This window comes from Lytechinus pictus, chromosome 3 (genome assembly GCF_037042905.1).
Source record: "Lytechinus pictus isolate F3 Inbred chromosome 3, Lp3.0, whole genome shotgun sequence".
Classification (NCBI taxonomy): Eukaryota; Metazoa; Echinodermata; class Echinoidea; order Temnopleuroida; family Toxopneustidae; genus Lytechinus; species Lytechinus pictus.
The window spans coordinates 50,952,467-51,004,657 of record NC_087247.1 but is presented as its reverse complement, the minus strand read 5'-3'; the positions used below and the strand labels follow the sequence as shown (position 1 = coordinate 51,004,657).

Genomic DNA, 52,191 nt, shown 5'->3' with positions numbered 1-52,191 from the left:
AATACAACTATACACAATTAAAAACAATCAATGGTGATAATACATATACAATCATCAGTCCATATGATATTGTTAAAATACAGACGTATAAAGTGGCAACAGTATTATATAAAGTAATACATCAAAAAAGAGATGATAGTTTATATAGCATCAGTCCTGAAAGGGGAATGGTATTGCATCCCAGTTGATCGGCCTAGGTAAGATTGAGGAAATGTTTTTTAACAGAGAGTTTGAAATTATTGAGGGTTTTAACATTTTTAACACTTTGGGGGAGACTATTCCATAGAACGCAGCCATCATAATATAAAGCAGTTGTATAATAATTAGTACGGCATTTACCTATAACTAAATCATGATGAGCACTTTGTCGAGTATTTACATTATGAACTTTAGACATTTCTTTAAAAACATTTTTTAAACAATCTGCTGATAAGTCATGAAGACATTTATAAACAAATATACACCTGAAGTATTCTACTCTTTTCTTAAAAGGCATCCATCTTAAACGAGTAAACATTTCATTAGAGGGGGTGTATACATTACAGTTTAAAATAAGTTTATCTTTTAATACATTTAGTCTTTTTTACTTCCAATGATCATATATTTGGTTTTAGCAACATTTAAACATATATAGCTTATTTAACTTGATCCACTTAGCGATTAAATCAAAATCATTCTGAAGTTTTACTTGTATTTCATAAATAGACGTAGCACTTACATATAGGGTAGAATCATCAGCGTACATTACTAACTTTCCATGATTCAAAACTTTTAACATATCATCAATATAAAAAAAAAAGTAAGGGACCTAATATAGATCATTGTGGAACTCCAAGGGAAATACATCGATCATTTGATTTAGCATTTTCTATCGCAACATATTGTTTTCTGTTATTTAAATACGAATCAAACCATGCTAAAGACAAATCACTTAAACCAATATTCTTCAATTTATTCAACAAAATAGACGTATTTACAGTATCAAAAGCACGTCTTAGATCAATGAAATAACTGAATATAAAAACTTCTTAGGCAGTTGAATCTACCCTAAATAAGTCAGTCTAAGACCTTTGTTCCAAAAAGAATCGTTGTATGGTAATGAAATTGGTATGTTTTAGATATAAAAAAATAGGAAGAAGAATTACACTTCGACAAATGAAAGACAATTCGAAATATCTGTAAAATTATATATTTCTGTGAAATTACGAGCTAAAATCCAAGATTTAAAGTCATTAATGATAATGGCGAATAATGTTGAAAAATTAACTCTCCCATTTCATTCGTATCAATTCAGGTCTGATATCAAATATCCTATGCTCTCGCATCGCGCTCGCTTTGATTTTCATGATAAAAGATGTATTTAGAATGCCTAGATTTTAGGATTAAATTTGAAACACGCGCGCGCATCTGCTCGCGCTTTGTGCTCGCGTTATTAATGTAGGAAGATCCCCTATAATACACATCCTTTTGATGATTTACAAATCATGAATAGAGTGTCCGGTTTTTAGGTCTAAATCTCTAATTTTTCTGCTCGCGCGTCGCGCTCGCAACAAATATTTAGGTATATAGCTATCATGTTCACGATTACAACTATTGATAAAAAATTTCCATTCTTTATGTAGAAATGTCAAAAATTTTCAGCTCGCGCTTCGCGCTCGCATTATTTGTTTGTTGAAATATTTAACGTATTCATGGCTAAGTGCAAGCAGTCCTTAACAGGTAGGGCCTATACATTTTCGATCAGTTTAAAACGTATATGAATTTGTTCTGCTCGCGCTTTGCGCTCGCATTATTAATGTAAGGAAGATCCCTAATTACTCATCCTTTTCATGATTTACAAAACATGAATAGAGTGTCGCGTTTTTAGGTCTAAATCTCGAAATTTTCCGCTCTCGCTTCGCGCTTGCATCAATTGTTAAGTTATATACCTATTCTTTTTAAGTTACAAAAAGTGCTTAGAATTTCCATTCTTTAGGTAAAAATGTAAAAAAAATCAGATCGTGCCTGGCGCTCGCATTATTTAATTGTTGAAATATGTAACGTCTTCATGGCTAACTGCAAGCAGTAGGTAGGCCTACCTTTTCGAACAGTTCAATACGTGTATTAAAAATTTCTGCTCGCGCTTTGCGTTCGTAGTAATTATTTAGTTGCATACACATCTTTTTCAGGATAACAAACATTGTCTAGAATGTTCAAATTTTAGGAAAAATACATATTATTTTTAAAAACAGATTTGCTCGCGCTTCGCCCTCGCAAAATATAAATAAGGATTATGATATTATATATTCATGTTGATTTATAAGAATAAAGCTAAGAAGTAACTATTAGGACTACCCCTTCAAACAAACAAACAAAAATCATGTTCGAGCGGCCGATCGGGGAAAATATGGCTGAAAAAATTCAGCCCCCCCCCCCATATTGGCGAAGACTGTATCCGCCCCCGCAAATAACTGATGATGGAATCGCATACGTTGTACGCAAATACTTTAACGGATTATTCTAACATTCGCAAAGCACTTGATTAATGACAGGCCCCTGTGTCATGAAGACTTGTTATTATGTCAAATACAGACTTCCTTTTTTTTCTCTCGAACAATTTTACCATCACCCAATCAAATTGCATGATTTCAGTAGTTACCTGATATTGTGTTACCATAGCTAGTTTTATAAAACTGGGTCCTGGTATAAGTGGTCCGTATGGTAACCATTTTTACTGGTATTACTGGAGTTGCGAAAAATGCATTTGTAACAATGCGTGCGTCATAAATCCATGCATAACGCAAATATCTTTCATTTGAGTCCATATGGTAACACAAAAAGAGCGCACTGTAAAAAGTACAGCTTATATTTGATTTTGAGCTGCTTTGTACAACAGGAAGGGGAAATGCAAGTCTAATCGTATTTTTCATAATCTTTGTATCTTCTCTTTACGGTAAGTCTTCGTCTACTACATATGTGTATTTAATTTCTGAATCAAATTATCAAGTTTTTAAGAGTTATAGCCTAGGTTTTGTTTGCAAGATTACGAAATATTTCTAGTTGCGCTGTTTCCTCCAAATCACATATTAATATAAATATTGCATAAACATTTATACTGTATAGGTATTTATCCATAGATATGGTGGTATTTAAAAAAAACTCCCCAGAGTGTTCTTATGGTTGTATTTTTCATATTAATAAAAATTAATTATTAATAAAAATCACACTGAAGCTAATTCTGAGGGGAAAAAGACATAGCTTTCTTCTTTTTTTAAAAAAGATATCTGATATCAATGACACTATTATTAATTCATTAGCATATGCACACATAAATATAAATCTTGGTCAACATTAGAGCTGAAAGGGCCAATTTACAATCACATTTTTCAATAGCGGCTTTTTATATTTATTTCTCTATTTCATTCAACTGAAATTTTGTTGGAGATGACGTGACTTTTAAGTTGATTAGTCCATATTGTTTTGAAATGTTATATTGATTTTGTCAGTTTGAGAGAAGAAACAAACATTATGCCGAAGTGGAAGGTGATTGCGATACCGCTGGCAGTGATTTGCGCCGTTGTACCACTTTCCTATGCTTATGACGTCATCGATATGACATCTGCTGAAGAAATGACTGAGGAGTTTATCAATAAGCTTCCCCGATTAGCATGTTCGGAACCTTCTTCAGATATGTGTGGGCATTTTAATAAAACAGGTATACATTTTCTTTATCTTCAAGAAAGACAACATAATGTATTTTTGTGTGTTTATTTTAAAGTATGATCATACAAGATTTTTTTTCAACTTTTTAGCACTCCAAGGGCGGGGGCAGTTTTATGGCCATGAAGCCGAAGGTGACAATGAAGCAGGGACCTGTCCACGGAGGATTAGTCTATTGTTACTAGGGGTGCTGAGCATTGTCACATCACCCCCAGTAACAATAGATCATCCTCTGTAGCCAGGTCCGTGCGATGATGGCGTGACATTGATAAAGTAATTCAGGGACCTGTCCACCGAGGATTAGTCTATTGTTACCAGGGGTGCTGAGCATTATCACAGCACCCTCAGTAGCAATAGATAATCCTCCGTAGCCAGGTCCATGAAGTAATTATTGATAACGATGGTGGTGGTGACGATGATACTGATATTGATTATAATAGCTGTTTATTAGCTTCTAACAACATGATGTGACTGTGATGAATCCTGTGTGAATATTATCAAATACAGGCAAAATTCGTGATCCGGAGTTGGGACGATACTGGCTTAACTATTATGTGAACACTGCATACGTGGAGGCCAAGTACAGGAATGTTCAAGGCTCGTGGAACTATGAAACAAATATTACGAAAGGAAATGCAAAAGTAAGTACATGGACATCCATTAAAATCAAAATTCTTGGGAATAAACCATGTTCAATACAGTCATTTCATTCCGCCTGTCAAATCAGGTCAATAGAGTCGTAGTCGGGTACCCAATCAAATGAAAATAATTACAATGACGAACATAACATAAATGAGAGTTAAACACAAGGACATAATGTGTCCAAAATATCAATAAAATACTTATTTGTACTCATCCAACATGCCCAACTAGATGTCTGCTTCTACTACTGATAAGAGAATAATGGTGAACCGAAATTTGCTTCAGTAAAAATTGCTCTGGGCACAATTGCTCCTTAGAATACGACGATTTCTTTAAGGCAATTCTCGCGACAATTGCTCCGATGCAGAGCCGACGATACGGGGGGGGGGTGGGGGGGGGGGCACCCAAATGAAAAAAAATTGATGAAAATTAACGAAAATGATTTTGGTAAGTTGAATAATTCATAATATGCAATGCCAAAATACGTTTTCAAAAAGCCTAGTAAGTCACTATAAAACCGTTAAACCAGGCATAAAAATACTATTAAACAGACATTCTGAATGATTTTTCTCTATTTTACGTCTGTCTATATCTATTATCTGTCTCTTCTCCCTCAATCCTTCAGTCTCTTATTGTTTCATCTTTAATTTTCCCTTCTCCCCTCTCATTCTCAACTCAACATCGTATTGTTTTATTTGCAAGGAAATGCATCGCATTGGAGGCATTGTTGGCTCTTTGATGGCAGTTGTTAAGGCTCAAACGGAAATGTTGGACCCAACCGATCTTGATGAGATAAGTAAGAGGATCATATCATTCATGATGGATGGTGGATTTTATTCGACGGATGAACATGCTCGGTGAGTCGTGATATCCGCTTTTACAGAATTAAGAGGAGAAAGAGAGAAGAAGAAAAAGGAAGAAGAAGAGGATGAAGAGGAGAAGGAGAGGGAAGAAGAAGAATAACAAGAAGAAAACGAAAAAACAAGAAGCAGAATGATGATAATGATAACAATAATGATAATAATAACAATAATAATAATAATAATAATAATAATAATACTTATAAGAAGAAGAGGAACATATATAGAGTGACAAAGTGTTACCCAAGCATTGAAAATACGATGATGATAATTACCCCGTCCCTAGACTGCATGTACTTCTTCATGGAATGAAATACAACTGGAAAGAACAAAAAAAAAATTAGAGAAACTCGAAGGAAGATTTCAAATTTAATTTTTAATATTGGAAAGAAAATAATCTGTAATTGTGATGGATATTATCATGTTACAAGTAAACCTAATTCATTCTGTATTATGGTTAATATGCATATATAATGTATTTACTGCACGTACATCTTCCAAACTAAAATTCTATACTGTACATTTTTGAATGAAAACTGAACCAAAATGCCTTGTACTAGTCATTTACTTGTAAATCGAGTGGCAACTCAATGCTCAATTGATCGGAAGACTGCCTGAATTCACTTTTATTGCACTTTGGTGTAACCTATGCTTGAAATTTAGCATCGGCTTGCAAACACTGTTTCTGTTTCTATTGCTGGATTACCAAGACTATTAAAGGGGAATCCAACCCAAATAAAAACTTGTTTTTATAAGAAAGAGATAAATCAGACAAGTTGATAGGTGAAAGTTTGAACAATATTGGACAAGCAACAAGAAAGCTATGAATTTTTAAAAGTTGTAAATATTGGTAATCACTATACCCATGGAGACTTCAAATTGGCCACATTTGGGATGTCATAGTGATGTAAGGCAAGGACTACTCTTCCAAGTACTCCAATACATTTTATGGCTAATATGTCATTTTCCCCAAAAGTTTTAATTCACATTATATTTTTCTTTCATGGGTACATAAAACAATATACTTTTTATATTTAGATAACTGCCCCAGGGGAATGGGTACTTAGGAGAAAACCACAAATCCCTGATAATAAATTACATGGCCTATGGGAAAGTTGTCCTTGCCCCTTGTCATAATTTACTTACCCAGTTGCCAATTTGAAATCTACATACTATTAATGATCTCAATTTTAAAGCAGCTATAACTTTCTTATTTCTTGTCCGATTTCTTTCAAACTTTCACCATTCTGTTTAATTTATTTTTCTTCTTCCCAACACAAAATGTTATGGCCAAGGCTGGATTCCCCTTTAAGTAGTCAAATATCAATGTAAAAGCGACGGAGAGAGAGAGAGAGAGGGGGGGGGGTGCCTAAGTGCCTAACAATGGTAATTCGTTTATACAAGAATACATTTTTTTGTTTGTTTGTTTTTTTGTTGTTAGGGAAGCAAGTGCGGTCCAGGATAAAATGACTACCATTTTTGCAACAGGAAAAGTTTGTCGAGAGAGAAAGCTGCCAAATAAGAAACGATCGGAGATATGTATGCACATGGAACCAGGCCTTCAGCACTTGATGAGCATATCACGTGATTATAACGAGCTGCTATGGGCGTGGAAAGGATGGCACGACGCAGTCGGACCGAAGATTGGAAAGCTATATCCTACTTATGTTTCACTGTCAAACGAAGCTGCTAGGAATGGGGGTAAATCCTAAAAGAGATTTCAGTAATCTTGATATGAATTCATATATATATATATATGTGTATATATATATATATATAGTAAATGATGGTAGTAAAATACGAGCTATGATTGGCTAGATTGGTACCACGTGACCTCCCTTCAAAAAGTTATATTGTACATAAGTACAATATAACTTTCAATTTTTGGAGGGTAAAACCGTAAATGAATGGGGAGAATATCGATTAATGGCAATGCACACTTAGCCAGTAAGCCCTGCGCGTCTGCATTTACTTAGCGCACGCAATGCGTTGAATCTTCATTTTTATAGTGACGTCACCTTTTCCTGACCCGTGCAAGGTACAATATGGACAGTATACATTTTGGATGTGCAACGGTACGAATGTTTGACATTCAGTATCCCATTTGCTCGCGTTCAACAAGCTAAGTAGGCGTTGTACAAATAGTGAACGTTCTATCATACAATATTACTGGACTATCCAAATATAAAATATCCCTCGTGCAGGTCTATTTCACCTCGGCCTTCGGCCTTGGTGAAATAAAACTGCACTCGGAATGATTTTATATTTGTCGTACATAATATAATCCAGTATATTGTACACTATTTATATAATATACAGTGCGTCCCACAAAAACGAAACCGAGATTTATCGATGATTTATCATAACTTAATCAAAAATACAATAGACAAATTATCTACCATTGTAAAGCTTAGAATCTTCTCTTTCATCTTAAATTACTTACATTATTTCTAATTCATGCATGAGTAAGCAAAAACAATTTGAAGAGGAGATACCAAAAAGTCACTTGGCAGGCTGTATCTGGGTTTCAAAAAGAAAAGCCACATTTTTCAAAATTTCAATATCTGCTCTTTAATTTGATACCTCAATTACAGAAAATGGTCAAGAAATAACAAAGTTCTGGTTATTTGAAATAAGGCTTGAATTTCAATAATTTCATAAAAGGCTAGCGTTCAGACTCACTAGACACTCCGTTTTGTTGACGATCAGCCATGCATTAAGTCTTTTGTTAATCGTGCGGTAGCTTCTGGGAAACCGGTGAAAACACGTTTATTTAATGAAATTATGGAAATACAAGCATTGACACCAATGGAATTTAGAAATAATTCATTTTTTCCGATGTCAAGGTTATGAAGATTATGGTGGCGAACTCCGGAGTACATATGAGGACCCCAATTTTATTGAGGAGATCGACGCCCTTTGGAACACAGTCAAACCTATGTACCTTCAGATCCATGCATTTACGAGAAGGAGACTGGTGGAAACATATGGAGCGGACAAGGTGAACCCAACAGGACCAATACCAGCTCATCTTCTTGGTAAGTAGAGTCCCCTACGTCTGAGCAGATTGTAACTTATTGTACAGACGTCTAGTTGAATGCGGTCATGGTTATGGGAAGTGTTGATACATTATTTCTGTCTTTGTTGCTATGTGTATACGATGATATAGGTGATGAGAAGTGTAACAGTGTCACTACTTATAGGCAATGTCCAGACGGTCCGGTGTTCTCACTACTTTTAGCCATTGTCAAAGTCAATGTAGCATGAAAGAAGTGCCTTCGAATATTCTTCAGATTATGCCACACCAATGATGAGTTTTCACACAGCGACTCCGAACGAAACTTAGAACACAGCAAATGTATTGAAATTACACGCCAAATCACAATGAAAAGCTGGGAGGTCTTTGTCGAAAATTGGTAAATCGAAACAGCGGTTTTATCCTGCGTTAAGGGATTAACGAATGGTTTGCCCAGAGTCCATGAGGAAACTGTTTTTTTCTTCGATTCACCAACCTCAAGACTTCATTGTCACGAAGCGCACTTTTTTGACAATGCATTATTTCTGTTCCCGAAAGTGTTATGCGTCGTGTTGCTCAAATTCCCTAGTTCTATAGCTACGCACTCAGTATGATGTAGGGGTTCTCACTGCGTAATTGTCAGTTTTCTTTGACCGTCGCAACAAGAACTGTAAAGACGGAAGGGTATATTAGTGAACTTACAAAAATGTACACTATTCTAAACCCCATCTAACATTGTCAGTTTTTATTTTCATGCCTTCCCTTCTATAGGTAACATGTGGGCTCAAAAATGGGGTCAAATTTATGATCTCTTGACTCCCTACCCTGGCCATGGAGTCGTAGATGTCACAGAGGAAATGCAGAAACAGAAATGGACCGTTAACAAAATGTTCCATGCTGCAAACGAGTAAGATTTTTCTATTGATATTGTGTTGGATGAAAAAAGTATGTATAAATTGAATAATTTTATTTTTCATTTTCATGCTTTTAGTGACATCACAGGGGTAAACTTTCAAGTAAATGTCAAACTTTTGACCACTTCGACATTGTTATGAAGCCTTTCTCTATAGAGTGACCACCAAAATCACAAAAATCAATTTTACAACATATTTCCGTATTAATAAAATAAAAGAGACAAACAACCCTCATTAACATAAGACAAATGTATTTTGAAGCAAGTATTTTTACTTCACAAATAGGTTCTTATACTCCCGTTTTTTTAACTGATAAATAAAATGCTGTTTGGTCTACATTTTGGATGTGACTGTGATAATACCTTATTTTCAATAACACCATTATTGATACTGAATTGCTGTTTTTCCTTCCTCACCTAGTTTTTTCAAATCTCTTGGATGGAGGTCGATGCCGGAAGCATTCTGGGAGAAATCTTTGTTAGAGAGACCACATGATAGACAAGTAGAATGCCACGGATCTGCTTTTGATTTCTACAAAAACAGAGAAGTCAGGTGGGGATAGATGGATGAAGGGATCGTTCATTCGCCATTCCTATATAGTACAACCAATGCAAGTCTTGCTATGATGTCTGTTATCTTAATAGACGTGTACCATAAAATTATCATAATGATAATATGAAAAATCCGTGAACGTTATCCCAATAGCCATGTACTACAAAGTTATTGAGATATTCATATCATAATTAGGACAATTTATGTTTACATATAACGGAAATACAACGCAAAAAATGCCAAACATTAAAAAAAATTATTCACTGGAAATTGCAAATAAGATATTTACGTTTATTGGCACTTAATTCTGGAGTTCATTAGATGACAGCTTAAAGGTACCCCAGAGCTTGCATAGCATTAAACACGAATTGAAAAACATATTGCTTTCCAAATACATTTCACCTCAACATTGATTGACTTGCTTATAACCCCTTCGCTTTTTTTCTCTCTCTCTCTTTCTCTCTCTCTTTCATTTACTATCACATAAGCTTTTTCATTCTTATCCACTGTTATATCATAACAATAATATTACTTTAAATCTTACATTAATCACCATGTGAGTGCTTTGTCTTAATTCTCCGTTTAAATATCTTATTTGTTACCTTGTAATTGTCTAATTAGGTAATCAGACTAAACAATGTTGGGTTATTAAGTCCTGTATTTTATTTATGAAAAACAATACAATTTTCATTACATCATTCGTATTTTTAGGGACCAAAGAAATACAAGTCCCGATTTTAATTTAGGTTCCACTACTTTTAGTTTTCTGCAAAAAATTATTTTCCAACTTAATTTTACTTCATCATTTAATACTTTATTTCATCTAGACGTGTTTACCTTTTCAAGTTAGTATTAAATGCAATTATTCTTTTTTTCATCATGTATGTATTGTTATGAATTGTAAATGAAAACAAAAGAGGAAAATAAACTCAAATCAAATTAAATCAATGGTAATAATATAAAAGATCGGTGAAATGAAATTCAAGGAAGTACAACAGATAAGATAATCAATGATAATTTTGTATTGCATTATGAATAGCTGTAACAAATGAATAATTAAGAAGAATGTTTGTATATTATATTTGTAGTTAGATATCAAATGGACTTTACACTGATGCATTGAATGGTGACACCCTGAAAAACTTATGTGAATCAAGCAGTTAACATTTGCATTATTCATTGAGATTGGGGAAAGCAGTGAGACAATTTAGACCAATAATACCACGCTTTCTTAGTGCCCTTTCAACTCATGTTTAAGATGCAGAACTGCACATATGGCTGTGTCTCATTGACATGGGTATTGTCTAGAACACTGTCGACAATCAGAAGATATGTTTTCTCTAAACGAAATTCTAGTTGAAATTGATTGATATTTGTTATCAGGATTAAGATGTGTACAGAGATAACGATGGAGGACCTTTACACTGCTCACCATGAGATGGGTCATTGTCAATATTTCCTGCATTACCGTCATCAGCACGCTGAGCTGAGAGGAGGCGCCAATCCGGGGTTCCATGAAGCAGTAGGAGATACCATTGCCCTCTCAGTTGTTACCCCTGACTATCTTCATCATCTAGGTCTTCTAGCAACTGATGAGGTTGATGAGGGTAAGATATCCGGGTGGTGTTACAGAAAGCTCTTCATAAGTTACGCATGACTTTGCACACTGCTTTAAAAAAAAATGTTTCTTTGTTTCAAATTCTAAATCATTCAACGTCATATTAGCTAAAATTGAATAACTATCTTGGTAGATAAACATTCTGGTTGATAACCAGGATCTGAATGCAAAATTTATTTGTAGAAGTTTGATTAGGTTATAGAAATTCATTCCCATTTTCTTTAACCATCAAGAAAAAAAAGGGCAAATTTCATTTAGCACAAGAACATGTCACCAGTTCTATGCGTGATTTTGTCAATAGGGCAATTTCATAAAATATGTCCGTCCGACCCCCTATGTCATGTATGTGGGATCTTTATGAAGTTTTCTGTCTCTGATTTCTTGCTCTTTAGACAGTCTGTAATGTTCTCAAGGACCATGCCTTGGTCAGTTTATGACATAAGACTTGAGAAAAATGGGGGTCGGACGTACAAAAGGTTGATCATTTCATGGAATTGCCCAATAACCAAACCAATAGACAGCTTTATAGAATATCCCTCAGATTTTTTTTAATTTGGAGTTGATCCAATCAATTATAATCGAAAAATAATTTTATCATGTGAAATTTATGAATTGATGTTGATACATACATTTTAATCACGTCTAATAACGAATTTGAATTGATTTGACGAGACGACGTGCTATTTTTGTTTATGAATATGTAAATAAATATACGGGACTGGATGACATCACCGATTGAATTAGTTGTGATATTGATTTCATTCCAAAGTTGAGAGTAATCCAATCAATCGCAACTCTTTGTACGAGAGGACCAAGGAGTGTTTAGAAATATGTTCGTTATAGTAGCGCAGGACTTGGAGTTAAAATGCACATTGGAATTTCCATACTTTTTTCCCTAATACTTAAAAAAAAAGCAATCTATTCCCAAACATAATTTAAATCAGATCGTAGCAAATGCCTGTAATATATAGAAATTCCAGTTTTAAGTCGTGCGTAGTATCATCTCGACATCAAAATGTAGTTTCTATATATATATTTAATTGTCTTCTTTTAAGATAATCATTAAAAATGACTTCCGATTCACTTTACCTAAAGAATTGCAGATCAATTATCTGATGAGAGTTGCTCTTGATAAGATATCATTTTTACCTTTTGGTCTTCTGATCGACAAGTGGCGTTGGAAGGTGTTTAGTGGTGAGATAAAACCTGACGATTATAACACTGCATGGTGGGAAATGAGGTACGTATTTACATTATTTTGAAACAATGTAGATATAATAATTCAGTTCTATAATTATATTTTTTCATTTTTCATATGAATCATATACATTTGTTTTGAAAAGTAAAATTTCAGTTTCCCTTATGAAAAAATAAACATATATACGGTGTGTTCCATATAAACGAGGATTCTCATTTATTTTTTCCCAACTTATTCTAACGATATTTCATTTACATGTAAAACAGCATGACCAGGGTTTCATTTTTTTTCTCTTTATTTTGAAGTTTTATATGTAGTATTGAAGTTTTACGCATTGATGACCAAGGTAGGAATGCAATTTCAATGTAGCCTAGTTAAGTTTCGCGAGTATTAGTTAGGGATACGACGAACTTTCAAAATGCTTGAAATGCTTTCACAATATATCTGAATAAGTAAAGCGTTTCTCCATAAATCTTTTCTTTCAGGCCTTAATTTGTATTTTACTCAATCTGCCTCGTGCGAGCGATTCAGTAAGAAATCTGATGATTGTGATGCATAGCACCCAAAATGGCTTTCCGTTTTCGACGCACTTACTGTATGCTGATGAAAACATGGGTTATTGGCTGAATGTCCATTCTTTTGGGGGTACTTAACAAACGAACCTTTGCGTATTATGCAGGGGCGGATCCAGCATTCGGAAATAGGGGGTTGGGGCCCAAAAAAGTTTTCACCCACTTTTTCCCCGATCGGGCACTCATAGTTGATTTTTGTTTGCTTTTTTGAAGGGGCATTCCTAACAGTCACTTCCTAGTTATATTCTTATAAAACAGCATAAATATATGACAATTTCATGAGCCCTACACTGTAAAAAATGAAGTGCTGATTTAGCACTTACAGTGCTTGTATAGTGACTGCACTACGAGTGCTGATTTTCTAGTTCAAATTTAAACTAGAAAATCAGCACTCGTAGTGCAGTCACTATATATACAAGCACTGTAAGTGCTAAATCAGCACTTCATTTTTACAGTGTATTTGAGTAGTCCGAGCGCGAAGCGCTAGCTAAAATTTTTGGAAATTTTATGTATTTTGTCCTGAAAATTGAGCATTCTAGGCAATGTTTGTGATCCTGAACAAGATGCGTGTGTGATGATTATGTTTACTGCGAGCGCAAAGTGCGAGATTTTTTAAAACTATACAATGTACATTCTGGCCTGATCGAAAAGGGACCTGTTAAGGACTGTTTGCAGTTAGCCATGAAGACGATACACATTTCAACAATCAAATAATGCGAGTGTGAAGCGCGAGCTGAAAAAAAAATGACATTCGACCTAAAGAATTGACATTCTAAGCACTTTTCGTAATCGTGAACGGGATAGGTATAATTAAACAATGCGAGCGCGAGAGGAAAAATATGAGATTTTATATGAGATTTTAGACCTAAAAACGGGACACTCTATAATGTTTTTTGAATCATGAAAAGGATGGGTTATTGGGTATCGATCTTCCCATTTAAAAAATGCAATCGCAAGCAGAAAATGTTGGATATTCTGATCTGAAACTAAATAATTGAAGCATGTTTTTTTTTTTTAAGAACCAACTGCGATTAGTGTTCTTTCAGATGATGTATTCTGATAAACATGGAATACAGACCCTTCCAGGTAAACTGTCAAGGTTTACAATACCATAGGCGGATCCAGGGGGCGAGGGGCTCAATAAACATGCGTTCACGTGTTTCAGATTTTGACCGATATTCCGATATTTCTTCCTGAAAAATGGGACAATTTAATTATGAATTATTGAACATGTTATTATCTTATTTATTGATCTAATAAGCCTAATGAGAGCGTAAAATTTGTTGACATTAAGGCCTCAAAACTTGAACTTTTTAGCTCTTTTGTAATTATGAATAGAATGCAACTGAAGGTTTAATATATTTTTAACAATTATTGCGGGCGCAAATCGCGAGCCGAATTTTTTTATCAACTTTCATGAAAATAGAATTTCAAGTAGTTTGTTTTAAAATTACTACAGATGGATACATTACTCACCAATTAAAATGCGAACGCGCAGCGCTAGCTAGTTTTGACAATCAAACCTGAAAAGGGCTATTTTGAGAACTTTATGCATGGAATACATGAAGAGAATAGGTTCTTGGCAAATCAAAAACTGCTAGCGCGCATCGCGAGCTGAAAATGTTGATACTCAGACAATAAAACGGACATTTTACAGAGCACTTTAAAAAATCAATTTGTAAATAAAAAAATAATGAAAGCTCGATGTCCGAGCTGAAATATGTTTTGTATATTGACTTCAAAACTTGATGTTTTAAACTCCATACCAGCCTATTGAGCAAGATATGTACAGTGTGTCTCATCGAGCATGCAATGCGAGCGCGAAGCGCGAGCGAAAATTTTATATAGTGACATGAATTTTTTTTTCTTCAATTTTCCAAGTCTTCCCCTCACATTATTTTATTTACTCGTCTCTCTCATTTTTTCCTCTTTCTTTTTTCTCCTACCATTTTGCTTCTTTTTTTGTTTCTTTCTCCCCCCCCCTTTTTTTTTGCTCCGCCAATAGGGGGGAGGGGCGGGCCCCTCGCCCCCTGGATCCGCCTATGGTATTATGAACCTTGACAGTTTACCTGGAAGGGTCTGTATTCCATGTTTATCAGAATACATCATCTGAAAGAACACTAAACCATGATTTTATTCTTTCCTTAATAATAGACGGTATTATCAGGGATTAGAGAGCCCTATAGAGCGCAAACAAACTGATTTTGATCCTGGAGCAAAATATCATATACCATCAGGAACACCGTACATTAGGTAGGTATATAATCTTTATTCAAATTAATGATTTAATGAATTAGACGAATCTATCAAATATTCACTTTAAAATAAAGATTACATAATCAATCTGTCAAATAATTCTATATTACTGAGAAGTATAGAGATCGATGATGAAGAAGTCTTGATGGATTATGCCATTGTTGTCACCGTAAAATCGCTGCTGATGCGAAAATCCATTTTCTTTTTTGGACATGGGTGACATTAATATGAAATCATCAAATATAAGTGGAAAAGACGAGGAAGATTACAAATGTTATGGACTTTATCATGGCACTTTATATTTTGCTATACGATAAGCTATAATCATTCTGTAGTGTCTTTCGATAGTATAGAATCACATTGCTGTATCAAATTTCATGTTTTAAAGGTATTTCGTGAGCTTCATCATTCAGTTTCAGTTTCAGCAGAAGTTGTGTGAGATTTCAAATAGTACTAAACCTCTACATCTATGTAACACCTATAACTCCAAGGAGGCTGGTCAGAAATTCGGGTAATTACTATTAAAAATTAAACTTTAGTTTGGGTTATAATTTCAGTGAGAGAAACCAAAATATGGATTTTGAAATCATTATCTATCTAATGTTATTCAAAAATAAACTTAAACAGAGAAATTTTGTCTGAGAAATGTTAACGCAGTTGTATAAATTTATATAAATGAACTTTCCTTGAAGTACAGTGTATTTCCTCTTTTCTCTTTTAATATAAAAAACTTCCTGTGCTGTAACAATCGTTAAAACGTTTCCAATTAAAACGATTTAAATCCAATTCTTTTAAAGACATACATCAGTAGGTATGATTCGGGCTATAGGAAATACCCCCTGAAATAAGGGGATAACAAATGGAGACAAAAAAAGAGGAGAAAAGAACAGATTGGAATTATTGGAACGAGAATATGTGTGCAATACGAGAGTCTATCCATGGCGATGCCCCCGACACCAATATAGATTAGATTAGACCAATGCTAGTCAAATTGTAATTATCTCCATCGAATAATTCAAACTGTCTTCTTTTTGTAAATTTTCTAAATGATGTCATTTTTGCGAATGATTTATGAAAGAAATACAATGATATTCAAGAGATAAAATCAATCCATGGTATTAATTGGAAGTTTATCAGTAAAAAAACCAATAACTTGAAATACTTTCGATGATTTGTAGAGTAGGCTCCCTTCTTTAGCACGGTAATGAAACCAACAAAAAATGTGATCAGAAAATGCGATACTAATATTAATCATTATTTATTTACTAGCAAAATAATTGTGTCATTACTTCGAAACGCAGATTGTTTTATGGAGGAGAAAAAGACAGTTTGATTATTTGTTTTATATTCCTTGATCCTCCTCCCGTCACTTTAGATCAATGCTGAAGATGGGTATGAGTAAACCATGGCAAGATGCAATGGAAGAATTGACAGGCCAGAGACGAATGGATGCTAGCGCCATCATCGAATACTTCCAGCCACTCATCAAATGGCTTACGGAGGAAAATGAAAAGAATAATGAAAAGATTGGATGGGATTAGGTTTAACTGCAAAGTCGGGGTAGTTGATACGATCACGTAACAACTCACCCACAGATTGACCCAGAAACTAGAGCTGTTGGTGCCTAACCCCGTTATGAAAAAAAAAATCTGCATCGATTTGACCACGGAATTAATAATTCTCTGAATTAAATAAAATAAGTATTTTTTAAAGGTTGGTTTAGTTTAATCTATCATCCCCAACCGATGAAAGTTTTCTGTTACAATTCTCTGATCCGACCCGGGGCTTTTTTAAGAGAGTGTATATATTTATTTTAAACGAATGGATACAGGATATAAGAAAACAGCGATTATAAAAAGGTCAATCTAAATTTCTAACTTCATATTATTTCTCTCACGAGAGACATTTTGTTTCCCTCCGTAAGGTTGTTTCTTTTGGAAATGAGATATTATACATGATATAAGGGGGAGGCTTTGATTTTGTGGAAAATAATGATTTAGTTTTTTTGCGCCACATTTCATTTTCTCATTGAGGTAACTCCTTGATTTCCTTATTGTTTGCTTTCTACCTCTACTTCCTTTCTTTCTCTCCTCTTGTGTCCTCTTTTCAAAGTCATCTTTGTGGACAGAGGTTGGTTTTGGCATTCAAGCCTTCCGATTTTCCATTATTTTCATTATTCAATAAATGAAATTTATTGATTAATTTATTCATTAATTTACTTGTCCATTGTTTAGTCAGTAGATAGTTTGGGGAATGGAGTTTGGCCGTGCTTAAGTATGGACACTTGTCCCCCTATTTCGGAATGGTCAAAGAGGGATTCTTAATTATTTTGCGATATAATCACTTTGATTCCAATTTTGAGATTTTGAACTGTAATTTAATTATTTATACCTTTGAAATTGTATCCAAGACTTAGTAAAATCTATTCTTTTCTGCTTTTAGCACTAACTATTTCAATGGCATGATGTGAAAAAATACAATAGTTTGATTTTCAAATTGTTCCTTTGTTTTGGATGCGAGAACTATTTGTTAAACCAGGATTTCTGTTATTTATTATATCTTAATTGTAAATCTCATTTTATAGCCGAAGGGTCAGTTGCCCACTGATTTCTAAAAGTCGTTATACCGTAGATTAATGGATTTAATATAGATAATTAACTTTACTATTGCTTATTGTATCAATTGCTAGTTTAATTTTTTAAGTTTACTATGGCTGAACTAATATTACATTCGATATATAGGTGAGTTTATAGAAAATTTGGTAAAATAAAGGGAGATATAAAGTGCTTCTTTGATTTCCTAGTATATTGATTTATAAAGACGGCACATCCTGATATAAAAATGATACTAATGGAGAAAGTGAGTGAATAAACAATTAAAACAGTGAAAGTTCATTGTAACCGAATGAAAAATTCAAAAAGTCACAAGAGTCTGTAATAACGTTTCACATGAAACCGGTATATGCACAACTAGGACGATGTGTAAATGAATGAGCTAATGGTATCGTAATCCATATTTTTTTTATTTTATGAAATAGAAGTGAAATGAAAAGGCGAGAAAGTGGAAGCTGGGGAGTAGGGTAGGCCTATTCTTTTCTGAATGAGTGTAGCCCTTGAAAAGAATACAAGAAGGAGTAGTATAACTGAGTCGGACCTGAGTAGTATAGGCAGGGTGAGAGGTTTGAGTAGATAAGAGAAGGCTGGCTAGATTCGGCGAATGGAGTTGTATAGTAGGAGCAGGAGAGAAGACTCGACGTTTAACTGTCCGTCTTCAGAACTTTTGAAAGTCGATTTATTTTGTGAACTAAAAAGGGAGGTAGAGGGTATTCGTTTGTAATGTTATCAGCTAAATGGACCTTAATGCTAGCCTTAAGCAATTAAAAAAAAAAAATTCTCAACCACCGCAAAGCTCCCACGTGGAAGGAGAATACAAAAGTATATGATATCAAAAGGTAATTAAATAAAACCCGTATTATATATAGATTAGAATACGCTGCTAATTTTCTCTAATGAATATAATAACTAATCATTTCGCTCAGTCATTATACGACCTCGAAGGCAAATGATCATTGCCAATATTGCAATGTACTTATGTACGTATATGTTTCAATCTGTTATATTTCTATGAATAGAAAGGCCATGTACTGACTTCCGGTTTTTTGAAGGAAACGCCTCGTGTGTGTCTGGTTACAAACTTTGACCCGATCAGAAAAAACCGCCCTGGTTACATTTTTGTCCAAATACTAAGGCACCATATTATAAGCAAAGTGTAAATAAGTGAGATGGAGGAAGGAAGGAGGGTGAGAGAAGGGTGGAGCACTATAGACGTATGCTTTAATGATAGATAACGAGATGTAGTAAAATGGTATTTATTGGCAAAAACAACACATCGCAGCCCAAAGGCTGAATTACATGAAGTTTACAATTGTAATGATACAAATTTGATTACACATTATTTTCACAATTCAATTACATAATAATATAAAATAACTGCATCTTCAGACTAAGTACAACTTTTAACAGACTAAGGGTTGAAAGAATGGCACAAAGAAAGAGAGCAAGAGAGAAAGAAACATAGAAATGAAGGAGAGGGCTGAAATATATGGGATAAGAGAAAGGAAAACGGGGAGAGAGAAAGAGAGTAAGAGAAGGAGAGATGTTCAGAAAGGATAAATCATGGGGTGGAGAAGTGGAAGACCTGAATGAGTTGACAGAAAGAAGAAATGGGAAGAAAGATACAAAGTGGGAATAGGTAAGACAACAAAGAAAGAAAAAGTTTAACAGAGAACAATAAGCTTGGTGATCTGAGAAAGGTAACGGAAATGAAAGAAATAAAGAAGAAATTCAAGCATACATGTGTGTAGGAAAACAAAATATACCAAAAAAAATGTAATAATTGCATTTCATATAATATGTAAAACGTTTGCGTTATAACTCGAATTCACAATATCAAAATAACATAATGTCTTGCAAAGTAACATTAGAAGCACAGACAATATGATGGAGAACAGTTGCAGGTCAAAAATGAGTGTAAAGATAAAAAGATAGAGAGAGAGGGGGAAGAGAGAGAGAGGGGGAAGACAAAGCATAAGAATATAATTTAAAAAAGATGGATAATAATGGTATTTTAAAAGTAAAGAGTAACTCCTCCCCTGTTGAAATCATGTTTCCCTTGCCATCTGATTGGACAACGATCATGACGTGCTCGGGGTCGTTATATTATTAATAATCTGCTAAAATACTTCCCATGAAGGCCAATTTTCTGATCATCATGATTATTAATAGGAACAGTGGAATATCTCACTATTATAAGCCTGTACATTGTAGGATGGAAAGCCCTCTATACATTCGGACAGAGTTACACCTGGATCATATTACCAATCAATAACAAGTGAAAAAATCATCATAAAAGTACAGCATTGCCAAACATCTAGTTCAATTTGTGACATATTGTTACTATGGAAAATAATGTCTTCGTATTGTTTTTCAATCTGTTATGACACTCAACATGTGGGCAGGAAATTTCCTTATATGGGTATGCTTATAAAGGTGCTGTAGAGCATCACCTTCGAAGCTTCACTTTCCCTCCAGGGATTATATATTTTTTCTCATCTCTGGCTGTCACTTTATGTAGATCTTCCAGTTTTGTGGCAAAAGCAAAATAGCGCATGCATATCGGCTGGCAAGAAATTTTAATGCAGAATTCAAGCTCAGAGGTCTAGAGGTTTTCCAGTCTCAAACTCGGGATCCTCCCGCGCATCATTTGACAGTTGCCCGCTGAGATTTGCCATCTGATCCCATTTCAACAACTCAAGAAAGTATCACTTGCTAGGAAGAGAGCTGACCAAGATGGAGCTCATCGTGAAGATGGTCTTCTTATACATGATGACAATGCTTTTAATGTCCATTACAGTAGGCTTGTCGACCATAGACCAATCGGAGAATGACCAAGAACACGGTAGTAACTACAATGAGACACAGTTTGACATATTCCTGGAAGAGTTCAACCAGAGAGCGATGGAAGTCTATTCGTATTCTATAGAAAAATCATGGATATATAACACCAACATCACGGAATATAACAGACAACAGATGGTATGTTACACTGAATTTATTTCCTAATGTACACTCTTACCCAATAATGGGTAAAATGAGAATATGCATGTTTGCTGGGTATATGATACCAAATACCTTGTAAATTTTACGCAATGTTTCGCTGATATTTACGGTATTTTGCCTAATATAGGGACAAATTATAAAGCTAACATGCTTGTTCCCTTTCTACCCAATATTTGGTAAATTATTACTCAATCGTATTTAGAGTGTAAAAGCAATCATGTACATCAGGTCGAAATACAGAACGATTCTCTGGCGAAGTCAAATCAATACAGCTATTTGAGATATCATCATTTTTAATGGCAATATATAGACACAACAATCAGGTTAGTGGTTGTTAATGTTACTTTCCAATTAATTTAAAGTGCGACGTGTTAAAATAGAGAACACGCCGGTAGAAAATAGTATAAACATAACATTTTTTTAGAAAACAGACAATCGGTTATTGTTACTTCTATCGATCACGTATTTGAGTGACACAAGAGCTTGTAACTTCTCATCTGGGGTACATCCAATATGATATGACACAACGCAAAGTTATGCCTCGCATTCGCCCCGCGGTATCAATTTAACAGGGGCACTTTCCATGACCTGAAATCGAACATATCTCTTAGCCATATAATAGAAGCCAGCATGCAGATAGAGGCATGGACATATTTATAGAAGACTGCCAAGAGCTACCAAGAGCAAGTCAAATATTCAGAAATATGATTGGTAGAATAAAAACCAGCCCTTTAAAACTGACGATGACTTGAATAATTTCCTCTAGAATATGATTATTATATATCAGAGTATGGAATATGTTGGCTGTATATTTCACTGTCTTCTTTCAACAGCTAGAATGCATCGTCATTGTATTTGAAATATATCATTGCATAAAAGCAGAAGATTGTGATGTTTGGAAATACAAATGGCTGCATATACAAATGAATATCATATTCACCGCCATATTTTTTTCTTTTTTGAATTGAGTATAAATTAACTTGGGGGAAAGGGAGTGAATGCAGAAAAAGAAAATAGACAGTAAGGGTTGAGGAGTTCAAGGCACAATGATAGAACTAGATTCTAATAGTTGTTACAGGAAGATGACCGCACTTTTTTGTAGAAACCCGTTGTAGTGTTTAAAGCAAATGACGTTAAAAGACGCAATATTAATCGATCTCTTATGTATCATAATTTTTGTAATTTCTAATGTATTTCTTTGTTTTTTCAACCTTTTGTTTTTCATGGTTTTCAGATAAAATGAAACACATGCGATCATACACGAACAAATCATAAAATTAAGTAATTTCAAACACTTTAATTACAGGTATTCATTCATTCAAGATAGTTATCGGAAAATATAATTTGTATTGAAACTATACACAAAATCTCATTATTTTATCGACAAAATTATGCGTTTCCTTGGAACCGTGCATGTATCCAGGGGAGCGTTTCATGAAAGGACTTGTCAGACGTTTTATCCGACAACTCCCATTTTATCCGACAGTTACCATAGTAACAGTGCTTCTCAGCCAATCAAAATCTAGAAAAGTTGTCAGATCTGACAACTTGTAGGACAAAAATGTTGATGAAACGCCCCCCTGGTTTCGCAAGTTTCTTCTTAAAAAATACGGGAGACTCGTCAAGAAACATCGGGATTATGGCAATTTGTTTTAACATTTAATCCCATTTCTTGATATTTTCTTGAATTCATTTCTTGATATCAAGAATTCGATTTCTTGATATCAAGAATCATAATCATTTGTATTTTTTTATCACTAGATTGAGGCGAGTGTTATTACAGGCAGTTTTTCGAACCATATGAGAAAGCGAGCGCTTGTCTTCAACGATACCAATTTCACTGACACAAATCAACGGCACTACAGGCGACTCATCTATGTTGGAAATGCCGCTCTTAAAAACGTGTCTGAGATGGAAGAAGTCAGTATTTGAGGTTCATTGTTATTTCCGACAAGTTTATTTTCGGAAGGCCTGTCATATCTTTTTTTTTTTGGGGGGGGGTTGCATGCAGATTGTTACTCATTTGATGATAACTGGACCCTATCACAAAACGGATTTATAATCGACTGCACGAATCCTGAGTGGCACGGTACAAAATTATGCAGGACCAGCGAGTAAAAATTGACCTGTTGACCGTTACAATTTCATGGTGATTGGTTGCAATTTGCGTTGTACAGACTTCACAATATCTTTAAAACATTCTAATGTGATTTTTTAAAGCAACCATTAACATACAAAACTTACAGAATAAAAACTGTGGATCGCAACCGAGGTAACGATAATTATCATCATCTAGAATACATACGTCCGTTTTATGTGTTTTCTATTTCACCTAAAGACAAAAGTTTGCACGCCCCCATGCCAAAGAGTTATAAATTTGGATTGATGGCGTTGATCATGACTGTGAGATGGACAAATATAGTTTTTACTATGATGATATTATCACCCAAAATAATGTATATATTTTGAAATAATAATGAAATTTAATCAAAAGAAAGCATTACGACGCAGCGTCATAATTTTATTTCATAGTTTTATTTCTACAATTATTTGATACTAAAATTAATTATTTTGTACCTTAAAAATAATACATGAATAAATCTTCTATGTAGATAAACTTTTCCCAGGGGGAAATCATTATTATTTTTTTTTTATGTAGGGTGCAAACTTAGTTGCTCGAATGAAAGGACGATATTCAACGGGTAAGGTGTGTAAGGAGGACGGAACGTGTTACAATCTGAATCCGGGTATGTCCTCCAATTTAGAACATTTATAAATAAATACAACTTTCTCAAACAGGAGCATGCAGACGCCACTGATTAACAACAGTTGCATTTATCAACTAGTGACCATATGGAGAAAGCGGCCGGGACTCGCGGACTGGAGGCAGAGGGAGGGTTTGAAAGTACATTTTTCATGTTTAAGATGGGGGGGGGGGGGGCTGGCGTAAAGATGTATAATAAATTAACGCCTTATGCCTCCCTAGAGTAGGCCTAACTCATGTAACAGATTTAGTGCTGAATATACATACAGTATACTTTTTTTAATCATTATCGAACTCCCGAAGACCGGTTAGATTTGTAATCTCCATGATCTTTGTTTAATGGCATTACATAATTATTACTAATCAAACCCCTTCCTCTAAGTGCCAGCTTCTGTTTGATATTTTTGCTTGTATACATAAATAAGAGAATGGTTAAACGGAGTAAAGATTCATGCTAATTGATTTCTACTTACTCATTGAACCAAACGACGTAAGTCACGCGGATGTTGGTATTATAATGTTCTTATTGTTCTTATTATTTAATTGTTCTTTCTCTTCAACAACTTCCCCAAACCTTGTCATTTGAAAGGACTGTCAAAGATCATGGCATCTTCAAGAAACTACAGTGAGTTGCTATGGGCTTGGGATTCATGGCGTGCTGCAGTCGGACCTGCGAACCGCCAGGATTTTGTGAGGTACGTCGTCCTGAAGAACAAAGTAGCCGTTGCAAATGGTGTGTATACCCAAAATGTTCTTTCCCATTTTTGCTAACAAGATTAGGTACATGTATTTTCTTTCAAGCAGTGTTTACGTTTTGAATGACCCGTTTTTTTACAATTCTAATTATGATAATAATGATAACAAGAATATTGTCAAGACAATAATAATAAGGATAATAGAGCTTTATATTCGAATAGTGTTATCTTTAAGAATATCATTATTATCATCAACGTCATCATTGTCGTCATCATCGTCATCATCTTTATCATCATCATCATCGTCATCATCATCTTAAGCATTATCGTCATCACCTTCATCATTATTATTTTGTTTTGGCCTACTTGACCAATATTTTATATTACTGACTACGTGGGATAGGCTAGCGACGATACACAAACATAGAATGAAAATTTCCGTTTAACTCTCTTATCAATAATACACAAAATTACCCTATAGCAATTATCATTTCACACTTTGCACGTTTTTTTTTATTTTGATGACAGGGGAGGCGAATGCTGCCACCTACTGGCAATCAGCTTACGGAAATGAAACCTTCCCTGCGATGGTGGAAGAACTTTACCAGCAGTTAAGGCCACTTTATGAACAACTCCATGCCTATGTAAGGAGAAAGTTGTATGGCGTCTACGGACCAAAATACATAAACCTTCGAGGACCTATCCCAGCACACATCGTAGGTATGAACGGGCTCTCAAGTTTCTGAACCGAATTAGTGATGAGATAGTGGGGACAGATGTTTTTTTAATCTGGTAACCTTAGTATAGCCCTCAACCAAATATTATACCAACAAGACCCTAAACATGACCTGAAATCCAATCACCAAATGGGACAGAAGGCAAACGCCCCCTTTGGTATATAACTAGTAAAATGAGGATGAGGGAAGGGGCGGGAGGAGAAAAGTGAGATCCGTGTCTGTGAGTAAGTAAATAATACCTATTATATATATTTAAAAATAAAATACCTGTCAGCTCTAAGATGGCTTCCACTCTTTGGAAATATCCTGGCTCCTCCCAGATAATGAGACTTGAGTTTCGAACAGATTTCGATTCCTGATAAGTTGGGGATAAAGTTTATCGTGCCGTATGCTTGCGACATTATTACCACACATTAATTCCTTAACTTATCACATGAATATGTTCATATATCTATCCATGTTCTTTTAGGGGGGTTGAATAGTATTTCTAAAGTATTCAAATAATTTTTCCACAGTTCTTAATCCGGAAATGCTTGTTTCTAGTTGGAATCAGTTTATTGTATATTAAACCATAACTAAGGTAAAAGGTTCTAACGCTACCTAAGGCATACACGCATACATAAGTTCTCACCGTTAAAAAAAGTTACATTTCCTATACACATTCACCTCACACTCTCACGCCCACCATCTGCACGCACACACCACACAAATACACACTACGCACGCACACATTCACAAAACTCTCCTCTGTTAAAGGTAAAGTCCACCCCAGGAAAATGCTGATTTGAATAAATAGAGAAAAATCAAACTAGTAATGTGCTCAAAATTTCATCAAAATCGGATGTAAAATAAAAAAGTTATGACATTTTAAAGTTTCGCTTATTTTTCACAAAACAGTGATACGCACAAGTAGGTGAGTCAGTCGATGATGTCCATCATTCACTATTTCTTTAATTTTTATCGTTTGAATTATACAATATTTCATTTTTTACAGATTTGAAAATAAGGACCAACTTGACTGAACCATATAGTATTAAACAATGCTAATTCTACATGTTCAGGGAGGAATTAATCGTTTTATCACTTGACAATGAGGAGAAAATTAGAATATTTCATATTTCATATAATAAAATACAAAAGCAATAGTGAGTGGATGACGTCATCAGTCTCCTCATTTGCATACCAGCCAGGATGTGCATGTAACTGTTTTGTGAAATTAAGCGAAACTTTAAAATGTCATAACTTTCTTAGTTTACATCCGATTTTTGATGAAATTTTCAGTGTTATACTTGTTGGATTTTTCTCTTCTCATTCAAATCAACTTTTTGTTGGGGTGGACTTGTCCTTTAAGTAGTTCGATTTGGCGGAATTGACTCTAATTCATATACATGTATTAGTATTAGCATAAACAAAATAACTGACAATTCATTGAACATAAAAACTGATTATTTTCATTACATATGCTCGAATAGTTTTATTTAATTTTCAAGCATTTTATTACTTGCTCTTCCAAATAATTGATTCAGGCCAGTATATGTGTAATACATTTCAATGGTAGTCAAATCATATCTATCATATGGTCTTGTTTTAAGGAAACATGTGGGCGCAGACATGGGGTGGATTATACGATATATGTAAACCCTTCCCAAACAAGGCACGAGTTGATGTTACGAAGAGTATGGTGGAAAAGGTAAAATTAGTACACTCTTACAAAAAGCAGTGCAATAGATCTTACACAATAGTTGAAATGTTTAAATGATATAGTAATAAAACAATATTAGTAATATAGTTTACCACGTATAACTATGTCCCATTAAATATCTGTCGCTGTTCAAGGCCAGATCTTACTTTTCTGCCTCCAACCTTCAGTTGAATCGAATGTTTCCTATGTTTACACATATTGATAGTATGCATATTTTTATTTAATCAAAACATCTAATGCAACGCAAACATTAACAAAGGCAGCATATCGAATAAACTTTTGTTATGAACGTTATTTACACGTATTGTATAGAATGGCATGTTGTCTGGCTGTCCATGATGAAGTACGAAATTTGAATGAATCATGTGAGATAGGAGCATTTAATGTTAGGTAAATAACATATCTAAAACAATCAAATTGTTGCCTAAGCTAAGAAAGAGCAAAACAAATGAATTCAGAAAATATCAAAGATTATATCAAAGGACTGAGTAAATATATTTTATTTGTGAATTTTGTAACGATCAGAATTACACCACCAGTAAGATGTTTGAAATGGCGAATGAGTTCTTCACTTCCCTTGGTTTGATCTCTGTACCTACATCATTCTGGAATGATTCCATGTTTGTACGTCCTACAGATGGAAGGAGTGTTAACTGTCACCCGTCTGCATGGGATTTCTACAACCAAGTCGATTTCAGGTGTGTAATATCAAGCTTTATTGTCATTTTTAGAAGTGTATGGCGTACTGCCATCCAGATACAAAAAAATACTGTAATTTAGTGGCTTTCCATAATGAATACATACTGTAAACATAAATCACATTTTCAATAACTTTCTCAAAACAAATCAATTCAAATAGTTATTTTTTTTATTACAATTTCCAGTGAGAGTGAAATACTAATTTCCAGTGAGAGCGTGCCGGAGAGTGAAAACTGTGAAGTTTACTTTGCTCTCCTTACTGTTTTATCTCACAGATAATAAGATCTGTTTTTGTGTATCATGTTGTGTACAGAATCAAGATGTGCACAAGTATAACAGTGGAAGACCTGAATACGATACACCATGAACTAGGACACATCCAGTACTACTTGCAATATAAAGACCAGCATGTTCACTTCCGGGGAGGTGCCAATCCCGCTTTTCACGAGGCCGTCGGGGACGTCATGTCGCTTTCGGTCGCAACACCCCGACATCTATATACCATTGGTCTATTGGACGAAATTGAATATGACGAAGGTAATTTGTTTCTATCAGCAGAATGACACAAAATTGTCTAGCAAGAAACATATGTATACAGATATGATCGTTCATCCAAAGAGTTACCAGAAAAGTGATACCTCCTTGTTTACAAGTCATTTCAAATTGCATACATTGATATCAAAGAATCGTTTCTTACAAAGGTGTAGATATGTCTTTTCCTTTCCCTCAGTTTAGAAGTCAAGATTAATACTTAGGTAAGCACCAGTATTGGTGTATTGGTGAGATTTGACGGTGAATTTATAATTTTCTTAAATGCTAGTGTATGTTGAGTTGTATCAATAATGATGTGAATTGCACGCAGCTCAGCCCTTAGGGTGCCAATGTTTTGTCTAAACCCAAATAAATAAATCATTAAAATAAACAAATAAATACACGGGGAAGTACAGTAAGGCCCCTTTCGAAAGCTTGAATACTGATTCCCATATGTTTGTGAAACTTAACTGTAATAGGTTATTACCAGTCAGACTTTTTACAAAATATAGCAAGGAAGAAATAATTAGGATAATGCCTATTTTGACTATTGTCATTAGCTGATTGATCATTTCAAATTATCTAAATTACCTCTCCCTATACCAATAAGTTCCTAATACACCGTTGAAATTCGGTAGACCGTATTTTTCGGATGATGTTGCCCTCTGTTTACTTGCAACTCTGATAGTCAGAACCGCATCTTCCAGGCAATCATCAATATACAAAACGATAAGAGATGAAGAAAACGTCATGTACGTGAAAGACGTATCCACGGTACATACTTATCGTTAGGTTTGATGGAAGTATGATTACCACTTCTGGCGTTCTTGATAATTATACTCTAGAGGCTGATCTGAATCACTTGATGAAGGTTGCTCTAACTAAAATAGCTTTCTTACCTTTTGGATACCTGATGGATCAATGGAGATGGAGTGTATTTGACGGGACCACACCTCCATCCATATACAACCAAGAATGGTGGAAACTAAGGTAATGGTTGACTTGTTGTATTCAGTACAAACTTCATTCCTTTGAAGAAGCTGAATCCCACAGGGTACTTTACGCTCGAAAAAAAAAAATTACGTGTATTTGTCTAGATTACTGGATGCCAATAAGGTACTTGAATGCCTCCAGACAAAACTGACACGGTTCAAGTTAAAACGACCAGAATCGCAAAATATGAACAAAATCATTAGACTTTTATTCTACTAGGTCAGAATGACGTTATTATTATCTTTTTTTATACTAAAATGTAGAAGGGTATTAATTATGACTAGAATAGAACAAGGGTGCCAAATGTATATGTTCTGTTTGAGGATACCAGCATTGTCTTGAACGTGCTGAAGCCAAATGCCCAGTGCCCAGTAGTCAATGGAGTGTCCTACTTTAAATACATATTTCTTTCTCTCTCCAGGCTGAAGTATCAGGGAATTATTCCACCTAATGAGCGTAGTGAAGATGATTTTGACCCCGCTGCCAAGTACCACATATCGGCTGGTGTCCCTTATATCAGGTAATATTCATGATTAAAACTTTGTATTACATACTTTCAAAATACCGCACTGAGATCCCAATATCAGAGACTTCACCTGAAAGCATCGTGTATTCATATCGTGCATGGCCGTACGCAGAAATTGTTCGCTGGGGGAGGGGGCAGCACGCATAAATTTTTTCATAAAAAATGAAAGCTAGGGAGGGAAGCGACCGAGCTTGTTATTGGGGAACTTTTGCATTTTGTAAAGTGATATTGAAGGATTTCGTGCATAGATTTTGTGAACTTTGTTAAAATTTTCAGTTAGAAAAATGTAAGTTTTCAAAATTTATGTGGGGCAACTGCCCCCCCCCCCCCGTTGCTTACGGCCATGGCATCGTGTATATCGCAAGTATTAAATCTGCATTCTGTATAGTGCGACTAGACAACTCCATCAGATCATATTCCCCCACTTGAATATTCTTTTGGTGTATTAACACATCACTCGCCGAGGAGAGTTCTCTGGCAGACAATTTATCAACGTGAACGATAAGTAATTCAAATATAAATTGTCAGTCACAGGCTGGGGGGGGGGGGTATATTCCCGATGTTGCCAGAGACACCGGAGACACTGAAATAGGTTCGCTTATCCGAGATCGCAAAATAAAGAAATTGTTTCTTCTCCCATCTACTATTGTACAATATTTTATTTTGTCCTATGCCTTCGCTCTAGATATTTCGTCAGTTTCTTTGTCCAGTTCCAATTTCATGATGCTTTGTGTAAAGCTGCTGGTCACGATGGTCCGTTAAACCGATGTGACATCTATAGGTCAAGAGAAGCAGGGGCACTTCTGTCGTAAGTTTAAATATTTGTGTTTTATTAGTACTTGCGGTATCGTGGCATGTGTATGTTCTTTTGCCGAGTTTTTGTTTTAAATCATTGTTATTATTGTTCAATTTTCACCAATCACATAAAATGAAATATCTGTGGCAAAGTTTCATCATCAACAAAAACTTCATGTTTTTTGCAGTATTCCTTAATTCCATCCTTTTCTTGATATCTCTGTACCACTTTATGTAACATAAGCATGTTTACATGTATATCTTTATAATGTCTCTTTTTGTTTTGACAATCTGTTATTATGCCCACATGCATTTCTCTGTACATATCTTTTTATCGGAATTGAAAATAAATGAATTGAATCAATAAATGAATCATTAGAGACCTTTCGTTTTCTGCGACGATCCATGTGAACGTACGAGATTAAGGAATTTTGGGAGCTCTGCGCATCCTCGAAGTAATCTATGACGAGCCTTCTCGTTCACTACCCAAATCTATGACTCGTATTTGAAGGTTTTGACGTTCGGTATCATAGTGATCGAAAGAGCGCTGGTTCGTACATGATGACGTCATCCAAGCTTAGCAAAAAACATTTGAGTTTCAGTGATTCGGCAGGGATGGCAAGTTGCTGCTTGTTACTAGCTTTTCCATTACATTTCGTGTGTCTTGTTTTCAGACACTACATATCCGGCAGGTAGTTGATGTTCTATTTGCAAACCACTGCGTTTTTTTTCATCTCTCCTCAAAATAATATTTTCAGTGTAATATCATAAAATTGTGTAAGATTCATATTGGTATTTGTTCTCACATATGTAAAAAAAAAAAAAAGCTTTTAAGCATTCGAAGAGCAAGAGTGCAAATGTTGCACCCACGAGTCGCCCCACTGGTTTGTGGCGTGATGCTACGCCTGATCCTCCGGCCAAGCATCGGCCCACTGCCCGCTCGCTATCACGCTGGTATATGCTGTGGCCTGGTACGGGTACGTCGACAGCAATCGAAACTGCTTTCATCAAATTATGAACGTGATACTGACCGAGCGGTTTCACCACTTCCGGTCAACTAGAACAACGTTGCAGTTGCAGATAATCGAAAGCTCGGGATTGATCAATCGAATCATTGTCATCGTCACCTGCATAGACCTTATACACTGACGTCATCACGCTGCCATCTTATAGACTGAAGCCATTGACTGCATGCCTTGGTGATCTGCAACTGGCCCATCTCCGAGAACTCCGTTTTACATGTATTCCTATAGCCTCTCGTCACATGCATAATGTTCATGAGAGATAAAGAGTGATATCAGAATGCCACTTTCATTTTCAAAGATAAAACAGTAAATAAAATGACATCAGAATAACTCCTATGATCTTTTACTTGTATGATTTTTTTGGGGGGTTGGATGTCATCCTTTCAAGCACATGCCCCATGATGTCTATCAATATTTTGCTTATAATTCGTAAAATGAACCTTCAACAGTTTAAAACTGTTTCTTCTTTTTTTTTCAAAACAGAAATATGTTAAGTAAAGGTTCTAGCCATTCATGGAATGAGGCCCTGGAAGCCATGACGGGTAGTAAAGAGATGAACGCAACTGCACTGGTCTCTTACTTTCAACCTTTGATGGAATACTTGAGAATAGAGAATGAAAGGAACAACGAGACCCTAGGTTGGCCCGAGATATACACCCCTTTTGGTAAGACAAGGACTTTGGTGAAACTCTATATCAACCCCATGTATATAAGTAGAAAGTTTGAATCGTGTCAGGGTGATGTAAACGATTCACACATCTCTCTTCGATGATTTTTATTTTTCTAATCCCACTTATGTTTTACATTTTGGATTCTAATGATATCAGGGGGCGACCACTTCATCATCTATTGAGATTATCGTAGAATTAAACAAACCTGCCAAAGCGAAATTTGGCAAAAGTTTCTTAGATTAAAAATAAAAACAGAATAATATTTCTATCATATAAAAATCTATAAAGTTTTAATTTTCCTGATTACCAAAAAAATTGTTGACTATGTCGCTCTCATATTCATATTTTAATAGATCCTTCTTGTGGAGTTAGAATTGGAACCATGTCCCCATCTACATTTATCCTGGTACTATCATCATCAGTTCTTTGGACACGACTTCACTACTTGTAGTTACCCTTCGCGCATTTTTAAGGACAAGTCCACCCCACCAAAAGGTTGGTTTGAATAAAAAGAGAAAAAAAATCAAACAGAGAAAAAAAATCAAACAAGCATATTAACACTAAAAATTTCATCAAAATCGGATGTAAAAGTTACATTTTAAAGTTTTGCTTAATTTCACGTAATAGTTATATTCACATCCAGGTCGGTATGCAAATGAGGGGACTGATGACAATATCCACTCACTATCTCTTTTGTATTCATTACATGGAATATGAAATATAATTTTCTCCTCGTTGTCATGTGAAACAAGGTTTTATTCCTCCCTGAGCATGTGTAATTATCATTGTTTTAACATTTTGTGAATCTAACAAGAGAGCCCTTATTGTCAAATGTGTAAAAATTGAAATTATATTTTATAATTTAAATAAATAAAAAATAGTGAGTGAGGGACATCAGCGACTCTCATTTACATATCACTTAGTTGTGCATTTAACTGTTTGGTGAAAAATAAGCGAAACTTTAAAATGTCATAACTCTCTTTATTACATCCAATTCTGATGAAGTTTTCAGTGTTATGCTAGTTTGATTTTCGTATTTTTCTCCAAAAACTTTTTTTCTGGTGTGGACTTGACCTTAAACATAGCAAGATACATGTGACTTAAAAAATAGAATATGAAGTATAAAATAAACATGTAACAAACGTTTTCCCTAGGATGTAATAATGCGTGACGGTGTTATAGATTTTTGACTGTATAAAGTTAAATTAAGATGAAATAAAAGAAACTACATATTTCCATCGAAGTGACTATTAATGTTCTCAGTGATAAGCTTGATTAGTAATATTGGGGTGTCAATACAAGCAAAAACGGTCGCTGAATTTTTCTTCATTCTTCACCTAATCCGTACTTCTGCTTCGCAATATGAATGAGTTCTCTTTTCTCTCGATTTTTATTGCGTTGCATTACATGATGTTTAGAATGTACTTACTTTACTTTTTATTTGTATGATATTTCATCTCATTTTTCAGTTCCGCATTCAGATTTATATATATCATTATTTCATATTTTAAATGACACTTGTATTTTCCTTGCTTTTGATCGTTTCATTTTGTGGAACTGCTTAACAGCTAGAAGAACTTAAGTCTCTCGGCTAGTATGCTGTACATGTATATGTAATATAACATACGCTAGAATAATGAGTTGATTTGAAGTGATTATTCCAGAGTTCATATTTCCATATTAATTTGAAAACCATGATACAGAGGTTGAATGTAACCGGCTCTTGAATTTATATCAAGAGATTATGAGAAAAATATGAATTCATTGACGAATATATTCTACGGAACTGAAATAGTGATTGTGCTTTATTCTGAAATAAAAAAGTACTACTGATGATGATGATGCATGTAGACATATGGTATTGAGTTTGCAAATTGTGACTAATTGGTATAATAAAAGTCATTGGAAATTGAGCGTTTCGAAATTGTCAAGTCTTCGTGTTTTATTTCCACTTAACTGTATTAGATTTACCCAGAAATCGATGAACACTGGAATTCCGTGTCATAAGAACATAACTACAAAATTATGTCCCGATCTCAACTCAAGTAAAAACCAATGCTCTTCTGAATTACAAATTATGTCTAAGAATTTATCTTCATTTTCTAATATCCAAATAAAATTACTGTTTGTAAATTTGTACAACACTAACTTATCTATATAATCTAGATTACAAATTTTGTGCAATAATGCATCTATTATTGCATTGCTATTTAACTATTACAGAAAACATCGTAGCTATTCTCATAATTGAAGAAAAATAGTAGTTTGTGATATGGAATATATATAAAGCCCTAAACGTGAATAATCGTATTCGAATACCAATACTTGGGTTAAGACCGGCATATAGAAGTTAATTTATTATTACTATTTCATTAATCCACTATTATTCGACTTCAACTTTAGTTCGGATATTAAAACAGAATTTCTTCGTTGGTCCTACGGACATTAACTAATCTGTTAGTGAAAGGATATTTGTTGATCAGATCACATAAGTATAGTCACAGAGCACTAAATTTTACGTCGGTATTACGCAGAGTTGCCTTTTTGTTATAATACACACTTTTGAAGTTTTTTGTGAACAAAAAAAATGTCACACCTGATGAAGTCAAAAGACACAAAATATTTTTTGCATCATGATAATCGTTCTGATGAAACAGATCACGGTGAGGAGTAAGCTATTCAAGAATTACTAATCTTGATTCCTAAAATATTCTCGCAAGTATAATGAATATGCAAAGGAAGATCGCTGTCGTAGAAGGCTGTACTGTTACGCCAAAGTTTGGATCTGCAAAATGAAAACAAAAAAGAACAGATTGTAAGTTAATTCAGGTATCAAATAAAATTTGCTCAATTTAGTGTAATTTAAAAGTGGCAGTAAAGCCCAAGCTCAAATATTTCATTCAGCTTTTAAGTTCCTTTGAAAACCGTTTTCTATTTGGCTTGTCAATCTGGCAATATTTGGCTTGTCAATTATATCTAGTCAGTTATACACCTATAAAGACCTTCAGGTGGGCTGTCAAGTAAGCCTAAGTTTATTAAACAATAAAAACGGTATGAATTAATGAAGTATTAATTTAATATGATGACCATAATTGTTGGAAGCGCATAATGAGAAATCTTTTTCACTTTAACATGACTAACATAAATCATGGACACCCAAGGTATGCTAAAATGAATACCTATTAACTTCGGTTAAAGTAATTGAAAAATAGCACCGTTCATAGCTATTTGAAACCAGGCCAGTAGAAATATAGTTTAACGGAGCTATGTCGGTAGACACGATTTCATTTAATGAATTCTATCATGCTATAACGAGACAAGATTTCATTGAAATGAAAAAAAAATCGTTACATTATATTTAGTACGCTACAATGATACTCGAACACAAGCCCTGCTTGAATATGTGCAAAATAAGAAAGTAAACAATTAAGATTCAATTTAAAAAAATACAGAGGCATTTTTTAAACGAATTTCAAGCCAGGCATTCATTTAGAGTACAATGTCTTTCAAGACACAGGTGACGCAGGCAAATGGTTGTGAAGTGGCATGTAGGAAGTTGGGGGTCCGTTGTCCGAAAAATAGAGTAGATAAAAACATCATAAAACATAAACATAATTTTGAATGCTTGTGCTTTGTAATGTTGTCTGATATTACTTTCAATCGTTGATGAAATATTGATCGCAAAGTTCCTTCTTGTCTCTGGCCGAAAAAAACCAACCTGTGTGGACATACAACAAACCGGGTATACTACTCACCTGCTGGTGTGTATGTGTCTGGCCATCCTGCAATGTCACCATTTAGTTCATTCTCTGCTTCCAGATAGTCAATCAGGGGTTGGAAGTAAGTAACAAGAGCAGTAGCATTCATGTCACGAGAACCGGTGATCGCTTCCATGGCGTTAGGCCAAGGCTCACTTGAACCCTTTTTCAGCATGTCTCTGAAATCACAGACAAATATATATCACATTTAATGTCTTAAGTACATGAGGAAAGAGAGAGAGAGAGAGAGGGGGGGGGGGGGGCTCGGTGTATCTTTACACCCAATCCCTTTTCTACCGAATTTCGACTTGCTAAAAAACAAAGTTCCCAAACTGCACTGTACTGATAATGTGAGTCGACCAAATGGTTATCTTCTGATTATTTTGATGAAGTTGTATGTAGAATGATTTTACACTTGGATTGAAATTCTTTGCTGTGATGCAATTTCGATTTTAGGACATATAACAGATATGTGTATACTATTCATGACCCGGAAGTTGCATAAAAAGTTTAAAGTTGTTCTTAAAGAATACTTATACAAAATAAGAATGCAATGTCATCGTCGTTTTTTTATCAACAGATTATTTCAAAAAGTCGCCTTGATTTTTTTACATGTTTTTACACTTGGATTGAAATTCTTTGCTGTGATGCAATTTCGATTTTAGGACATATAACAGATATGTGTATACTATTCATGACCCGGAAGTTGCATAAAAAGTTTAAAGTTGTTCTTAAAGAATACTTATACAAAATAAGAATGCAATGTCATCGTCGTTTTTTTTATCAACAGATTATTTAAAAAAGTCGCCTTGATTCAAATATTAATATAAGTTTTATAGTAAGAAAATGGCTGAACACGCGGAACTTACGACAGAAGTGTACCAGCTTCGCTCGATTGGTAAATATCACATTTATGAAGAGGACCAACATGTCCTGCTGCTTTGCACAAAGCATCGTGAAATTGGAACTGTATGACAAAACTGATGAAATACCTGCAAAGAATGAGACAAATCTCTTGATGAAAAAAAAAGAAAATCCACATGAATGATTGGATTCAACATGAAAGATTCATAATTCAGTCTGTGAAATGTTTGATGGTTTCTGAGGCAAACAGTTATTGATACGCACCTGAGCCTCCTATTCGTCGGATTTCCACAGAAAACACAGACAAGAAATAAATTGCAGACACCCACTAATGTTATCAGTTTGCATTTGTTTTATGCATGTTTGTTAACTACGACGAGAGCTTTTCATCAAATAGGAGTTTCCCTTTCTATACGTGGCCACTATTTGGCAAAAAATTACCTGACGATGTTACATTTCAGCTTTTATTCTCACCTGATATAAGGTACGTCAGAAGGAATGTGGAACTTGGCTGCAGGGTCGAAATCTTCTTCGGTACGGGTTACAGGTGGGATGATGCCCTGGTATTGCAGTCTTATGGAAAATAAAAATGCTGTGCATTAGACAAATGACAATGACGCTAATTCGGTCAAAATTACGGTTATGATCTTTGAAACCTGATCTCCAACTTAAAATCCATGCTGATTATATAAACCCTTTTGTGTTTAATGCATTTTAATAAGTGAAATGACTTAGGGGTGTTTCTATAAATCCACCTTTTCTGTCTCGCTGCATCGTTTCTCAAATCAATGTTGTACAGGTAGCATTCTCATTCTGTGATTTGTCATTTAGAAATAAGTATTAATCACTGTCTATTTTTTATGTTAATGATGAGGCGTGTCTCCATTCAGTGACTGGCGCTTATGCTATTGAGACATCTAACGCTCGAGTCCCCAAGTGGCAATCTTTTATCGTGCGAAATACCCGATAAAGTTTGTTTCTTTTCTATTAGAAGGAGAATTCTAAAGTGACTAAATGTGTGATCTCTGGAATATGTATTTTGATTCAGGGATAGTGGAATGACATTTGATAAAAATTACGTAAATTAATTTTCATGGTATTTGGGGGAGTTATAACATCGTTAAAATATTTTCGTTCTAAAGCTAGTGTACCGTATCCAACGCAGATAGCTCTACTAGCCACGGAATAGCTGATATGGGCGATGGGTCCTTCGGGACCGGGGCGCGGCCGGGCGGGGGGCAGAGCTACGTTTTCAGCAGGGGCAAACATGATACCTTGACTGCCATGACATGAGACTTGCAGCGGCAGCGGCCCAAGGGGAAACCTAAATTTGATGAGTTAAAAAAAAATAAAAAAATAAGACCCTGATAAAGTCAGTGTTTACTGTATTCGCATGCACCGATATTGAATGAAAGAGTCAAAGTCAACAAAAATAAGTACGTGTAGGTGTAGTTGATAGAGGAACCGTTATTCATGCATGCATAACAGGAACATTACTATACAAATAATGCACGTCAGCGCGTGCATGCAGGGCCAAATAATGAACGATGTGCGAGAAGAGCCAATGGATATACCGAACCGAGGTCCGCAGGACCGAGTGCGGTATATCCATTTGGCGAGTACAGGGTTAATATTTAGGTCCTCTATGCACAAGAATACGTGCATATTGTTTGTTTTATACAACCCCCTCATCACCCATGTTTTGATACCGAGTTGCCCCGAATGCTATATTTGATCTAAATTCTAGATTATTCTGCATAATTCCAGACCTCGCACTATCCTGCATGTACTCTGACGTCAGAGTGCAGGATAGTACTTTTGGTATGACGTCAGAGTGCAGGATAGTGCGTTTTGGATGCAATAGTGCAATTTGCTGAATATCATGTGATCCGATTTGGACCAATATGATTACAGAACATTCTTGGGAGTTGTATAAAAGTTAATAATGCAAGTACTTACTATCAACTAGAGAAGGCTATCGGGTGGGGCCTGGCCCTGGCTATTCGTTTACTAGTCTTGGCCCCTGTTCCGGGAAGCTGCATTCCCCAAAGCCCAACACTCAACAGACTCACAAGACCCCCCACCCTCATCCAACAATCTTCCCCTAACATAGGCCCGAGCTCGACTGCGTACGTGTTAAAAGGATGGGGGAAAGATAGGAAGATTAGGGAAGGGCTTGGGTGGCGTCGTCTACCATGTCTACATCTTCTTCTTCCTTTCCTTAGTTGCTTCTTCCTCACCAAATTTCTGCTTCCACCTCTTTTTTCCCTCTTCATCATCTATTTCTTCTCCCTCCTCTTCATTTCCTTTTTTAATAGTCGTATTACTTCTATATCTTCTATCATCACTGCTAAAAATGTTATATATCACTTTCAATGTCACCATACTTTGACTAGATACTTCATGTACTACGTTAATGTATCCACTGACTACAAAATGTTTTTATTACCTTAGTTTCCACCAGTCTTCATTATACTTTGATTCGGGGGTAGTTCCGTCAAAGATTCTCCATCTATATCGATCCATGAGGTACCCAAAAGGAAGGAAAGCAATCTTGTCCAGTGCCATGCTCATCAAAAAATTCAGATCGGCCTCTGTAATAACGGATTTCGATGTAAAATAAGATAATAATACTGCTGTATTGGGAGCGCGTTGGATATTTTTTTAGCAATGATAATGGTCTGAATCTGTGCAATGTTAGTTATGACCTAATATCCTACTGGAAAGAGGGAATGGCAGAAACAATAATTTGCTGTGATATTTTAGAGAGGACAATATCATAAGAAATATAAAAAACGACAACGTTTTATAAAGAAAAGAAACTACAATGTTTAAAAGCATATCTAACATTGTTTGTTACAAATTGTGACTCGATTCGGTTTAGTATGTAAAATCTAATGAGCCGTTGCTAGTAAATTATAATATACTGTTACTTTGTCCCTAGATATATCAATAAACCTGGCAAAAAGCATACCATTCAAGTTCGTAAAATCATTGATGGGAAATGTTATTTTTCACTCTACAAAAAGTTGACTATACTGACAACTGCATGATAACATTACATATAGAACAATACGAAGACAAAGTTGAAACAGATTGGTGGAACGAGTGCATAACATGGATTTTATATTTATATCACGGTTTACAAGATGTGCTTATAAAAATGGAAAGACAACACTTTGTTTTTTTTCGGATTAAATAATAAGTGAAGCACAAACACTTCGGGTAAATGACCCAGACTTAGAAAATAGATTTGTAATAAGATGGTTTCGATGTGAGCATGGAATAATTAGACGTATATCTATAACTTGTAATATTACTGAGGCTCTATTTTGGTATGATAAAAATGTAGAACCTACAATTTGGTCATTATGGGATGGATGGAAGGCAAAGTGTATAAGAAAGGTTTTATTACTGAAAAGTATGATATAGTGCATAAGAACACATTTGGTTCTATTAAATAGTGTAGAAGAGCTGTATATTCGATCGGTTGAAAAAAATTCCACGAATTGACACCAAAAATATTTTGAACAACTATTTCCTATAGGACTACTAACCCCGACTTATCCATCCATCGATTTGATCCTAAGTTTCAGATTCGGAAAAGGGGAATAAAAAAGGGAATCCCTGATATACCGTCGTGATCTGCAACTTCATTCAGAAGACCGACGGAGAAAAGATGCTGTGGTGTCGAGACAGAAAGAGCTAGAACATCACCCACAGCCTCATGAAATCCAGGATTGGCACCTCGTCTGTACATTACAGGTTGATCCTTGTATTGCAGATAATACTCAACATGTCCCATCTCGTGGTGAATTGTGATGAAGTCATCCTGCGTGATATCTGTACATTGCTTGACTCTAGAAAATCAATCGAGTTTTATTCTTCATTGCATGCTGGTTTCAAGATCAGGAGAGGGTTCGGATACAGGCAGGGGTGGACTGGTATTCATGGTAGAATTGTGGATCCTACTAGGATCCATGGTAGAATAGGTGAATGAGGCAGGTTTTCCATCTTATCCAACAAGTGGTTTTTAGATAGAGCTTAACTCTGAGACTTCTAGTCAACCGGTTTCTCTGATCCACTTGCGAAACATAGGTCCACCTCTCGTTGGAATCAAAACTGGTAGTGCCGGGTCATGAATGAATGTTTAATTTTTTTTTGATTCAGCCAATACATGCAGCATAAGAGGATATTTAATGGGTTAATCAGGTTGTGCTTTACCGTGTATTTTGAGCATAATTCTTCCATGCATTTTGCGTACATAGGTCCCGAAGGTTAGTCGTGTTAGTAAATAATGATCAGGCAATCGCTGGATGCGGTGAGGTGTTCGATCGTTCGTAGCGGATGTTATTCATTAGTGTGTTGATACATCACAAGTATCCCACACTTTAAATCGATGGTTATCAAACTTTGACGATAGATAAGAAAGTTATTAACTTTCAAATGTACTACAAAAATAACCAGTTCGTGTTCAATGGATATTCAAAGTTGCCTCGCGAATTGTTGGGACTTAAGGGGCTAGAACACCTTTGTTTGCTCTTATAACCACATTGACTAAGATCCTTTCTTCAAAAACTCTTAATACTAAGATTGATTTTTGTTAAGGAATTATAATAAAAATATGATATTTATGAGATAATTTATCCATCTAAGGTTATATTCGGCCTTTATACTGACTGGGTATACGAAGTGAGTGACTTAAGTAACAGGTAATACTGATCTCTTTATCAACTGCTGGACATTAGTAGAACAATGGAGATAGGAATTACTCTTTAGAAAAAAAATAACTTATCCCAGTGGACTAGATGTTGACTACATAATGCCGGTACACAGTAAAAATAAATGCATGCAATGCTGTTTACTATATGAACTGAACAGTTTGTCTTGTGATATAGAAGATTGCTTCATTCTGAAGAAAACCATACTTGGGCTTTTGCTCCACTTTCGAATCGTTTGAACTGTATAGAAGTGTTGGTGTTGGAATGAGTTAGCTGATAATGTCCCAGATGATGTTAGGATTTGATTGGGTTATTTTAAGTAATGTATTTGGGATGATTTACAGAAGGTGATGAAATTCTAGATGGTAATAGCTGACGCAGATGATGAACTCTGCTATATCAAGCTGTCGTTCAATATTAGTGTTCAATACCGCATTCATTTAGTTTATCCTTTCCAAGTTTTATATTTGACTTATATCTGTAATAATTGTAATAATTTGAGATTTCATCCATGAGCTGATTTCCAAAGCTTAAAATGCGTTTGGTAATCGTGCAAAATTGCAACTATGTTAGTGATTTTATCCCAAGGAAGTATGATGGCCTTAACTATTCTCGCGGCGGAGGATAATTTATTGCATTTTCTTAAAATCTTGAAAGACAGCCTAATAGGACATGTAGAATACAATCTTGTACAATAAAGTATATAGAGTTAAGATAATAATCACTAAAAATACGGAATGTGTATGACTGAAGCACGCGGCAAACATTTAATAAGTATACCCTCATCATCTTCGACTTCGTCTAAGAGACCAACAGCTTTAAGATGGGCTGGTGTCGAGACAGAAAGAGCTAGAACATCACCCACAGCCTCATGGAATCCAGGATTGGCACCTCGTCTGTACATTACAGGTTGATCCTTGTATTGCAGATAATACTCAACATGTCCCATCTCATGGTGAACTGTGATGAAGTCGTCCATGGTTATATCCGTACATTGCTTTATTCTAAGAAACACAAAGTCGCTGATTATAAATATCAAATAAAGTCCGTCCAGTTTTTAAAATATGATGCTCGTAGAGGTATGAGTTGGAAAATGTAAAATTTAAATAAGTCGTAAACGGGATAAACTTATAACCTTCTGACCTATTCGAACTTAATAGCGCCATTTGTTTCACTTTAGTTTTTCCTTTGCTTAATTTTGCTTTATGTTAATTTTTGCATGAAGATGAATCCGAATTGGATCATTTCATTCTCAGTCAGTTGCAATGAGCCAGGTGCATTGCTATGCCAATACATTGTTAGTTATATTTGAAGCCATCAGAAATTAGATATTACCAAAACTGATAAAACAGCATCAAAACTGAATTGGTACATATTTTGAAAAGTTGAAATAAAAGAGCTTCAGCATATCTTTACACAGTGCTAAATCTATATTGACCCAAACATCTTTTTGGTTAACAGGCTGAAAAAGCAAATGGAGAATATCACGTTTACAGATGTAATGACTTGATATGAGATGAAAACAAAATGATGTATCCAGAATAAACGATGTAGATAGAAAATACCCTCATCATCCACGACTTCATCCAGGAGACCAACGGAATAGAGATGGGCTGGTGTCGCGACCGACAGAGCGAGTACATCGCCTACGGCCTCGTGGAATCCAGGATTTGCGCCGTCACGGTATGAAACTGGTTGGTCCTTGTACTGTAGGAAATACTCAACATGTCCCATCTCATGGTGAATGGTGATGAAATCATCCATGGTTATATCAGTACATTGTTTGATTCTAGATGTAGATCAGATACATCCGGGTATGCAATGAGAGAATGTAGAGAGTATACAACAAAGGATGTCATTCTACTCAAAATTGTATTTGAGCAAAAAAGGTACATATATATTTTCTCAAACCTAAATCGGTTTTTTTCGACACTGATTTAATACAGATCATCACATATACTAGAACCACCCCCAAATAAAAAAGTGGTGGAAGCCCTATATCTCAATCTTCAAATGATCGATATATGATATTGATTATAGTAATATATTATTTCTCTGTTTGTTAAACCGTATGAAATTTACGCTGTAACGACGTTGGAATGTAAACATATTCCTGTTTGAAACAGGAAAACTGAACACGATTTCATAAAAAAGGAACAAATTGAAAAATACAAGTTCAAGGATTCAAGCTTCCAAATTTCCTTGGAAACATAACATGAAACAGAACCATACAAAGAAGGGAAGCAACACCAATCTACACAAGACAGCATAAACAACACTGGTGCACCTAGATCATCGTCAACTTCTTTCAAAAGACCCATTGATTTGAGATGAGAAGGGAGAGCAATAACATCCCCTACAGCCTCATGGAACCCCGGGTTGGCGCTATTGCGGAACAGAACGTGTTGTTCTTTGAACTGGAGGTAATATTCTACGTGACCCATCTCATGATGGACGACAATGAAGTCCTCCATGATCACCTGGGTACATTGGGTTATTCTGGGAGAGGTGGACGACTAGGAGGATGATGAGGGGATAGGAGTGGGAAGGTTGCAGGAAGTAGGGGATAGTAAATGTAAAGTAATGATGTTAGCAGATATAGTAGATATTAGTATGTATACTTTATTATCATGCTATTTCAGTACTGTAATTATAATGTTTTAATACACAACTGAAGAGATTAAAGCCAGCCTTTATCAGTGTTTATAAAACGTTAAATATTTCCTTAACTTCGAAACATGGCAAATACACCGATATCAGAGAAAGGTAATTACCACATTGGAGATGAGTGTTAAGTACTCCTCGAAACAAAGAATAATGTCTTGTTTAAAAGCAATGCAGGAGTAAAAAAATCCCACAAATTTCGAATCATCAATATTACCCTAATCATAATCTGGTACTATCAAAAACCGACTGAGAGATTTGGGTTACCTGAAATCCTTTTGGTTGTAGAAGTCCCAAGCTGAAGCATGGCATACAACGTCACGTCCATCGCTTGGTCGTTCAATCATCGATTCGTTCCAGAATTCTTCAGGCATGGGGATCAGTCCAAGTGATGCAAAAAACTCATCTGAGACTTGAAACATTTGCAGGGGAGTATAACCCTGTATAAAAACGGAAAACGTTTTAAAACACACGATGATTAGAATTATGCCATCATATTAAAAGGGAGGTTCACCCCGACAGAAAAATTGACATAGCAAAAAGAACAAATAAATATTGGTAAAAGTTAGAGGGAATACCACCAAAAATTTAAAAAAGGTTATTAGAATTTTGATTTGTGACGTCATATGCGAGCAGCTTCCAATGTATCGTGAATTTTAAAAAAGTCGATGAAATGTCACTTTCTCCTAAAAAAAATGAAAATCGTTTTTATTGTATCTTAGATATTATCAACAGACAAATATCACATACGCACCTGAAAGAAGACAATATTAATCATCACGATCCTTACAAAAAAAAAGAGAATTGTACATTATATATTACATAACATATGAGGCAGCTGCTCGTTTATGACGTCACAAATAAACAACTTAAATTCTAATAACTTTGTTTATATTTGATGGATTTTCCTCAAACTTTCACCATTATTTTTAAATCATTTTTTCTGCTATATATAGCAAACTTTTCTTTAGTACGAACTTCCCCTTTAACAACCCTATGATTCATATTTTTCTTCACATAAAAACTAGCTTCACCAAGTTTATGTCGTTCCGATAAATACGAAAATGCTGCCAAATTCCAAGACACATGTGACCAATGATCACAAACATGACAGTGGATATCAGGATTAGAGCCATTAGATTAAAGCCTATTCTCGACTGTAATGCTCGATTGTCCATTCCTATCACCGTTTGTTTTTCTCTCTACTCTACCCAACACCACTCCTTAACAAACGCACAAACATCCAGACAGTTTCTCTCTTACACGTTCAACTACACAGAAACACACTCTATATATACTTGTTTCATTCTCCTTACCATTTTCTCTCATTTAAAAGAATCAGCAGTTATACCATAAAAATACTATATCCATGATAATTCATACACTATACGTACAATGTAAATAGTGTAACTTACCTTTTCAATAAGGACTGGCGTGATATCTACACTAGGTTTATTAGGGAATGGCTGGCAGAGATCTAGGAGTTGGAGCCAGGATTGGGCCCACATATTACCTGTATGGTTTGAGACACCACATGATTAGAGAGCGTTGAAAGAAACATCCACACCTTCAAAGCCCAACCTCTTTCAAACTTTTTTCCTAATAGATTTTCCCTTACTTTCGGATCTTTACATTTTAACCATTTGAAATGATTTTAGACAATTATTGTTAATTATATGATATCTACCTAGCCTTAAAAAACCCGTTTGATTTGTGAGTAGGTTACGGAACTTGGTTACGAAATTGCGCCATAAATTACATACATCACCACGGAGCTGCATTGTGTTTTCATGATCTTAAGAGCAACAACAAATATTTTGAAATGCACCGTTATTTCAAGATTAGACAAAACCATGATCGCTATGACCCAAAATCATATTATCTATTTTAATTTGACTAAAGTATATATGGCCTACCAAGTATGTGAGCAGGAATAGGTCCACGCAGGTTGATATAATCGCTGCCATACACATTGTATAACTTTCTGCGAACATAAGCGTGTAGGTTGGTGTAAAGTGGTGAGAGCTGATTGTATAGATCCTCGGTCATTTCTTCTAGATTATCCACCTCATACCAAGAACGCCAGTAAGCTCCGTTGTCAGGTTGATCTAAAATAAAAACAAAAATCAGTTGATAAAAAATATAATTTCATTATTTTGTCATAGTTGTAGAGCTTTTGGGGAAATTGTTCTTGAGGGAAAAATCCTTTTCCAAAACAGGGGTAATTTTCAGAAGGTGCGTGTGGGTGTGTTAGGAGTATATGCCCCCTGGACCAGTATCTGGCCTGTATATAGATACAGTTGATTTCGTACCAATAGAACATTTTATTTTGATAATAACAAACAATGAAACAGCTCCAGGATGCATTGAGGACCAATGATGCAGCTCTCTTCAGCGTTAATTGGCATATTATACACTTTGGCTTTACCCATTTCAAATCTAATTGAAAGCACACGGCATATATTGTTTTATTATGTTATTCTCCTATTTCGTCTTCATATCCAACAGTCCATAGTGACTTGAAAATAAAAGAGGACGGAAATGCCCAAAGGGGAAACCCTTGATAAACAGCATTTCAAATTGGAATACGTTATGACGTCACAGCATGGAGTGTTTTTGATGACGCAGACAGTCGATTTGTAAATAATTAATGTCTATGCCTCGACCACGACTATCAGTATGTCGGTAATTCCTTCGTTTCATTTGAGATCATGTCTTGAATGTGTTATGAATTTAATAGTTTCATTCTCAGAAACAAATTGAAACGCCCATTTCAACAAAGTACTGATTGGTGAGTCTTGCCTAACTGCTGTGTACTTAATTAGTTGTTCGAAATACTCATATTTAATATATTGTAAGTAAATCTTTTAATTGTATTGGTAAGCAGATTTGTTTCATTAACAATATCGATGGGCTGCCCTTTTAAATTGATTATGTTGGTAGCAATTAAATAATTAATTTATTTCATCATTACTGTCCCCATTTTATTTATATAGGCCTAGTATTATCGTCTTGACTATTATTATTAATCTTGAAAATAGCCTTACTAAAATTGTATCATCGTATTTTGGCATAATGTTTTTGTTCATGACATTTAAACATGTATTTTTTTCCTAGACATGATTCCTCTTTGGATTGATTTTGCAAAATAAAATTGAACAATATCAAAGCATTCCACAATGAGTGTCACCGACATTTTAATCCAGCTTTTAATGTAAAACTATAAGTCTTAGAATGCTGGAATGCTAGAACATCAGCAAACTAGTTCTTTAGGATTTTTGATTAACTAGGGGTTTCGTGAAACAATCTTATCATTCACACCACGTTGGATTCGTTAGGCATGATGAAGTAAAAGAGGGTATTTCTCACGTATCATTTACCTCCAATGTCAAAAATCAAAAGAAATCATGAAAGGTCACATCCTAAAAATAAAATTGTAAAAAGTCCCCAGATTCTCACCAACGTGATTTAATGTCTATCCTCTACATTATATATACATACCTCGGCGTTTAAAAAGGATGCATTGGTGTGTGTGGGTGAAGATGAATTAGTGTGGGTGCGTGAGTGGGTGTGCACAATGCCTCTCTGCTATTTTTGTTTGTTATAGCAATCAGTGGCGTAATGAGCCAAAAAGTTTGTTAGGGTCAGAAATGACGTATTTATTAAAAAAAGTTGCGAGCGAGCAAGAATTTTTTATGACTAAAATTCAATTTTGTGATAACTTTTTACATAAAATTCAGAAAACAATACTCATATAACACCCTTCACTCATTCCTTTTCTTTTCTCTTTTTTTTTCTTGGTCGTGACAAATGGGGGGGGGGAAGCGCCCTCAAGCCCCCATCTGTACGCCACTGATAGCAATGGAATCAATGAAAAGTAAATTATGTGCGTCATCATGATAATTATTTACCATTGGCTTGAGCAGCCATATTTTTCAGTTCGACGTATCGGACGTAATCCTGTCGGGCTGGAGCTCCGACCTCATCGCGCCAGGCATCCCATGCCCAATAAAGTTCTTGGTAGTCACGTGACTCAGCCATGATCCTGGTGAGATCTTTGCAGATATTATTGAAATAGAAACAGAAGAAAATTCATATAGCACATATGATGCTAAATTACATAATTCATACTTTTTCACCGACAGAATTGAAACTCCTTATTAATTTAGAAATAGAAACCCGTTCTGGGAATTCGAACACAATTTCATGCAGCAAAGTGTAGAAATAGCTAATCCAACTTTGTGGGCCAGCAAAGCAAGTAACGAATAGAAAAATTGAACAGGGTAGTCGTGCGAGTATTTAATTTCCGAAATGTTTGTAAGTCTCCCTTAAATAACATTTATGTATTGCGCCATGGTGTTCAAAAGAAAGTGCTGTGCAATCACTCTCTCTCTCTCTTTAAATATATGTTTTAAAAAAATAAAACAAAACTGATAAAACATCTATTATTTTCCTTGATGTGATATTTCGGAAATGTAACTTATTCAAACGGAAGAGCGGATTTATTTTGATCTCGAAACCTCACCTGGTTCTAAAGAATAGCAGGTACCGTCCTCCTTGCAAGGTTTTCCTGTTGCATAGCGAGTCTCCATGTCCGATAGTAAGTTAGTCAGCTGTATGAAGTAGAGCAAACTCACAAATTATTCAACAAGTTGAACATGAAATTACCAATGAATCAAATAGGCAAGGTATGATAGATTGATACAGTTTTGATATTGTATTGCCCTGAAAAAATAATGAATGTATAAATTTGAATAAATTTTCACATACTTCAATGGCTAATAGCTTATGTCTTTCGAAAGCATCACCCTCCTCACGCCAGAAAATGTATATCTATAGTACTCTTCATGTAGAGCAACTCCTCGATGAGTGACGATTTGTCTTTGAAGATTTTGCTGTTTGGATAACTGGTAATCTGAGGATGTGCTAGAAAAATACGCATGTGCAAATCTTATCCGGGGGATGTTATACCCTACCTCTTCCAAATCTTCCTGGTTTTCCAAAGCAGCATCACCAATGTATATTAATTTGCCAAGCAGTCGCTTCGTGTTGTCAGAAAACCCAGTCTGGTCAAACTGCAGGGCCTGCGTTCTCATTTCATTAGCAAAGTTTGATGCGGCCAAACTAGCAGCCACCTGAGATTTGAAAAAAAGGAAAAGATAATCAATCATTTGAAATATATTCATGATGAAGTATTATGTTTATTAAATACATGTATGCTTGTATAGATCTCTAGCTATTTAGCAAGATAGGATACAGTGTTTGTATTGCACAAATCTTTTTTCCCTGCCCACACATGTACGCTCAAATCATTGAACAAAGGGTATATAGTGAAATATTAGTGATAGGACTCCGCTCTGTCTGATGTCAGAGTTCTGTACCGATACATTATTAACGCTCAATGTAAGTATTGCCTTTTCAAGAAATATATATACTAAGCGGTGGCGTAATGAGCCAAAAATTGAGGGGGGGGGGCAACATGGTGCTTGTAACAAAATTTTCAGAGTTGCCGAAGCAAATTTTGATTTTTAAAATGAACCTCTAATTTTATGATAAATCTGTAACATAATATTTATAAAATAACATCAAACATCATAGGCGGATCCGGCTTTTGGCGAAAGGGGGGGGGGGGGCGCACTGCCGAGCGGCGCACATATTTTTGCACTTCACCGGCGCCATAAAAGAAAATGTTGAAAAAGGGGTAAAGTCTGACCCTGTCAAATGCTCTTTTAAAAATGTAGGATTTCCAGTCATGCCATTTTGCATGACCACACGCAGATAATATTTCCGGGGGGGGGGGGGGGCAAGACTCGAACATATTTTTGAAAAAAAAAAAAAACGATAGAGTGAACGGACCGAGCTGCTCAACGGGGCGATTCTTTTTTTTACAAGTGTAATAAAAGTATTTGGTGCACATCTCACATTTGCACATTTTTTAATTTTTTTTAAATGAAATGTTAAGGGAAAAAAAAAACGTGTTTTCACAACAGCTGATCGGGAATTTGCACCCCCCCTTCCCCCTTGCTGCGTACGACCATTCCCTGAAGTCCACTTAAACATATCTCAATTTAAACATATAATCTTTCTAAAACATATATAGAGAGAGATTGAAAAACTTATTAAAGAAAGAAACAAGCAAAAAGTAACACAATTATGCATGTTATGTGCGATTTCAAAATCTCGTGTACTAACCCTTTTATTGCGATGAGGCCAATACTTTTGTATATTAATTGAGATACTTTTTTTTTTTTACTATATATAATTATATACACAGGGGCGTCGATCCTTTTTTAAGATTAGGGGGGGGGCAAAATCATGAATCAACTTTCCAAAGGCGCTCGATCACACAAAACAAACAAACTCACACACACAAACACGCACACACACATATGCATATATATATATATATATATATATATATATGTTTATTTATATGACTCATGAGATAGAGACACATATCTCACCAACAAATTAATGCGAGCGCGAAGCGCGAGCTGAAATTTTTTAGTATACTAACCTGAAAACAGGAAAAAGGTGCCTGTTTAGGACTGTTTGTAGTAACTCATGAGGAGGATACATATCTCACTACACAGATAATGCGAGTACCGAGGGCGAGCTGAAATTTCTTTATATTCTGACCAGAAAGCTTGATATTCTAAGCATTTTTGGTACCAATGATTAAGATGGGTATCTAAAAAACTATAGATGCGAGCGCGAAGCGCGAGCTTAAAATTTTGATATTTCGATCTGAAAAAAAACCGACAGTTTAATGGACGTTTTTAATTAAGAACAAGATTATATCCAACAAAAGATTATTGCAAATCGAAGCGAGAGTTCTTTTAAGGTTTAGAACTGAAAACGGGACATTCTATTCACCTATTTAATCATGAAAAGTATGGGGTTTTGCTACAGAAATGATGCGAGCGCGAAGCGCGAGCTGAAAATTTTTATATTCCAATCTGAAAAACGGACAATTTGAGCACGATTTTAAATAGAAAACGAGTTGTGTAGCTCAATCTCGCTTGCTGATTTTTGTGTAACACTACCATCTTATTTTATTTTTGCACATGCGGAATTATTGGGGGGGGGGGGCAAAACGATATGTTTCCCCCCCCCCCCCAATATTCAATGGTGGGGCGATCGCCCCCCTACCCCCCCCCCCCCAGGATCGACGCCTCTGTATATACAATGATACTACATCATGAATCATTCGGAATACATCACCAATCCAGGTTTATATATTATCATTCAATTTTCATGTACATGATGTATAGGCCTATATACAGAAGTTGGTATATATTGTGATGCTTTTCACTAAATCTAATGCAATTTGTAATGATGAGTAATTTTTATCTAATTACTTTGATGAAACTGGATATGATGCTTATGACCTGAATTCAGAAAGAGATCCTTCAAGACAGAGCTTTGGAAATAGTTCTCCAGTTTTACAGGTATCGTTATTTTTGTTTTTAACTTCTTCCTGAGTGATCAGATGAATGATATTTAACTTAAAGGAAGATGAAAATTTAAACGATAAAACAAAGGTATTTAGTGGTTTAAGGTCTAACGAATATACGTCTGGTTGTGTAGTTATACATGCACTCCCGGTATTAGCAAAGTTTTGGACTAAAATATCGAATCATCTTCATAAAACACTATAGTAGCTGTCTTACACTAAAGGCCATAGAGGTGGCACAATGTGGAATGTGTAAAGAAGAAAAGTGACTGACCTTTTTTTTATTAAAGCATTGGAAAATAAGATCAAAATTAAAGAATTTGTTCTACGCTTTTGTATGATTATGGGATTTTTTGAATAACAAATTAAAGATTTCATGACATCTGTGGGCAACTGCCCCGCCCCAGTCCACTCTGTAAGGGCATGCGATAAGCTTTGTTATGACCATTCAACAATAAAATGTATAACCAGGTGCCGCTGATCATTCTTGACCGGCGCCGATCTATATTTGGTTAGCAATAGGCCCTTCTTCATTATTCTACCGGCGCCTATTTATTGGAACCAGAGGACGCTGATTATTCTTGACCGGCGCCGATTTAAATTTAGGTGGCGCCGGTTAAGACAAAGGCAGCGCCGATTTGTCTT

General features: G+C 35.3%; 2 protein-coding genes across 4 annotated transcripts; one reads left to right on the top strand and one right to left on the bottom strand.

Moving 5' to 3' along the window:
* The first annotated feature begins 2,841 nt into the window (after nt 1–2,841).
* On the top strand, nt 2,842–32,611 carry LOC129255513 (angiotensin-converting enzyme-like). The gene is made up of 26 exons (XM_064096007.1): nt 2,842–2,932; nt 3,486–3,694; nt 4,207–4,340; nt 5,044–5,198; nt 6,643–6,902; nt 8,048–8,239; nt 8,989–9,124; nt 9,552–9,683; nt 11,067–11,290; nt 12,397–12,541; nt 15,226–15,324; nt 15,716–15,838; nt 16,703–16,866; nt 20,740–20,921; nt 22,707–22,865; nt 23,605–23,692; nt 24,299–24,442; nt 24,933–25,124; nt 26,734–26,831; nt 27,369–27,541; nt 27,856–28,079; nt 28,919–29,063; nt 29,488–29,586; nt 30,278–30,400; nt 31,896–32,077; nt 32,437–32,611. Exons 2-26 carry the CDS (start codon nt 3,508–3,510, stop codon nt 32,532–32,534), a joined length of 3,858 nt encoding a protein of 1,285 aa, XP_063952077.1. The 5' UTR covers nt 2,842–2,932; nt 3,486–3,507; the 3' UTR covers nt 32,535–32,611.
* Nucleotides 32,612–33,999: 1,388 nt separating this feature from the next.
* LOC129257067 (angiotensin-converting enzyme-like) lies at nt 34,000–49,221 on the bottom strand. 3 transcript variants are annotated; one of them, XM_064097326.1, is made up of 12 exons: nt 49,067–49,221; nt 48,616–48,703; nt 48,002–48,145; nt 46,007–46,198; nt 45,506–45,603; nt 44,358–44,530; nt 42,992–43,215; nt 39,155–39,299; nt 37,180–37,278; nt 36,711–36,833; nt 35,839–36,020; nt 34,000–34,868 (listed from the first exon to the last, which is right to left on the bottom strand). In XM_064097326.1, the coding sequence occupies exons 1-12, from the start codon at nt 49,184–49,186 to the stop codon at nt 34,786–34,788; spliced, it is 1,671 nt and encodes a 556-aa protein (XP_063953396.1). In that variant the 5' UTR covers nt 49,187–49,221; the 3' UTR covers nt 34,000–34,785. The 3 variants fall into 3 exon arrangements, with proteins under 3 accessions (XP_063953396.1, XP_063953397.1, XP_063953398.1); XM_064097327.1 differs by lacking the exon at nt 42,992–43,215 and adding an exon at nt 42,207–42,430 and having other exon boundaries at nt 49,067–49,220; XM_064097328.1 differs by lacking the exon at nt 42,992–43,215 and adding an exon at nt 40,342–40,565 and having other exon boundaries at nt 49,067–49,220.
* Between the last annotated feature and the right edge of the window lie 2,970 nt (nt 49,222–52,191).

Excerpts from the sequence above, each read along its gene's own strand:
- LOC129257067 (XM_064097326.1), bottom strand. The coding sequence starts at position 49,186 with ATGAGAACGCAGGCCCTGCAGTTTGACCAGACTGGGTTTTCTGACAAC. Across the intron at positions 45,604-46,006 it reads TATTCCTGCTCACATACTTG|GTAATATGTGGGCCCAATCC; the intron begins GTAGGCCATATA and ends CAAACCATACAG. Across the intron at positions 39,300-42,991 it reads TGAAGTCGTGGATGATGAGG|AGGCCGATCTGAATTTTTTG; the intron begins GTATTTTCTATC and ends CCGTTATTACAG.
- LOC129255513 (XM_064096007.1), top strand. The coding sequence starts at position 3,508 with ATGCCGAAGTGGAAGGTGATTGCGATACCGCTGGCAGTGATTTGCGCC. Across the intron at positions 12,542-15,225 it reads ACTGCATGGTGGGAAATGAG|ACGGTATTATCAGGGATTAG; the intron begins GTACGTATTTAC and ends CCTTAATAATAG. Across the intron at positions 22,866-23,604 it reads ACGTGTCTGAGATGGAAGAA|GGTGCAAACTTAGTTGCTCG; the intron begins GTCAGTATTTGA and ends TTTTTTATGTAG.